The following is a 72,089-nucleotide window of genomic DNA, read 5'->3' as shown; positions in this document are numbered from 1 at the left end:
TGCAAGGTCATGTGGATACAAATACTATTTTCCAATTATTCTCATCAATGGGCCAGGAATCACACAAAGACCAGCCAGCTCCTCAAAGCCCACAACAGCAGCAGTGACCCTCCGCGTTTGTTTTTTCAGGTTCATACAACACCTGTGTTGCTCTGCCAGCACAGAATCACAGAATTATTCAGGCTGGAAAAGCCCTCCAGGATCACTGAGTCCAACCATTCCCCCAGCACTGCCCAGCCCAACACTGCCCCACGTCCCCAGGCGCCACATCCACACGGCTTTTAAATCCCTACAGGAATGGGGACTCCACCACTGCCCTGGGCAGCTGTGCCAGGCCTGGACAACCCTTTCCATGAAGAAATTTCTCCTAGTAGTTTCCAATAAATGTAACAGTTTTCAAACAGTTGTGCTGGGATTTGTTCCTTCTTGGGTTTTTTTTTTTTTTTCCTTTTGTCCCTTGAAACACATCAAAACAAGAGCCTAGGCATTAGGGATAGGCATGGGATTTACCTTTGGGATGACAACAAGCTTCCACTCCCTGGCTGGTTTTGGAAGCAAAACCAGCTTTGGAGTGAAGCAGCCCCACGTTTTTATGGCAGCAGATGATCCTCTCTCCTGGCTGGTGACCTGAGCTGATGGTAGTGGTGGGGACATCCTTTGGGGAGGGAAGATGCAGGAGAGGCTTTGCATCTTTTTTCAAAGGAAGCACTTAAAAGAATATTTTTTTTCCCAACAGAATCTAATTCAAAATGGAAAATATTTCAAATACGAGAGTTATTCTGCTTAAAAAGTGTTCCTTTGAGATATTCCCTAAAACTTTTCTTAAATCCCCATCCCATGACCCAAAAGTTTGTCAGAACAGAAGTTAAAAGCTGCAGGATTAAGATTATTCCTCAACAAGAGTTTCAGTTAAGAGATAAAAAAAGTTGTTTTCAGTGCAATTTGCCACAGATGGCTGCCATGACTCTGTGGCACATGGGCAGACCCACATCCTTGCCTTTTCCAGCAAATCCTGGCAAGGTGCTGATGGCATGGCCAGAAAAAGCCGTTTGTGCTCTGCAGTGAGGAGCCTGTCCCAAGGTGTGGTCGCTGACCTCACCCCTTTCCCCAATAAATGCTTCAGCACCAACCCTCATCCTGCTTCTCAGTTCTTCTGTCCCCTCCAAAACAACTCCCCAGTTTTGCTTTGAGAGCTCTTCTGCTTGAACACCTCATGAGAAGCTCCCAAATTCCCTGCTGCTCCATCCACGTCCCGTTCTCCCGCTCCCCCTGGCACCGACAGCCGCCACCAGGATCATGCCCAGGCTGAAGGGGCATTGTCCAGGGCCAGCACCCCTGGCAGGGGACACCGTGAGCACCCAAGCCTGCTGCTGTGCCACCAGAGCCCTCTGCACGGGGATTTTGGAGGTGCTGCTGCTGGGCAGAAACCATCCTCCGACCACGCCAGGCACTTCATGCTGCTCATCGTGCTCTGACACCCCCAAAAAGTGGTACCTGAACCCCACAGGGCCTTTTCCTCTCAAAATTATGTGAGTGAGCTCTCCCAGGGACAGGGGACATCGGCTGTCGCCATGGCAAAGCCAAATCACCACAGCAACTCCACATTTTGGGAATCCCCCGACGCAGTTCGGGAACTGCAGCTGGGCTGGGGACCGCGCACCCAGCCCGGGCTCCCTCATTCCCCGTTCTCTGCTGCCATCAGGTGGATATTTCAATTTATTCAGCTAAAAGCTGCGAAATCCGAGCGCGTTTTCCCTGGGTTTAACCACCTTGCCCGCGGGCAGCTGAGTGCCTGGTCTTTGGTCACACGGGCAAAGCCACGGGAGCCTGAAGACATGGAAAGATCCCTGATGTTTTCCCCTCCTCCCGGGAACAAGCTGGTTTTGGACACCGCAGAAGGCTGTCAAGACTCAACAATGAGTTATTAGGTCTTGTTTTGCTCTGTTAAATCTGTGGTCTGGATCTCACCCCACCTGGGAGTGCAGCAGCATTTATTGCTCCCCTCACCCAGCATCTCCCCACCCCAGGGGAGGGGAGGCTTTAGGCAGTGCCAGGATCCAGCACCCGCCTTGGCATCACACCAGCACCAGAAGGTTTCCTGCACGTGTGTTTTTTCGCAGGTCCTGGCAGTCTCCAGACAAGAAGCAAAAGAAAACACAGGGCAGGATTCATGTTCAGCAGGGAGCCAGAGTGTTTGGAAGATCTTCTGGTGCTAAATGCACTGGAAGTGGAGCTGCTGGCAGAGAAAGGAAAAAAAAATGCACATCTTCATTTGCCACTAAGCATCAAGAGGTTTCCCAGACAAGAACTGCTCCTATCTGATAGCACAAATGCATCTTCTTCTCACCATGCCACATGACTTAGAATCATGAAATAGAATCCAAGAGTGGTTTGGGTTTTGGAAGGGACCTTAAGGCTCATCCAGTGTCACCCTCTGCCATGGGCAGAGACACCTTCCACTATTCCAGGCTGCTCCAAGCCTCATCCAACCTCACCTTGGACAATTCCAGGGATCCAGGGACAGCCACAGCTGCTCTGGGCACCCTGTGCCAGGGCCTCAGCACTCTCAGCATGAAAATATTTTTCCTTACATGTACTCTAAACTGACACTCCTTCAGTTTGAAGCCATCGCCCCTGGTTCTGTCACATCAAGCCCTGCTAAAAATATCTGTGTCCAAGACTCTCCCAAAACTACATTAGGTACTGAAAGTCTCCAATAAGGTGTCCCCAGACCCTTCTCCAGGAGAACACCCCCACTTCTCCCAGCCTGTCTCCATAGCAGAGGTGTCAGCCCTGGCAGCATCTCCATGGTCTCCTCTGGACTTGGTCCAGCAGCCCCAGAGCTTTCTGAGGACCCCAGAGCTGGATGCAGAACTCTAGGTAGGGCCTCACCAGAGTGGAGTAGAATTGCAAAGATTGCTTGGAACTTCAGCATTTGCAAAGGAGTTTGGAATTGTTTTGCTCTCCTGTAGAAAGCAGTAGCTAATTTAAAAGGTGTAAACAGGTACTTTTCATGCCACAGCAGCAGCACCACCACCAAAAGCCCAGAGTATGATCCCAGCACTGAAATTCAGACAGAACATGCTTGTGCAGAAAAACTTCAGCAGTTTGATGGAGGAGCCAACCAGCCTGATCCTGCTGAGACCCAGGGCACTGCCAGGATGGTTGGTGTTAGCTGCAGGGGTATATGAAGTGTCACCCATAACCCCCCAGGCTAATGCATTATTATCCCCCTAGCATCCACCCCTGGTGATTTATTCCCAGATCTTCCACTGCATTTCAGCCCTTTCCACAGCTGGGGAAGCCACCAGGGAGAGTTTTCCCACTGATCTCATTCTCATGCCAGGCTGAACCCCTGATTCCTGGCTGGCCAGATGTTACTGGCTCACCAGAGGCAGACCAAACAGAAGAGAAACATCAAGCTCACCTTGGGGCAGGGTGGGAGGCATGGATCTTCCTTGAGGTGGCCCTAGAAGACTGGACAAGATAAATCCTGTGTTAATTATGACCTTAATCAGTGAGTGGGTTCAAGATGCCACAGGAGGGGAGAGCCTGGACTGACAACAGCACAGGCACAATTATGCCTAATCAAAGCCCCACAGGGGACACTCTCAAGTTACTCAGAAAACCCACACAGAAGGAAAACAGGACATTGAAGGAAGTATCTTAAATTTTCCCCGTAGATTTTGATCATCTGTAAGTTGTGAAGAACTCCTCTTCCCACCTTGGTGAAAGGAGGAGCTGGCACAGGTTGCCCAGAGCAGCTGTGGCTGCTCCATCCCTGGAAGTGTCCAAGGCCAGGTTGGACAGGGCTTGGAGCAGCCTGGGATAGTGGGAGGTGTCCCTGCCCACGGCAGGGAGTGGTACTGGATGAAATTTTAAGTCCCCCCACAACCCAAATATCTCTGTGATTCTATGAAAACAAATCAACACTGGTGCAGGAACCAGATCCAGTTGCTGGAGCACCAGCAGAGCCAGAAGCAGAGTGTGGCAAAGGCAGCAGGAGAGAGAGAGAGAGAGAAAGAAACAGCCACAAAAAGTGTCTCCTGCTTTGCAGGTGCTCAGAGCGCTCGTGGCCCCAAGGCTCTCTGCCAGCTCCTGCTTTTCCCTCTGCCCCTGAAGTAAATAGGATGCCCAGGTGTTGACAAAAGACTATCAGCAGAAAGCAAGGTTAAAAAAGCAATAATTCAGCCAACTAACTGCCACTGCCGTTCCGCCCTATCTCTGCGTTCTTGATAAACAAATTCATAACAAGATTTTACTGCTCTGTTCCCCGGAGCAGTCTATTAGTCTGTCGTTCAACATGCACTACCAGTCGGAGCCGAGCTCCCACAGCACAATATCCCTTAAGATGATCTCCTTTGCATTCGCTGTGATGTAATTATGCTAATTATCCAGCCGGCTTTAATATCCTCGTATTTTCCAGGAGGTTTATGATCAAACCTGTTCCTTTAATTGACTTTCCCCGCCGTCGGAGCGGGGCTGTTTGGATGCTCTCTGCCACACGCTCGTCTCTCTCTGCAGCTTCTCAAGGCCACGGGGAGCTCAGGCACATCACTTGGTCCCAGCTGACAGGGATTCTAAAAATTATTTCTCCCAACCAGCCCTTCTCCAATGTTTGATGGCTTTCTCCCATCCATAACCTTACGTTGGCTATGCCCATCTGCATTTTGGGCATGTTTCGCTCTTTTTGTTTGTTTGTTTTGTTTGTTTTTAAGCTGGCAGTGTATTAAATTTCCTGGGAAGTCTTCACATATTTACCCTTCTACTTGAAATGAAGGCCCTGCCTGTTAGATTAACATTAATCTGTGAAAAAAGAAAAAAAAAACAAAAAAACAAAAAATCTGACCCAAAACCCTAAAACTTTTGGAATCTGGATTCTTACAGCTAGTATAAAAATGATGCCTATTATAAAACAGATGTGGCGACACAGAAATCAACCTGGAACTAATTGCTTTAAGTAAAATATATGAAAAATATTATTTGACATAAAAATCTCATTGTTTTCCCTACAGCATAGTCCAAACCCTACCAGAGTGGATCACATAAAGTCCTCCTTATTCAAGGAGCATTAGCTTACTTAAGAATATTTTCTTTCATGTTTATAAAGTTTCAGTGCAAGTGCTCAGTAGGATATGGGTTTCATTAGCTTTTTCATTTCAACTTTTGCTGTGTGCTTTCTTTTCTTAAAAAAATAAAATGAAATCTGAATTTTCATGGCTTGGGGCTACCACAAATTTTTCTCCCCATAAAATGTGATTTAAATTCCAAGAACGGTTGGCTATAATCAGACTAGAAAAACCAAACATGACCCAGATCCCTTTCCTAGAGGTTTTTTTCGTGTGCATCATTTCCATAAGTTCCTGGTGCATGCAGTGATCATCGGCTGCATAATTCAGAAGAATTTTCTCTATTTCCTTTTTTTTTTTCCCCCTCCATTACCATTTAGCTGAGTGACCTTACAAAAATCACAGAAGGGTTTGGTTTGGAAGGGACCTTAAAGCTCTTCCAGCCCCACCCCCTGCCATGTACAGGGACACCTTCCTCTGTCCCAGGCTGCTCCAATCCCTGTCCAACCTGGCCTTGGGCACTGCCAGGGATCCAGGGGCAGCCACAGCTGTGCCAGGGCCTGCCCACCCTCAGTGTAAAAAAGCCCCATCTTCCCTCTATGTCATTAAGTGGTAAAAATTATGATATTTTTAAAATTTTTACAGATATATCCGTGGGCTGAGCGGGGGGGGGTTTGCTCTGTATCCTCCTGGAGCCACCCCAGCACAGCTCTGGAGACACAGAAAGGGTGAGGTGTCTCCTGCAGAGCCTGGATCAGCACTCACAGCTCAGTGCACAGGTGGATGAAGGTGCATCACACCTCTTTAATTTTCCTTTCAGATACAGAAACCCAGCTCCAGCAGACTCCACACATGCAGCTGGCACCACCAACCAGGGTTTTTTTCACAGCTGCTTTTCACCAATGGGTGATCCCATCCCCACCTGATCCCATTATTCCCACGTGTCATTAATTCCAAGGGCAGAGGGTCATCTCTCCACGCCAAAACTCAGCCATGGAGCTGCTCAGCCCAGCACTGCTGGTGCCCTCAGTGCTTCAGTGAGGGGACTCTGCTCGAGAAGAAGGTGTGGAAGATGACAGGATCAATCTCTTGGGTGAATCAGACACAGGCTCAGGGAGAAGACTCTGAAGGAACACCCCTTCCCTCAGAGCTGAGCTGTGTCAGCCATGAGGAGTCTGGTTTCCTCCACCCCCCCATGACAGCTCAAGAAAACAAATGAAGGACACAGATTCCCAAGCCACAACCAGCACAGGAGGTCCTAAAAGAGCCAGAGGGGAAACACAAACTGCTGGCTCTGCCAGGTGTCCCAAAATCTTCAGAAGCTGTTAGAGGAAGAGGGAAAATTTCTCCTGGGAGTCCCCCTGTCATTAACTCAGGCCTCTGGTACTACAGGGGAAGAGGAGTGAGCAAACAAGGAGACCTGTAGGACATCCCAGCTGTGAATTTTAGGCTCAGGATGAAGCAAATGGGCAAATCTCTGGCTCAGGAGGTCAGGGATTATCCCACAGAGATTTCAGGGACATCAGTCTTTTGCAGACATGAAGAGGGCAATATAAATCACAGAACCCCAGAATGGGTCAGACTGGAAGGGACCACAGTGGGTGCTGGTCCCACCTCCTTTCTCCAGCAGGCCCATCCCAGAGCACAGGGCATGGGATTGCATCCTGATGGTTCTGGAATATGCCCAGCGAGGGAAATGCCACATCCTTTCTGGGCAGCCTGTCCAGAGCTTGGTCACTGCCCAGGGCAGGAGTTCCTCCTCATGTCCAGTGGAACTCCCTGGGCATCAGTTCCTGCTCATTCCTCTGGTGCCATTGCTGTCCCCAGAGCCGAGCCTGGGCCCTGATCTGACCCTCCCTGCACACGGGACACACATTGAGATCTGGCTCCAAACTGCTCCACTGGCCAGAATCACTGGGCCATCCTTGTGACTTCTTCAGAGCTGCACAAATCAATAGCAAAGCTGAGAATTCACAGAATCACAGAATATCCTGGGCTGGAAGGAACCCACCAGGATCACCCAGTCCAGCTGCTGGCCCTGCACACATATCCCAACACTCCCACCCTGGGAGCATCCCTGGAATGGTGTCCAAACACCCCTGGAGCTCGGGCAGCTCCGGGGCCGTGCCCGTTCCCAGGGAAGAACCTTTTCCCTGATGTCCAACCTAATCCACCCCTGACAAAACCCCAGCCATTCTCTCAGGTCCTATCACTGTCTGTCCCTGAGAGATTCCAGGGAAGTTCAGCCATGCAATCCAAAGCACCTCAGAAAGACCCTGGGCATGAATCTTCTCAAAAGCAGAGGCATCCACCTTTGCTGATCACATGGGAAATGAGCAGACTGGGTTTATTTACATTGGGTTAACCCCACATCAGATGCCTTTGAAATAATTTCAAAATAATCCCCTACCTCGTGGGAAAAAAACCAAAACTCCACTCAGCTCATCTGCTAGAGCACTCAAGGACAAGCAGGAGGGCAGCTGCTGAGACAAGGAAATCCTGTTGTCTTTGCCCCAAACCCACAGGGAAATCAGGACTGCTTGACAGAGGAAAAGGTAACAGTTTTTGATACAGCAAACTGTGGTTGACAGACCAGATAGCTTTGCATGAATGACTTTTAAAACAGCCCAGAGCTTTAGGGCATGAATGTGAACTTTCTGTGCCTACCAGGACCATGCCAAGGCTACTGAAGTTTCCTGCCTGAGCTACTCAACCAGAGAAGATGGTGTTTGCTGACACCAGCCCAGGGAGAACCTGGCTTTCATCAAAACCACCCAACTGCTCCTGCCACAGCAAGAACAGTGGCCAGGGTGTTGTGGGAAAGTCTGGCAGGAGAGGAGAGAGAGCACAGCTGGGAACACCTGCAGCAAAGCTCACAGAGGGAACCTCGAGTGAGGAATAAAGGATTTGTGCCCAGGAGTGACAGACACCATCAGACCATGGGGCTGGCTGAGGCGTCAGCTGCAGCACCAGGGTGAGCAGAGGGGAAACCATGTCCAAGAGGAAGTCAAGCTGTCAGGACCCAGGACATCCCTCTGGCTGTCCTGGATTGCCAGGACCCCTGCCAGGGGGCTCAGAGACCCTGGCACAGAGCCCAGCATGCCCCTGTGGGTTTGATCATGACCCATGGAGCAAGTCACCAACCTTAGATGGAAGATCTGCAAGCCATGACGAATTAAATAGAATGATAGTGAATTTATCACAAGGTGGAAAAGCAGATTTTGGGGTTTTTAGAATGGGGATTCAGGGGGCAAGATGGAGGGATCTGGGCATGTCCTGCCTTTCTCCTTCTTCTTCTTGGCCTCCATCTTCTGCTGTGATGTTGGCACTTTTGGATTGGTTTAGAGTAGAAGGTCACTGTCTAACACAGGTGAAGGGTATTTGAAAGTAATTGTAAACATTATACACACAGTTTTTAGTGTAAAGACATAACAATTCCCCCGGGGGCAGGCAGAGTGCCTCGGACTTGCTGAGCAGACCTCGGCAGGACTGGAGAAAGAATTTTATAGATAAGAAACAATAAACAACTTTGAGACAGAGAAATGAAGAGCTCTGACTCCTTCTTGAAGCGCCAGGCTGGGAAAAGAGACTTTTTTAACATTTCTCAAAGTCACTCTGAGCAGCAGAGATCCTGACATCAAGTGCCCTGCTAGAGAGTCACAAGCTGCTCTAACGAGCTCCATCCTCACAGAAATACACGATTCCAACCAAGTGTTGGCACCTTCCTGAAGTTGCACCAACTTAAATGCAATCACTGTAGGATGTCTTAAAATCGTCTGTTTGTGGCTTTTTTTTTCCCCCCAAAATCTAGCTGTCCTAGGCTTGGTGAGACCTGGGGTTTTGGACAGACCATCTTGAGAGGGGAAGATGAGACCTGTCAATGACACAGATCAAAAGATTTCTTCCCCAAGTCGTAAAATAATGAGGCTGGAGAGCTAAAGGACAACATAGCACAGACAATTTTTGGATGACAAGACAGTCCTGTTATTAGGAGGTAGGGACAGGGGGTTTAGAAGCAGCCTGAATTCATACAGCAGTTTTGGGAATGCATTTCTGTGATGCAAACAACCACAGCTGCAGGAATTTCAGAACTGAATGCCCACCCTAGGTGGAAAGAGATAATTTCCATGTGATATGGGAAAGGAAGATTCAAAGAGAGAAATACTCAGCAGAAGGCTTGTCAGAAAAATTTAATTTTGAAATAGCTGGAGACACATGGGGTGACATCAGCTCAGGGAGGCTGCCTGTCTGCAATGATGGCCAAGGGACCAAATTGTCTGCTTTGCTTTTATTTAGCACTCCCACATAATCAACACTTCCCCATGTAATATTTCAACTCTTGTCAAAAGTGCTTGGTGCTTCCCCCTCCCTATTTTTAATCCAAATATAACAAAATTTGTTTGTTTCTCTTGTGTAAACTGAAAACTATCACCTAGCACTCTTCAATAAAGGCTTTTTTGATATATTTTAAATTTCTTAAAACATTTTAATCAACAAAGGTACCCTCATTATTTTTTTTGAAGAGCAACAGTTTTGAAGAAGTGAGTTATTCTCAGCGCAACACGAAAGCCAACGTGAGAATTTGTTGCCTCAAACTTCTGCACTGCTACAACCACCAGGTCATATTTAAAACCCTGCTGTGTCACTGTCCATCCTCACCCACCTTCTCAGAGAGGTGAGGAGAGCACAGATTGGTTATTGGCTCTCTTTGGAAGCACCTGTTGGGTTCATGCCCAGGGTCAAATGAGCTTCTCTTACACCAGGAGCCAAGGCCACTGGAGGTCCTCAGGCTTTGCCCTCCCAGTGAGGGTGGCTTGTAGTGGTGTCACCTCTGCAAATTCCAAGACTACCTGGGAACAAAAACAGTCGGTCAACTGCTGTACAACCAGTTTCACAAACACCAACACCTGTTCATCATTATTTTGCCTCTTTGAAGAAGACACTTTCCCATTTTCAGCTGGTCAGAAAGCCAACCCCCCTCCTGAGTCACATTCACAACATCTCCCCCAGTGCCTCAGTAACCAAGGAAAAGAGAGACCCTGCTGGGTCTCACTGGGCTCAAACCAGACCAGCTCCACAAGCCAAAGGAAGGGGGACACGAGGCAAAACAACCCCCTAGCCCTACAAAAGTCGCTTCAGAGTTTCCATGACTCAGAGCCATGGGCTGCCAACGCTGGTGCCCTGTCAGAAAAATGCTGTGGCTTGGTGAAACCAGCCTGAGGCTGGGAGGCAGGAAGACGTGGGTTTAAATGCTGCTGCTGCAGATGCATCCTGGGGTAGTGGCAACAGAGAAACTCCCCAGGAGTTTAACCTTATTTGAAAGCAGCCAGGGCTGACACAGAAGGACCCGAGGACTCCAGCAAAACAAGGGCACAAAGCACTACCCACTGACTGCTCTTATCTGCTTTCCATCTGTGCACAGACAGTGCTCCTCTCAGACTGCCTCCCTTGGCATTCCTCCACACAAACTTTCAGCAGATCACTTTCCCTCCCATGGCTGTGGAGGTTTGACGTCCCTGTGGAGAGAATCTGATGCCTCTTCTGGGTGAAACAACTCCTACAAACACCTTTTAAGGGAGGGAGGCTGAGAAAAGAGATCTCTTCCTGAACTTCTGAAGTTATGGTATTACCTTGATCGTGTTCAGTATGAGTATTTCATTTTTAATCAGCACACTCAATCAGTTCTTTTCTGTAAGGAGGAGGCTCTAAGGGACCTGGTTTGTCACAGAGTTGACATTTTCTTGACCACATGGATAACAGGAACACAAAATTTTAAAAATCCCAGAGTACTCAATGAAAGGGAAGGTTGCACTAAAGCCAGAGCACAGGGCAGTAGAGAATCTAAAATGGGGGGAACACCTGCTGTAAACCTCAAAAGGCACATCTTTGAAATCATCAGTTTCAGAATTGGCTCAATCACACCTGAGGAGAAATCTTGCAAACAGAGCTCCATGGATGCAGGTACACCAGTGTTAGCAGCCTAAACCCGAATTTTGGGTTGAACTGGATCTGCCACTAAAACACTCCATGCCATGGGAAGAAGTCCACAAATTACCCCCTTGGTCCTCCATAGTTTTTAATCACTTCCTTAGCTAGATGACTTTTTCCTCAATTGGATGACTTTCAATGATTTGGCCTAATATCAAAGAAATATAAATGCTTTTCAAAAGCTGGCTCGCCCATCGAGCTGGATTTTGACAGGGCCATGGCAAATTTAGGCTAGCAGCACCCTCTGCAAGGGCCCTGGAGCTCCTTAGGCCACAGCCAGAAATTAATCTGCCTTTATTTTTTGTTAGACATGCAGTCAGACACAAGAGGCCCTTCGTTAGCAATTGGTATGACCAGTGCCACCTGCTGCAGTGCTAATTAACAGGACATTAATTATTCTAAACCTGCCCAGATCTTTTGCCAGCACGAGACCTGGGGACTGGGGGCAGACTCGGGGAATCTCTCCTTATCCCATGCCAGAGATACAACTTCCCAAAGCTCTTCTCATCATCCCAAAGTCAGGATGAATCCTTCCTTCTGCTCACACAAGTGTCTCAGCCCTTGGAGCACGCCGGGGGGAAGCACTGGGTACAAACAGATCCCAAAATTCTACAGCCCCAAAATTCTGCAGTCATCTTTTCAGTGAGCTCAAGGGTTTTGACTCCCAAGGGTCCACTTGTGTAAACTCATGGGGAGTGGGTGCAGCTCAGAGAGAACACCCAAATTATGGTCATTATCATCTAATTATGACATTACTGCAGCAAACATCTGTTGGACCCCCTTGATTTCAACAAGATGATCAGAAGTAAAGTCCAAGAGGGTATGTGTGAACAGGCACATCAGAAATGGGAATACCAACCTTGAGTTTGTGTCCTTGGGATGGTACACAGATCAGAACTGCCTTCCCAGAGGCACCAAGTTAGTTTCTGACATCATACAAATCAATAGTTCAAGCAATGGCTGATCTGTTTCCAAGTGTCTCCAGTGGAGAGAGAACACCTTTGTCACACTGCTTTTGTTAGCCAAGTGAAACTGCCCAGAGCAAGGGTGTCTGTTGACACAGCAAGCTAAAAACATAATGCACATTTATGACAAAATGTCCTATGCTTGAAATTAAGCCTCTTCAAGCTTCACTTCATCAAGGCTTTGGTCCATCAGCCAGGCAAGTTTCAACCCAGTGCAATCCAAACACAATTAAAATATTTAGACTTTTACTCGCACGCTAATTCCATTCCCACTTCCCCCACCTTGTTTTAAAGCAGAAAACTTCGAAGCTTGTTTTCTCCTCCCCCTTTTTAATAGGACTTCCTGCTATCGGCAAATAAGTCTTCTGAAAAATTTCCTCTTTAATATTCTTCCTCAAGGCCTCAGAAGAACATAGTGTTTTCCCTACATTTTACAAGCGTAGCTGCTGTCACGCAAAACTCCACTAACTTTGGATTTAAGTGTTTTAAGAATAGAATCAGGAGACAAAAAAGTTTTGCAGACTTTCAGTAAGTCAGACTCTCTCCTGAATTCCTCAAAAACAAAGCCTTCCCTCCCAAAGCCCCATCACAAAACATGTTCATGCTACAGATGTACTATTTGCCAAGGAGCACTTGAGCACTCCTAAGAACTGTCCCAGCACTAAAGAAAAAGCAAAAAATGTCTTCTTCAGAATAAAAATTCACGCAGATATTACAGCAAACCTCTTCCCACAGAAGCTGTGGGCTATTTATTACTATTATTTATAAGACTGCTTATCCTCATGGTCAGGCAACAGGACAAGTCCTGTTGGTTTTTCAGTCTTGAACTCAAGTTACTACCAAAGAGACTATGCTGAGCCTCAGCTTTGGCAACCAGAGATGCAAAACTGGATTTGTGCTCCTCAGCCCCATTTCCATTAAACCTGCTTCTGTGCTGCAACAACTCCTTCAGTGCTGTAACAAAAGGAAAATGAGTTTTATGATCTTTAAGCAGATGCATATCACGAGCGTTCAGATAACTGCTTAGGGCGCCTTTGTGACCACGTATCACTGCTGAAGCTGAGCACCAGCCACCCTCTCATTCTTTTTCCTCAGCTCCACCACTTTTCCTGCTTTAGTAAACCTTTGTATTTCCCAGCCCTGGCTCCTTGCCCATTTTAATTTCATACGCTGCACAAACCTCAAAGTCTGCGTACATTATGAAGACATTTTCCCTCCCATCAGTACTAACAGCACCGTTGCTAATTGCTGTGGTTTTTCTTCCCATTGGACTCTCAGACTTCTGAAGCTGTAGAAAAAAAGATAAGTGTACTTGTCTAGAAGGAGACTACTATTTCTAAATTAATGTTATCATTTTCCAGGCCTAAGTATGCCAAAAGAGATGCTGGGTTATGAACGTACACTTCCCTGATGGAGATGCATCTCCTGTGCAAACCAGGATCCTGTTAGGAATGTCCAGTCTGGAGGCAGACACTCTCCAGAGTGACCACAGTGCATCCCAACCCACAGCCTGCCTCAGTGCCTGACAGTCCTGCCAGCCTGCTGAGCTCCTCAGGTGCCTGGCAGCTCTTTATCCAAATGATATTTTTATTCGTTCATCACTACAATTATTTTTTTTCTCCCAGGACTTCTTTTATCAAATTTAATGCCCTTTGCTCTTCATCAGTCCACTTACAAAAACATAAGGCAAAGGCTCTTTTTCCACTATTAGGCAGCAGCCTGGGTAGTGATTATTCATTCAGCCCTCAAGTGGACCTTGCTGATCTTCATCCATTTATGCCTTCAGGGGAGACCAGCCCAGGCTCCCTCTGCCTTTGCCAACTTTGGCACCAAGCACGAGGAAGCACAGCACAGGCACAAGTAATTCTACTTGTGAACACCTTGGCTGAGGGCCCATTAGAAATTTCACTTGGGCCTGTACCTGAATCAACACCCCCTGTCCTTTACATGGTGTTACCCAGCAGGGTAATTCTTCCTGCAGCTCACAAATCTCCTCTCAGCAAGACCAGTGTGATTCTTCCCAGAGCTTCACTGAGATCAAGTCCTGCCCCTCTGCTGCCTGAGGTGTTTTGTTTCTAACCACAGACTCCACCAGTGATCCCACAGGGGAAAAAGAAATACACCAACACACAGGTGTGAAAGCCCTGAGGAATCCATGCTGAGTAACCCCCACACGAATCTCACCAGCTCTCACACACGCGCATTTTTCTCAGCTTCATTTTGTGAATTCTGCAGATCCACCCACCATGGACATGCAACACAAACAGAAGAGACAGGTCTTCTGAAGTGTTTCTAAATTCATTATGCATTGGTGTAATTTCAAAGCAATTCATGCACTAGACAGTTCCAGTGTATCTGTCCAACCCTTTGGTATCTCCGAAGAGTTCTGAGTGTGTGGCAGGTAACTGGGGGGTCTGCAATTCCCTGGTCCAGGACTTGGCTCTACAGCTTGACCTGCCTCCACTCCAGTTTCCTCAGAAATGGGTGTATGTTTGAGGCTCTGGTCTCCCTGTGAAGTTGCTTCTTGATCAAAGATGACCACGTTCTAAACAACTCCTCGCCGATATTAAATACAAACTCATAGTGAGCATCCAACTCTACCCAAAGATCACCTGCAACTATGTTTAATAATCCACCACACTAAGTACACAACAGCTGTTCTTGGAATTTTACTTCAAAATGAAACGGCAAACAAACTAGACTTTAAAGTAGAGAAAGTGTTAAAATCAAGCTGAATTTGCAGCCTCAGGTACACATTGCTCATAAGCTCGATTAATTCATGAGGCATAAATTCTTTATGATACCTTGCTATAGTTTTAGGCAAGCAAATAGGGCAAAAATGCGGCTGCTAACAGAAAAAATCAAGAGTGTCAGAAGCTTGCTCTGTTTCACCTTCGCCTGCTGGGAAAACAGTAGGGCCAGAATGTCTATGCCCAAAGACACTTTGGATCCTAGTCCAAAAGAAACAGGACAAGCAACTGGGTTTTATCAAATCCATTCTGACTAGATCTTCTACACGGGGAAGGATCAAGAGCACTGAGGTCTGACATCTCTACATATCCATTGTCATTCATTTTTTCTTCTGCCAGCCAACTAGATTTCATCCTGATTACAGTTAATGAAACAACAGCTAAGGCAACATCAAAGACTGCTCTCACCTTTGAAGCTTCGGTTCAAGTTCTTGTAGCTGGGACAATGCAGGACCAGAACCTTGCTCCACACACTGCTTTCCCAAGAGAAGAGATGTCAATCTTACTCAGAGAACTTTCAACCCAAGAGAGATGGAAAAGAGGACCAACATGACTGAAGACGTTTTTAAAAGGTTTTCTTTAATATGGTTTATGATGGTTATTCACTCACAAAGCCTAAGTGGTCAGGGAAAACACATTTCATTCATATTTTCTCAGTAGTGATAAAGCTTCAGACCAGCTGCAAATTAAGTCCCTGAGCAGGTGTCCTGGGGTTACTTAATGAGGATGTGTATCCCCTGATCTGCTGTGTGCCCAGAAATGGTCCTGTAGCTTTAAGCTGGAGAGATAAGGGGCAGGGGGAGTGGTGGAATATTTTATGCTTGTATTCAAAACACAGATATAAGAGTTCAGTTCTCTCCGAGCTCGCAGCAGTGCAGAGCAAGGGACAGACCAGGAGTTCTTTGCTTTTTTCACTGGTTTTCCTCATTAGCCAAGGCAAGAAAAGTTTTCCCAGGACTGTGGGGATTTTTCCCCCTCTGGAACTGTTCAGGTTTTCCTCTGGTCCAACACACCAGGACAATCACCCAGGCCCTCCCCCCAAAGCTGGACACCAAGCCTGGATGCCAGGCTGAGCCCTGGAGAGACTTAGCCACACTCACAGAAGGACTCTCTGAATTTGCTATCTCTTCAGAGCAACAAGAGGTTTCACTGGTTTTTTGGTTTGGTTTGGTTTTGGGGTTTTTTGGGGGGTTTTTTGCTTTTTTTTTTTTTTTTTCATGTTCGTGAGTATTTTACTTGTGAAATTAACAGGTTTTTTCCACTTTTCTCCAAGGAGACTTTTCTACCAAATCAGTTGGTGGAGGGGTGGAGGAGCTGCTGGAATTAGTTTTTTTAGAGGAGATCCCTTTGTGAAGTTTTCTCCCAAATCTGTCCCAAACCAGGACAAATATCTTGGTGCCCAATATGAAGCTCAAGAAAGTGGAAAAAACCTGAACTGACTGCATTTTGGTGTCACTTACTTTGTCTTGGAATTAAGCACTCGGTACCCACCATGTTGCTTGAGTTTATGGAAGCCTTGATGTTTCTGTGGCCCCTGGGTCTGTTTGAGCTGTTAATACCTTTCTGGTCCCTAGGTTTATTTTCCTGTCCACAGATAGCTCCAGTATTATCCCTGGCGCATAGAGGGGCATGGATTAGGATTGCTATTTCACTGGATGTGGTGATAATGATTTAAAAGGACTTAACAAAGGTGCTGGGGTTTGTTAGAAATATGAGTGGTTTATGGTTTCTCTGTACCCTGTTAGAAATATGAGTGGTTTATGGTTTCTCTGTACCCTGTGTCCTAGTTCCAGTAGCATGTTTTGGGGTTTATTAGTAATTGCACCCAGCTTCCTTTCCTTCTTTTCCCTGAAATCTGTTAACCTCCCTTTTTGAGAATGCTCAGTTTCCCCTGGATGCCAAGGATACTACCCTTCTGGTATTTCATCTGGTAGGCTTCCTCTATATAGTTTGCAGCTTGTCTAGAATGAGCTGAGATGTTCAGAGGGGCTGATGAGACCCCTGACCCCATCATGGAAAATTCTGAGTGGAGTGGAGCATGGGAGAGAATGGGTTGAACCCTGAAGGAATTTTCTGATCCAATAGCCTGTGAACAAATTCAGATACCCAGATAAGAACCCAGATAAGATGGGGAAATATCTGGAAGAGAACTGCCATGATGACTCTGAGGAGAAAAAGCTCATTGCAATAAGCTGGGCCCTGGCCTATGCTTATTGCATGCTGCTAGATACTGCAGGGCAGCAGAGAGAGGCAGCAGGGCAGGGAGATAAATCAGCAGCTACCCCAGCCACTCAGGCTGCAGCCAACACCCCAGCTACTCCGGCTGTAGCTAAACCAGACAGTGAGCCTAAGCCAGCAGCTAAACTAGACAGTGAGCCTAAACCAGTGGCTGTTGCTCCTACCATGAGAGGTATGAAACACAAAACCAAAACCAATCACCCAGTGGATTATCATGATGATGATGATGATGATGACGATGATGATGATGATGATGATGCGGGGGAAGGAACCTCAAGGCCAGCAAGAGGCGCAAGATCAGAAGCCACTACTGAGTCCTTTTCCCTGAAGGACCTTCGTGGCCTAAGGAAGGATTGCACCTGATGAATCCATAATTAGTTGGTTAGTCCGTCTCTGGGATGCTGCAGGCGAGGCTACAATTCTGGATGGCACGGAAGCGAGGCATTTGGGATCCTTGTCACATTATCCTGTCATCAACCAAGGAATGATGAGGGGGGCAAACCCTCAGAGCCTCTGGGCACGGCTCTTGGAAAGTGTAGCACAAAGATACCTGTGTGCAGATGATCTCTATATGCAGCAAACACAGTGGAAGACCACAGAGCAAGAGATTCAATGCTTGAGGGAAATGGCAGTGTCAGAGATTATCTTCTCAGATGATGTAACAACTAGGAATACAGACTTGGTACCATGTACATCTGGGATGTGGTGAAAACTTGTACAACTTGGGCCACAAGGATACACTTCTGCCTTAGCCATAATGAAGAGGGATGAGAGGGATGAGACTGTGCTGGATATGGCAAAGAAGCTCTGAGCATATGCAGATGCTGTGCATGGCCCAACACATGCCAGAATTGCAGCGGTGGAAACACATCTGCAGAAATTAGAGGACAAGAGAGAGGAGAATCATAAGAAACTCAGGGAGGAGATGAAAGAGGACCTTTTCTAAATCTCAGCAGTACAGATCTGAGGTTCTGGTATCCGACACGGAAGTTCCCCAGATGGCGAGAGAAGGTACAGCCCATGAGCTGAGCTGTGGTTCTTCCTGTGTGACTGGGGGAAATGAGGAGATGGGATGGAAAATCTACTGCTGCTCTGGCACAACAGGTATTGTGTGAATTGAAGGCAAGGCTCAGAGAGGGAGTTCCACCAAGAGGAAAGCAGCTCCAGTTGCCCGTAGCTGAAGTACCAGGTATGATGATGATGATGATGATGATGACATGTCCGATCCCCTTGAAGGAACATCCAAGACATATGTCCAAGGAAAGGAGGATAACCAGGCTCAGAGGGGCCCTGCCTCTGGCCAGGGAGAGGCTAGGGATAACCATGTTTTCTGGACTGTGTGGATTCATTGGCCTGGCACATCAGAACCACAAAAATACGAAGCTTTAGTCGACACTGGTGCACAGTGTACATTAATCCCATCGAGACATGTGGGGGCAGAACCTGTTTCTCTTGCTGGCGCGACAGGGGGATCACAGGATTTCACTTTGGTGGAACTTCCTCTCTTCCTTCCAGAAGCGGTTGCTAATGCAGCTGGTGTGTTTTATAACTATTTTTAGTTATAAAACTACTTTTATAATTTTTTTAACAAAGACAGTATTTTTATTTTTTTTTTAACAAAGACAGTACCAGTGCTTCAGAGCTAGCACTGGAACTTCAGCATCCCCAAAATTAGGTTAGCCAAACTTGTTTTGGTAAAAAGAACAATGCTTCATAGTCAAGTAAAACACTGTGTGGGCAGTGTAGTGAATCCTGTATTTCACAATATTTTAACTCAAAACCCAGCTGCAGTAAAATTTCAGCTTGCAATGCTAAAAAAAAACCCCAAAACTGTAACCACAATGAAGTGTGACAAGTTTCAAGGCTAAAACAAAACACAGTTCATTGTGCCAGCTATTCAGAGCTGCAGATGATTATCAAACCCCCAAATTTCACACCCTCCCACTTCAACGTGAAAAATGTTGGACACATGGAAACAAAGAGCTTGATGAAGTATAGGAGTTGTGATTTCTAGCAGTGTGTTAATTAGTTTAAACCTTTTATTCTTAAATATCTTAGCTTACTACTTTGATAGCACCAGAGAACCTCTTAAGGCAGACATTTATATTTACATTATGCACTTAAAACAGGCTCCTTTGCCAACAGCCTATGCTACCTGACAGCCAAATTCAGATTTTACCTCTCCCTGTCAATTTTATATGGAGTCTGAAGTTAAATTATTTACTCTCCTTGCCTGCAATTGGTCTCAAGGAGGTTAAGATCTGGTTAAACACAATGTCCTGAATAAAAACAAGAGAACACCACAGCTCTCATGGTGTTCCAGATTTGTGTAACACCACCTGAAATCAAAGGACTCCACACAAAATGCTGAAATATTAGTAGGGAATGCCTATTGCAGGGACCTTGCCACCTAAAAAGGAGCCAAGTGCAAAAAGAAGGGGGAAACATGCAGAGATGATGACACTCTACTATCAATTCTCACAGTTTAAAGCTGCCAAAGTCCAGGCATTTGACATGGTTCTCAAAGCCTCAGCCCTGAGACAACTTATAAATAATCAGGTTTTTCTTTGGAGGAAGGGTTCTGAAAAGTCAACTCTGTACCTTCAAGCTGCCAAAAGGCAACTCAAAAACCATTTTTAGGTTTGGATGTTTACATTAACCGCCTGGTGTTGGATTACTTGGCTTTGGCAATATGAAAATCAAGGCTCAGGCAGGGTTAGTGACAAGAGAGATCAGAACCCCAGCTCATGGAATTAAAGTCAATGCTACACAAGATTTGTACAGATTTTCCACAGCTCTGTGATACATGTAAGCAGCTGGCTCCCCATACTTTACTGAAAGCATCTCCACTTGAGTACTCCCTATTTGCTAGGTGTTTTATTTTGCAAAATAGCCTCATTGAAAAAAAGAAAAAACCACTTTGTATTTTGGACATCAGTACTTTGACTGGCAGAAGAGGAGAGGGAGGAAAGTCACATTCCTTATGTACCACAGGCATTCTGCACTAAGATGCTGCAGTCATCTGCATGAATTTGAAGAAGAGCAGAACAGCAGTGTCAGAAAGGCACAGGATTAAGAAACAGGGGTAGGTTAAAGTTAGTCAAGAACTGCCAAAGGCACTGAAATGGAACACAGACAAGTGAACACTACAAACACAGCAGTGCCTCTAAGCTTAGAGGCCTTGTGCCTCTAAGCTGTGGCTGGAACAGCAATGGCAGGAGAACATTTGAGTGGTACCAGTAGTAGTCAAAAACAGTGACTTCAGCACAGACCAGAACTGTCCTGCACCAGGCAGCACCACAGGCAGTGTTTGCAGGGTCCTGGCACTCTCCTTGGAAGTGCCCACCCTGAGAACAGGCAGAGTCAAGGTTACTACAGTGTTCAAGCAAAGCAACTAACACTGCCACAGGTGAAAGGCACATTCAGAAACACACAGCAAGGAGACCACACCATTAGGCCACCCAACTGATTCAAGCTGCAAACTGCTCAAAAATGTGAGCCTGACCGGGACAAGTTGATCTTATCTGTCTCACAGGTGAAAGTAAACACCTGAGATAGCAGGATGCAATTTGATTGTGGCAGGGAAAAAACAAATGCTTTAATAAACTGCATCAGGAGCAGGAGTCTGTACCACCAAACACACACAGATCCAGAACCTCCACAACAGCTGCATGGGAAGTGGTATTAGGATCCAAACTCTACCTTTCCACCCACCACATGCAGGACACTTGTAGCATTTTCCTGGGTGGATAAGGGTAACTCCTAACCTTCAATGAAAAAAATATAGAGAGCAATTTATTAAAAAAAAAAAAAAAACAACAGCCATTTTGAGAATTAAAACTTTTATTAGTGTATTCACATATTAGGCAAATGCAACACGCATGAAGCTTATTTCTTAGGTCCACAAGTTCTACCAATACATTAGTCTACTGGTAAAACTAGCACAAACTGGTAACTGCTTTGCCAATTTTTGAAAGGTGTCTGGCCCATTTTCTCAAGGCTTGATTTTTGGTATTGCTTCTATGCCCTAGTCATTATGGCATAAAAATATCCATCACTATCATCAATTCAGTCAAGTGATTAAAAGCTGTAACACTGGCCACATTTTTGTTCTCAAAGCTAAGTTATCACTAGCTGTACTTACAAAGTACAGAACTAGTGTAATTGATGAAACAATGGAAAAAAACAGACAAAGGCAATCCTGCTACTGCCACAATAACAAAAGAATGACAGACAGCTAGATCACAAGATTGTTAGTAAGATGTGTATTTTTCAAGTCAGAATAACCCTTCTATACAGTTTCCCAACCCATCCCCAACCCAGACTTATTTGTAGAATATATTTCAGAATATTTTTAATATGGTGCAGCTGTAGTGTCCAAGGGTTCACAATAACATGCACTGTCATGAAGAACCTGGAAGTCCTCCTTCGCTGGTCATACCTCAGCAACCACTATCCTAGAGGTTTTGCAGAAGCAACTACTTTTAATAACAAGGCCCATTATGACATAATGAATGCGTATGATCTGGTGTGTAAGTAAACTATAAAAGCGACTCAGATAAGAAATTTAAATTCTGTTACTGAAATATGTTAAGAAGCTGCATCTATTTAAAACCTAAACAAAGAGACTAGCTTACCCCAGGAAATAATTTTTCAAGGTATACGGCTCCAAAAACTAAACCCCATTATTTTTAGTGACATATGAAAAAATGAAAAAAATACAGATAATAAGGGGTAAGACTTATTCAATGAAAAAAAATATAGATGTAAGGGGTAAGCCAATAACCTTGTGCACTTAATCCAATATCCAAAGCCATGGTAAATTCTCAGTCCATGAGAAAAAAATCACTCATTTCAATGATCCAAGGTACAAAAAAGTCCCAAATTACACCACTGCCAGCAATACTGCTGGCAACAGATGCATCAACTCAAATGGGTATCAAAAAGTAGACTGCTAGTGTGATGGACACTCAGAATTTATAATATGAATTCATTTTAGGCCCCATTAAGTATATAAAGTGTCTTAAGATTTCACAGATGAATCTCAAGACATTTCTTTCCCTTCCAATGGAGGGACTTTCTCTTTAAGAACGCAGCAAAAAATTCAGCTTTTCTATAAGGAAAGTCTTTTTATGTTTAGGACAAGTTGAAAACCTGCTTATATTAAAAAATATAAAAGAATAAGGGAGCAAAGTCTTGGAATTTCATGAGATACTTGCCCCAGTCAAAAAACCAAAATTACTATTTATGGGAACTAAAATGTAGAACAGCACAATACTGTGATATTTGAGATCATGATACATTATCTGTATATATACTTAGCTATTCATGTTATTGATAACCATTAGGACACTCAATTATATACCCAATAAAAAACACCATTAAAGAGTCTTTAGAACTGTCCCTTCTTTCTGAAGAAGGCTTTTCTATACACTAAATTTTCATCTAGTATCAGAGTATAGGAAACAGAATCCACAAGGTGCTTTAACTGATGAGACCTCAAGTGCTGTTTTTTCTTTTCTTTTTCTTTTTTTTTTTTCTTTTTTTTTTTTTTTCCTTTTTAAAAAACCTTTTTAGATAGTAAACAGTTCATGGGGACCACACACAAATACTACGACAGACGAGCTGTTATATTAAGTCTGTTGACTGGACTCGGTTTTTAGCCCACTGGTGACAGAGGAGAGTTTTAGGACATGCTGGAGCAGCGAACTGAAGGGGAGCCCATCTGAGTCAATACTTTGTCCAGCCACTGTAGAGGCCCGTTCAGGTGAAGCTCAATCCAGCAAGGAGTGCTTGTTACCGTCTGCCGCCTAGAAAACAAAGAATAGGGAAAAGTCACTCCACTGGGTTGGTGTCACCAGGTTTTGGTAGCAGGGGAGGGGCTTCTGCCAGAAGCTGCCACAAGCTTCCCTTCTGTCTGGCAGAGATATCCTTTGGCAGCTCTGAAGATGGACATGCTGCTGGTCAAGGCTGGGCCAGTTAGGAATGGTGATGCCTCTGGGATAACAGATTTAAGAAAAAAATGAGGTTGTTACCCAGTTTTAATCGCCACAGAAGAGCAGGGTGAGAACAAGTGAGAGGAACAACTCTGCAGACACAAAGGGCAGTGGAGAAGGAGGGGCAGGAGCTGCTTCAGGCACCAGAGCTGAGATTCCCCTGCAGCCCAGAGAGGGCACCAGGGTTGCAGAGATGCACCTGCAGCCCCTGGATGAGCCCATGCTGGAGCAGCCTGTCCCTGAAGGACCACACCCCTTGGAAGTGTGATCCACATTGCAGCAGTTCACGGAGAATTGTTGCCCATGGGATGGACTCACACTGGAGAAGTTCATGTAGAACTGTCTCCTGTGGGAGGGACCCCACACTGGAGCAGGGGAAGGATTCCAACTCCTCTTTCTGAGCAGCGGCAGGAACAACACCTGAAGAACTGACAATGACACACATTCCTACCTCCCTTTGGGGGAGAAGGTAAAGCTGGCAAGGGGTGAAGGTGTTTTAGGTCCTATTTTATTTCTCATTATCTTGCTCTGGCTGTGTAAGCAATAATTCATTCAATAATTCTGATTCAAGCCTGTTTTTCCCAAATGGTATTTGGTGAGGGTCTCTCTTGGTCTTTATCTCATGACCATTTTGCTCTATTTTCTCCCCCCAGTACAGCTGTGGACAGGAGTGAGAGAGCTACTTTGGTGGCTGCCTGGAATCCAGCCAGAGGGCAGGTTCAGCTGCCACAAAATTCTGCATCATATGATTAGATATGTTTCCATCCATATCTAGTACACAGAGATAAAAATCTGTAACTGTTACCATAACTGTTACTAAACCTTTTCCAGAAAAAAAAGTCCCAGAACTCCAAAGCATTTCACATATGTAAGACAAATCAATAATTACATGCTTGTCCATAATACATGAAGAATATTTCACCCTGGAGAATAATAACACAAGTATTTTCTTCAAGTGCCACACCAAGAGCCTTACTTCTAAAAAGAAATTCAGAAATGAAGGTTGCCCAGCTGATGCAGTGTTCACACTGCAAACAACTGGGTGCAGCTGTATCTCAACCTTTCAAGGGTCTGCATGCATAACTGGATAACTGGATTTGAATTTTGTAGACAACTACTGAGAAATATGGAATAGAAACCCTTCGCTCTGCACTGCCAGCGTGGCCAATAGCACAATGCTATGGTGCTATAAGCTCTGGCTTTTTGAGGTAAACTACATGATGAATGTACCAAGGAAATTGGTAGATGTAGTCAGAAACGCTGTATCAAAACACAGTGTGTGGTTGCATTGTGCTAACTGATGGTATCTCAAAGGAACACCAAACTTTATTTCTGATTTCCCGTAATCTTACACACTTCTACATGTGTTTTGTAGTATAACATCCTCACAGAAACAACTGAAGTAGAAATTGGGTTTCCCTTGTCTTTTATACTAACTTGCCTATAATTTTCCAAAATAGAAGACCTTATTTAAATACCATATAGCAAATTTCAGTAAAGCTGAAGGACTGACAACCATAAAAGCTTCATTCTCTCTCCCATATACCTTTGTTTCACAGATCTGTTATTCAAACATCTTCCTTCTCATCTCCAAAGTAAAGAAATCAGTATTGGACAGAACAAACTCTGCCTGAGAAATCCTATTTCACTGTACCCACTCTAGGCATGGGAGTTTTCCCTAACCAGATTGGCAAGACAATGGTTGCTAAGCCAGTTTTTCGTAGTAATTCCAGCTATCCCAAGATTCAAAGGCAGCAGATTAGTCAGACACAAACAGAGCTCCTTCATTTTTACTGTCAGCACTGCAGCCCTTTGCTTTAAGGAAATCAGTTTATATAAACAGAGGAACTGAAAAGGCAAAAAAATTAGGACAGTGAAGATTGATTTCAAAAGTTTCACATTTTCTAGGAGATGACAGCAGCTGGGTCTGTGCTCTTTCAGCCCTCTATAAAACAGTTATCTTAGCCCCAAATGCCTATGCCAGAATGAAGTGATACAACAGAAAAACAAATCTAAACCACAGGAAATATAGTTCCATTTACTATTGAATCCTCTCCCAAAGAAGGAAGTTCATTATTCCACCACTGTCAACTCTCCTACAATGTGTTTCACAACACAATTCCTCAAAATTTTACAACTGGTTCAGTTCAACAATCGTCCCTTTGCACCACGCTGGTAAAAACTGTTAAAATAGTGAAAGTCACTGAGCAACCATCTTAAAACTCAGCCTCTTCAACCCAAAGATTTCCAGTTCAAAGATCACTAATTACCTCTGCTGAACTTTCTTTAGAAGATGATCCTGGACCTGGACAGTTCCTGTGCTAACACAAACATTTGACTGGTGATCTGAACTTCTACCATCCCAAATTTGGGGCAACATGTAACAAAGCAAAAAGCTTTGTTAGGTATTGTGTCTACCAAGCCTATAAAACATATCACCTTGCTGTACCAGCACATTTATGCACATATGCTCAAAGTGAAAGTAATGCTTTGCCTTTGCCTAAGCCCGTTCTATGAGAAAGGTTTTTTCACATAATAATGAAGCACAGATGTTTTAACAAGAGTGATGAGGTTTACAGTGTTTCCTGATCCATTTCAACAAGTCAAGCTACATTAATTCAAATTCAAGGTTGTGTCATTGGAGCCACCTCTTCTTGCTCTAATCCCATATTTACAAGCTTTGTGTATCTGTAATTTAATAACATCATCTTAAAGAGATGTGCGAAGAAATTAGTTCATCATGAGTCAGTAACCAGTTTTTGTGCCGTTTTGGCAGCGCTACCACTGCAGCTTTTTCAATCCTACGGTCTACAAAACAGTTTATAGACCAACCACCAACATTCTCCCCACTCAGAAGTAACTTTAACAAAAGCCTCCCCACAGTTTTAAACCAGCACTTACACTCACTTCAAGATGCCTCTATATAATCTGACTGATTAAGCCTTTCTTCTGCTCAGATTTGAATGTTGTATTTAATTATGCCTAAGTGTATACATACTCCTTCAGAGCCAAATCCAATAGCTCTTTAAACCTGAGCCAGATTTTTTTCTTACTTCTTCCTAACAAAGAGGTACCAATTTATTCCATTACTCAAATTTCTCATTTCATCTCATTAGACTACTACAAAATTGGCTTCATTTAGCTGAGAAACCTCCCCCACATACTGACACTGCTATTTACATATATGTATTTCAAGAGCAGATAAAGGAATCAACCCAAGTGGAGCGTACACACCATTATTCAACTTCAGAAATTATATGGCTTTTAAAAAAATCGTTATGTATTGCATTAGGATATTGAGTTGTCAAACTTCATTCTTTCAGTGGACAATTTCTAGAGAGGTTTAAGAGATTTGTTTAAAACCACAGGTCTAGCTCTCCAAAATAATGAAATCTTTAGAACTGCTCAGTTAGAAGTCAATTCCTTTTCTTCTTGAATTTCCATACTGCATTAAAAACAGGCACTGTCCTCAACTACCACTTTTCTTTTGTGCTAATAGAGAACACAATTGGAATCTATTCCAAAGCAGATAGAATGCTATTTCTTTCCACTCAAAGAACTGTTTTTAGAAGTTTTACTACATAAACACAATCATTTCACTCCTGCAATGCTTTTTCCACTGCAAGTTCCAAAATACTTGCCATCCCTTAGATGCATGCTCTCCAGCTGTTCCATTCTGCAAGAGGCACTGCCCGTCTCTCCTTTGGGTACCACCAACCCCATCCTGCACAACAGCCTAAGGAGCTCATGCTACAGGCAGAGCAGGACAGAGACCAGAATGACTGCAAGTCTAACACAAAGCAAATAATCTCACAGCACAAACTGTGGAACTTTGAGATGATGGCGTGGATTTCACCACAACATGCAAGCCAGCAGGGCTGAGCAAGGAACGGAACTTTGACGACATTCCTTGCTCAACAGTTGGCTTCAATGCAACACTAAAATCAGTTTATGGACTTTGTAACTTAGCAGTTCCATAGCTGAGGGGGGGAAAAAAGGAAAATATGGGTTCAATTTGCAGACAGCATATCCACAATAGCAGCAAGAAGTCTGTATGAATGGCTTTCAAGCCAGAGAGAAATGCTATACTAGTGAAAGAACAAAAACCATTAACTCTAAATTTAAGTACAAAGGAGGTTCTTTTCTTACCTGTATTCAGCCCCCCATCCTTTAACAAAGCTCATTCTTATGGTACACATTCTAGTAAGCTGATAAACTGCTTCAAAGCCCTGATTCACAGATTGAGCCAGAAGAGCAGCAAATTCTTGGTTATTAAAGATTTTTAGATTGCATCCTATAAAGAGTCAAAAAGGCACAGTCAGTGAATACACTTGCATTTACTACACAGAAGCCTGAATCTATGAAGAAATCACAAAAAAGGAAAGCAAACGTCACTCAGTGAACACCTCCACTGGGTATTTTCACCCGAGACCTCTGGTAGGCCACTAACCTGGAGGAATTTTGCACACAGTTGCAGGATGCCAGCCGTATCTTTGATTGCAGTTGGGGCTCTGAACGAAGATCGCACTATCACTCAGGCACTCGGCAAAAACCTCTCCGCCAATGTAATACAGACGCACTCCCCTGCCTGTAGCAAAATTCAAAAGAACTCCAGTTGTGGTATGACTAGATTAGGGAACAAGGAAGTTTATTTTTAAGAGAAGGCCAAGGTTTTTCTTTACAACACAAACAGAAATCAATTATCTACACGACCTCACTGCTGTGCTGACAGCTGTAGCAGGAGCAGAAAACAATTACATTGCATTTTTCTCCCATGAATGCAAAATTTATGAAGGAAAAGCAGAATAATTTTTGGTCAAAAGTTAAAGAGCCTTTTTTAGCCATATAATGGCTTGTAACCAAATCCAAGTTCAGAAGTAGTGTTCATAAAACAGAATTAAAACTTGTGCTAATATTAAAGCATTGTATGTGAAGCAGCACAGGCCACTATGGTCAAAAGAGAAAACATAAGATCACCACTGCAACACTCTCTGCTTACATACACCCACATTATTTCACAACCCACTGCATGGTCCTGTGCTGCTTTAATAAAAACAATATGACTTCATTTAGCCCTATTACAAAAAAACCCCAACAAACTGTGAAAAAAAAAAATCTCGATTTTCCACCTTTCAATTGTTACTTTGTTCTGTCTCTGAGTGGAAAACAAATCTGCATGGTTTATTTCTAGCAGAAAGTAAATAATGTGCAAATGATCTCCCAGAGAGAACTATTTATAATTAACAGATACTTTAGAGGCCACAGTTTCCATTTGCCTTTTTCATTAAAACAATTTTTCAAACAAAATGTGAGCTCCCTCTATCAAAGAGTAAGGGCTCATGAGATTTTTGCTTTTCCTCTTCATTGATCATTTTGACCAGTCAGCACAAGCACAGCCTGGGTTTCTGCACATCTAAAATTTTATTAGACAAGCATCTGGATTTGGCATTTGGACTTGGCATAAAAGGAATCAGTTCTGCTGAAGAGGTTGAAATTTTACTGCAAGTAAAAATAACAACAACAACAACAACAAAAATCTCGTAAATGTTGCTAATGAAAGTATCCAGAAAAAAAAAAGAATGAAGGTAGTTTATTGAAGAACCTGAAATCAAGACACTGCATTGTGGAAAACAACATTCTTGACTAACCATTACAAAGAAAACCTTAATCATGTCAAAACAATGGGTTCTCAATAGCAGCTTTCCCCATTTCAGAAAAGAATCCAGAATTTCATTCTATCAGTGTCCATTCTGCATTTTATAAACTACAGTAAACTAAGCAACATGGGAATATTTTGTAATTAAAGCTTAAATTTCAATTACAAGCAATTCTGAACATAAATGCTGCCCAGGGCAGAGTGGTCCATTGAGGATGCTGGAAGCCACAAATCTGCCCCCTGGGATGCTTTGGTGCATCATCATTTCCCAGAAGGCAAGAACAGCAATGTGAGCTACTGGAGTGCCACACAGTAGAGTGGCTTCCTCCTGTGCTGCCCTGAGGGTGACAGCTGTGTGACTGCAGCTGCCGCCAGCTATGGGGCTACCAAGTGAGGAAAGGCAGCTCCTTTCAGCTCCAGCCATCACTACATCTCTTCCCAGCTCAAACTGGCTTCAGCAGCAGAAGCTGCCATGCTTCTTCCTAACTTCAGAAGCAGTGACTGTGTCTTTCCACTTCTGTTCCCAGCCAGTGAGACCAAACTATCCTTGACAAGCCCTGAGAGATATGGCTGATGGCTGGCTGCACAAGGGTGAAAGGAACCCAACACATATCCTACCTGGGTCATTCCAGATAATTTAACCAACAAAATGAAATTAAACAGTTAAAAGATCAGAGATCTTTACCTATATGTCGCCTTGTCATTTCCACTGTAGCATTTCTGTTTACATTGGAAAGCAGACCTAGACAAAATCGTTCTGAATTTGATGGATCTGTAAAGCCATCTACAGTCAGGGAAGGCTGAGACGCATGGAAGGTTTCTCCCACTCTTTGATTCAACTCATAATATGCTATTGAACACCAAAACGCAGGCTCCGAGTAAGTAACTGGTTGCAAGTCTAAAAAAAAATTTTAAAAACCAAACTTAACACAGAGTTTTGAGGCTGAAAGTAGATCGATCTACCCTGCTATTTGTCTCTCCCAGAAATGACAGCAGTAGTCTCCTCAAACTATTCAAACTATATTTTGCTTGCTGTCCTTTTTACCTACTTCAGTAAATAGAATGGAATTCAATCTTCCACACAAGGGAAGGAGGAGGGGAAGAAGGGATGATCTAATCTGACCACAGCTCATTTAGTTCAGTACTTGCATTTTGCTCGGCAAAATGATTAAGCTAATGGTGCTCTGAGCGCCAGACGTTGAGACATTCCTGTTGCCTTTTCTGTAGCTTGCAAACATTTTGGCAGCATTAAAGAAAAGATTAAACTATCAAACACTGAACAACACAAAGGAAAAAAAATAATATGAAAATCATGTTCTTTTGTATTACACTCTCTCTTTAGATAAAGGTAGTTCTAAGCTACTTTATTGTCCCCTATTAAAGACTCTTCCCTCTATCTTCAGGTTTTTTTCTTCACTGCTTCCCCTTTTTACCTACCCTAATTACTTACTCAGCGTTCTGCATTTTCCTGTCACATCCTGTCACCATTCCTTAAACAAACCCATGGCAATCTGATCTTCCTGCGGCACTTGACACACAGCAATAGCACTGGATCAAAGCAGGTGGGCTACTAATGTGGGAGCAACTACTGTGCTGTGGCTACAGGTGAAACAGTACATGAGAAGAGCAGCAGAACACACACACAAGGGAGACAGCAAGTCTGAGCAGCATCACGGAGAGGCAAACATCCTTTCAAACTATTCATTTTATAAACGCTATTCCCGCACACACAAAGATACCACTCCTTCTCTTTGCTATGAATTCAACAGGTACAGAAATAGAGTAATTGTTAACAAGTGATTAACCCAGCCCCATTATGCTTAACACCAGGAAGCCAACACAACAGTAACCTCTTAATATAGCTCTTAATTTCTTACAGCACATTTTCACTTTTAAAGTAATTACATACATAATGAAGAATCACTACACATGGAGAAATAATTGTAAGTATTTCCAGCTTACCCAGGCTATGATTAACTGGAGAGAGAGTACTAGGAGACAGCTCTGCCGGAGATCCTGTTGAAGCAAGACAGACAGGTTTCAGAGCAAATGTTTTTTGTTATTTCAGATCAGTAGGCATAACCATTATCTACATCAGGTTTTCACTGAAGTTTTTCAGAGTAAGAAAGGTCAGTTTTCTGGAATATCACACAGTTACTCTGAATTAGGATTTCATTCAATCTTCCAGACCTCTGGGTAACCCCCCCTCCCCTCCCCCCACTTTGTAAAGATTAAATTAACTTAGCATTGTATTTGGCAGAACTCTGCCACTTTGTGCACACTCTCAACGTTATTTATGCACTTCTCCGGTGAGAAGGTAGTGATTTCCCAAATTCAGTAAAAAAACAGGTAGGAAAGAGTTGATGAGACAAGCAAGACATTGCCTCTCTGTTCTCAAAGGAAAAGGGTTATCTTGGAAAAGACCTTCCAGTATCTGAAGGGAGCCTTCAAGAAAGTTGGAAAGGGATTGTTTACAAGAGCAGGTAGTGACAGGAAAAGAGGGAAAGTCTTCAAACTGAAAGAGGAGAGATTTAGATTAGATATTGGGAAAAAAAATCTTTATGCTGAGGATGGTGAGGCCCTGGCACAGGTTTCCCAGAGAAGCTGTGACTGCCCCATACCTGGAAGTGTCCAAGGCCAAACTGGACAGGGCTGGGAGCAACCTGGGGTAGTGGAAGGTGTCCCTGGTGGAAAGAGACGGTCTCTAAGGTCCCTTTTATCCCAAACCATTCTATAATTTATGATTCTATGATCACCAGAAAAGAGCAAGCTAGATTTCCTCATTTGAGGAAATAATTCTTTCCCAGAAGGAGGAATTTAAACACTCATAAAAACACGAACTCTCCAACATAATTTGCACACAAGGTGGCAAAATACAGAAAGGCTTTCCCAGAAACATTCCTACAGTTACCACTGATGTCAGGCTGTTTTAATTAAGGTATTTATTGTCACATAGTGGGAAAATATTGCAGTTCTTACAGAAACTGGTGCAGCGGATTTCAACTTACTGAAAATGGTTGCTAACATTAGCTAACCAAGCACACTCAAGTCTGCCAACACACAGCAGGAGGTTCTTACCCAGCACATTAACTGTGCTTTGTCCAAGTCTAAGGTTAACCACATTATCTAGAAACCCCTACATACAAAGGCACAAATGCCGTTACTTTTGCCACAGAACCTTCCACACAAGAACTAATTTGAAACATGGCAGAAGTGGTAAGTTTGTCAGAGTTAGAGACAGGTTCTCAGAACACAGACTGTCTGTACCTTGTTTAGGCCAACAGACACTGTGCTTCAATGAACCTGTTTGCTGGGGAACGGTTGAAACCAATTAGCTATTAAAATCTATTTTAAGGGTTTCTGGTCAAGTCTTAATTAGACTTGTATGCTTCTGTTACAGAACAAATGTAATATACTTAATAAGTCACAGAATGTATTAGAAGCATTTCCCTGGCAAAAAACTGCTTTGTTCATTAAAGACTGAAAGTGGTATTTTAGGCATAAACCACCAGTTTTTACAGAGGAAAACTGCAATCATCTTTTGGGCTGAATTCATGCTCCTATGCAGAGGGATCCCAGCTAGTAATACAAAGCCTTAAAAGTGATGAAAAATAAATTTTACCTGTATCCATGCTTTGGTTCAGCTGCTGGTCACTTGTTTCTCCATCTTCACTGATATATCCTGGAGGAGGTGTTTCTTATAAAAAAAAAAAGAAAAATCCACCAATTTGTAAAATGACTAGGCAAACTTCTGTAAGACCTAAGTCTTGTGCATTTTGTCATGACATCTTCATGAGCTCTGTTACACCTACCTGAACACTGAATCTGAATGTCATTTTGCTGTCCCTTTTTCCTTACAGTAGGACTTCAAACATGTTACCTGCCTTATTGGTATGTAAAATGTTTCTTCTTTTGTATGTCAGTCAGTTGCTGAAATTTGTTATATAAATATCAGAATCCTTGTTTGTTCCATTTAAGACAAGATGCTGTCACTACAACGAGTAACAATTTTGCAATTGTGATCAACAGCTTTCATATTTAGTAGAATCACAAATGAAAAAAACCATCTGGTGATTTCCACAAAAAAATAATGTGAGCTGTCTTCATGTAGGATAACCATCAGATCAGATACCCTCCCACACCTTACTGAAGTTGTTAGATTTAAAGGTTGTTTTTCAGTTCAGTCCCCAAATACATATTTCTTCCATACACAACAGCTGATTTGACTAATTTATAACTATATTAACTTAAAACACTGCACAAGTTCTGTTACTGTTACCACTAATACTTCTAAGCTCTATTAAAACTATAATCTACTGTTTTAACTAGCTTTCTTTAAAGACAGAATTTTACAGACCAAAGCAAATTCAGTACCAACTTTGAAGCATTCTGATACCAGAAACTGTGTCTAATTCCTCTGAAATATCTTCAAAACCCAGGAGAGTATGCATGTTCCTTTTCTCCACTCAAGATGTTCTTTGTAATCCAGATAACGAGTTAACCAACTGCCTTTCAGGAAATAAATTTCTTTGAACTGGGCAAATGTCTTTTCCTACATCTTATAGGCAAAACCTGTGTTTCTTTAGTGAAAGTGTTTGAAGCTAACTATCTCTACAATCACCTTAGCATTGTCTCTGAAACTTCCAGAGGTTAAACACCTTTACTTACACTATTACCAAACAGTAGAAATTTAAAGATAAAGCCTTTTTGTTTAAGAAATAAAATAAAGTTATAACAAGCATCATGTCTGAGATGTACTGCAATATTGTGAGATCAGAAGGAAACCAGTGAGAGGAAACTAGATTAAGTCAGTTGATTAAATTAAAATTAACTGAGAAAATTTTATCTTTGATTCATTCTATGTGCTAAGTATAGGCATGACAGAATTCAATTTAAAAGGACAATTAAAGGAAATCATCACTAGTAAGAAATATGATAACAAAAATCATATCCATTTTGAAGATTTTTACAGCATTCATTGTGATAAAGGGGACTCCACCCTTCTCCTAATCATAAGCCCACAGCTAAACCCACAGCTGTGGCAAAAGGTCAATACACATTTCTAATCCAACCCATGACTCCTGTTTCCAGTTGCTAATCTAGGCTCTTTGGCACAGATTGCTTTCCATGTCTAGTCTCTGCCCAAACACAGAAGATTTACTCTACCTAGTACTATTAGCAGTTTAGGGTCAGAGGTTGAGCACCACACAGCTGGAAATGAACACTTAGGTGAGGCACCGAAAATTTAGAGCTTGAGTGCTGCCGGAAGTGCGGATGATGCAGCTCAGCCCATCCAGAATCTGAACTGGAACATGCAGCTCCCAAAGGCCACCCTGCTCCTTCTCTCTTGCAGATCAAGTACTGAGACAGGTCTGGGGTACAAAGCTACCAGATGTGAGCCTGCCCTCCCACTGAAGAAAACCGTTCTCTGAAAAAGGCTATCAAGGCACACAAGGCTTATCAGAACACAGCCAAGCACTCCAGATAAGGTCAGCAAGGTCAAATAAAGTAAGATACCACAATACGAGCACAGGAGGAGGGTGTCAGTGACAAAGAGAAGGAGGTGTGGTTACCTGCATAAACATTTGAAGATCATGTGAATGCCTACAATCACCTTGAGCAAACTTCCTGCAAATAACTACTTTAGCTCATTTCCATAGTACTGATTTGCAGAAAGTGGCTTTCCAGTAAGATGTTTGCAAACCTTACCAAAAGCCTTCAGTTTGAGTTAAAGTATAAGCAAGTTAAGAAAGCAACACCAACTCCTAGTGCCTTAAATTGCTCTATAAAGGTGGAAACAGATGTGGCCAAAATAAAACAGAAAGGTCAAATTAATTGATTGTTTAATGCCATTTCAATTCTTGGATATATTTAAAGAAAACACAAGAAACATTCTGCTTAAGACCTGTAAATACAACTTGTACATTGCACATATTTGAGTTTTGGGGCAGTCATCTCATTCTTTCAGAGACTCCAGATGTGAATTTTCAGCTTGTAACATGAATGCATTAAACATTTATGAGCAAACTTCAGCTTCACTTGGTTTTACACTCCATGCGACTTCCTGAAGAGATAGGAAACAGGAAGTTGGGGCAGGAAAAAAAGGTCACTGATTTTGTTTCAATGAGGGTAACAGGGTTTCAGGTGCAGCAGATTAGCATTGTTTGTTTTGGGGTGGAAAAGGGGGAAAAGAGAGGGAGGAAAAACTCTTTAACAGTTCAGTATTTTTAGGTTGCTCTTTCATACAGAAAGATAAAACAATATGCACACAATAGTAACAAAAAGCTAAAGCAGACCACTACTGATGTGAACTACAGATCAAGACACTTAAGTCACTGCTTTGCAACTTAAAAGTCTTCTCCACATATTACATAGGATGGGATTGAGCATCAGTTTATTACTCAATCTCAAATGCACAGCATTTGGCAACCCCTTGCATGTTTATGAAAGAGGCTTAAAGCAGAAAGTGAAGATCTACTGTGGACTTATTAGCATTCTGAATCTCAAACAAGCTACTGAAACCAAGTCAGCTATTGTGAAATTACAGCAATATAGTTTCATGCAGGATCATGTTCTGCAAACAACACTGTTTAGGTATTTCCACTGGAATTAGTACATGAGATCAACTAAATATGATTTAGTGGTGCATATTTCAAATAATTTGATCATTTACAAGGATGAAATGACCATCTTTGTTCCAGTGGCACAGTGTCAGAACACGCTGTCTAGAGTGGGAGTTAAGAAAATACCTGGTATGTAATTGCTCTGTGGCTCAATCCCAGCTGGAAAGTTAGTGTTCTCAGGAATGGAATGGGTATAGTCATCCAGAGGTGGCAGCTCCGTTAGGATCTCAGTGTGCCGTGGCACGAGCACAGGAGGCAAGACTGGAAAGGCAAAATTCAAAAAATCACTGGTAATCAAAACACACAATTTTGTGAGCTAAAACTAAAAAAATAAATCTAAAACATCTAAGAGCTTCTTCAGATGTTTTGAAATCTCCTGAAACTCAGCACTGCTAATACTACACTTGCACAGCTAGTTACTGGAAGAGATATGATTCCTGAGGTGCCTTAAATAAGACCATTTCACATTAGCAAAGGTAAATCAACTTTTTTGTCCCATCCAGTCTGAATTGCACCTGGCCAGCTGGAAATTGCTAGCAGTCCTGGAAGTGTTTATAAACACATTTGTAAAGATTTTTCAGTACCTTTACTATTAAAAACTTTCAGGGATATGATCTCAAAAAGAATCTTTTACTTCTATCAAGAGAGGACATCACCTTTCTCTCATTTTTTATTTAAAACATTACGCTGAATAAACACAAACAGATGCTGACACAGAAAGCCAGAAGCAGTCCTCCTACCTGGTGTCTCCACTCTCTGGTAGTGGTAAGGGTTTACACATACTTCATCCTTTTTAAGATTAAAAGCATATTCACAGTTTTCAATTGCCTTAAGTTCATGGTGGCTGTGCAGGTCTGGCCAGCGCCACAGGCGGCAGTAAATGACATGTGGCAGTCCCTTGCGGTGAGACACCTGCAGACGGCCATCGAGGGATCTGCAGGGGAAAGATGTGGAGAAGCATTTACAGACTGCGCGCTGCCTCGGTCCCTCCAGCAACAGAGTACACACATGGGTAGCTCATTCTCAGAATTCAGTGCGTTGACTCTGCTACTGACATCTATACCCTAATTGAAAGGCTTCAAATGCAAAGAAAGTGATCGTATCAAGCAATGTCAACTCATGTTTGAGCTGCTCAAATTAGTGCCAGTGAATTTAGACTTCATTAAAAGCCACTTACATACAACCAAGTATTTAGAATGATTGCTTCATATACTTTTTTTTTTAATGCAGAAAACAGTTGTTAAAAATAAAATCACACACTTAATGGTCCCTTCCACTGCTAAAGGCACCTCAAGGCTTTGCTGTGGCATGGATGCTTTATGGTTTTAAGTATAAGAACTCCCACAGGACTGCAAATAAGCCTATAAGCAGTCAGCTGCCCAAGTGATCCACATGGCAGTATAACTGCAATACAAAACACATGAATGCACATCTTGTAAGGGCTGTACAGTTTATCTTCTTCACTTCGTCTGCCTTGCTACCAGCTGAAAATGTTTTGCTAGTTTTAAGACAGACTGCATATGCTTACACAAATGCAGATGTTTATGATTGTTATGGGATGGGAGACAAACCTCAATACACAAATCAAGTAATGTGACATGAAAAAATAAAGACCCTGTTTAGAATTTGCCCACCATTAAGTACTGAAGAATTTATAAACAATTCTTTAGTAGCTCATATCTGAGCCAATTAGCAAGATTTAACTGAAAGCTTGTGGCATACAAAGCAGTTTAAACACTTTGTAAGATTAGGTCTAAAGAATTAAGTTTTCCAATTTTGTTAATATAAATACCAAATCACATTAGAGCTTGCATTTTACAAGTCTTCCCATTCTTTCAATAGCACTGGCGTGAAAAAGGAGTAATAATAGAATTAAGAGTTTCATTGGTCAAAACATCAGCTGTGAACATACTGATTTCTACACTGGCAAGGAAATACTTCAAAATGCTGTACCATGAGAGGCCTAGGAATCATTTTAGTCTATTTTACAGCTAAAGCATCCCATTACAGACCCTCCAAAGCCAATCCCTCCCACAAGATTTTTATGATGCGAGAGAGGGCAGAATATTCACCTGGTTTGTTCAGAGAAGCTGTAAAGGCCTGCTGTATCCCACTGATCTATCGTGTTTGGTGTACTCAGTCCCCAAATTTCAGAGCAAGTGCTGTGCATAAATTGAAAACAAAAACAAAAAATTGATATGAATATGGAACATGGTTATTCAAAACACCATGAGGTCAAACATGGAAAAATGTACAGAATACTTCCTTTCACATAGAAGATAGAGCACTGTTAGACTGGCATTTAAACTGACATCTCATGCTATATTTTCTATATGAAGGAGGCTATCAAAATGGAACAAGTGATTCAAGGCAAATGACAAATGTTTTTAAAGGTGAACAAGTTCTCAGGTTTCAAGTAATTGATACAGTTGCAATGTTCCTTAAAACAGGCAAAACTTCCTCAGCCTAGTTCTTTACAAAATTCAAATTTAAAAGGTAGTTTCTGGGTTGGGTTGGTTTTGGGTTTTTTTTTGTTTTTGTTTGTTTCTAAACATAAACTGCCCTAAGACTTCAAACAAAGGCCATGTGTATCCAAAACTGAATATCACAATCTAAAGTTCAAGTATCACCACTTGATTCATCAGCATTAATCTCATTTTCCATGCACAGACTAATTTGTTGCTATTCTGAAAAACAAATTCAAACTCTGAAGAAAAACACATTATAGCTGATATTAGCTGTTTTCTGTACTCTCCTTGATTAAACAGCTAAATATTCTTTCACACAGTATACAAAACAGAATGTTTTACAGTGTAGTACCTTAAGATTCAACTATCACATATCATTAATTGCTAAATCAATCAGGAGAAAAGGAAAGGCAGCTAAGCCTTTACCAAACTGGCTCAAGGAGCAGATCACAATGGAAAAGACAAAGGAACATTCAGTCACAGACACAAACTAAAGCAGAGGCAAATTTAAACAAAGCAAGAAAACAGCATAGGATTGCAAACAGGCAGCAGACTTTCAGAAGCATAAATGAAGCTCAGTTCTATAACATACTTGCTCAGTGACCACTGAAAATAGACACTTTATTTTATATAAGTAACATACTTATATACTCTCACTTCAGAAATGGAGAGAATTTGTTTCACAAGCAAATCTCTCCTTCCTAATTATGCAGCCTGAAGTTGGCTGGTTGCTGTATTACCTTTAAAATTAAGAGCCTCTGAAAAGTTGCAACAGGAAGAATCCAAGGTCACCAAACTTCTGATTTTAAATACAAGTGTTGTGACTGAAATTTAAATTACCAAGTTTAGCTGATACACTCAAGTTTGGATTGAGTGCTTAAGAAAACAAAAGTGAGGCTGATGTTTTTATTTCTTCTCATTACACAGGGAAAATTCATTAGTGTTACAAAACAAAAGAGCAGACAGCACTTCATTGGACTTGAAACTACTGTCAGGGCTGACAACCACCTCAATTCCACAGTGACTTTTAATAAAACCTAAGTGTTGGCAGCTGGTGAAGGCAATGAATGGGTCTTGTTTCCTTCTTGCCTCTACCACACACCTCATTTCTAATGCCATCCCAGTGAGGCTGAAACGTGCATGCCAGTGAGAAGGCACCCAAATCAATAAACTGGCTATCTGACCAGAGAACAAACGTGGCTGAAAATGTATGTTTTGAGTTACTTTTCAGTCAGATCACTTCTCTTTACTGTAGTTATATGAGCACTACAAAGGAGAGTGTAACTGTCAGTGGCAACAGCCTGCTTTTATCACAAATAAATATGTTAAATAAAATAAGGCCTTTTGATACATTACTGACTATAGGTACAAGTAAAACCCTGTACTAGATGAGTTTGCCTTGTAGAGAGCAGCAGAGAGCCAGAGATGAAGGCCCATTCTTTGGCAGAGATCCAGCTCTTCAGAAAAGCCAAGCATCCCAAACAAGCTGCATCCAGATCTCAAGCAGCATCACAGCTCTCCCAAAGGAGTGGGCAAAGAGGGATCCTGCCCATGGCTGCATCAGCAGGGCCTGCAGCCTCTCTTTTCCACATTCCTAAGATGGAGTCAGAACCCTGGGTTGCCAGAAGCTTTGCAAGGATTGAAGTAGTTGCCCTGAAGACACATGGACACCAGGGAGCACCTCTGCACTGTACTGTGTCCTTAAATATGCACCACTACTGCTGCTAAGACAGATCATCTTTACATGCAATTAGGAGAACAATCAGCAGACACAAAGCCTGCTGCATATTAATTGACACAGTGAGCTCTGACAGCTCACTACCTTTGAGCAATGGATCCTTCATACAAAGCAGTGCTCCAAAACTGTGGAGCTGTCACACAGATTACACATTCCCAAAACTGTGGGGTGCACCACTGGTGTAAGCATGACATTGCCATGCATTTGGTTCGCAAGGCTTTTAATACAGCACATGCAAAAGTACAATTTCATAGCCCTTGACAAAACAAGATGAACAGGAACAGTATTTTATATTGCTAACCTCTTCTCCCTATTAATATTTAAAGCTGACAGCATATTCCACAACCTACAGAAAGACAAACAGTATCCTGAAGTGGAATGTGTGACAGAGCCACAGCTTGGAATGAAGCTCAAAACACCATGGAGGGAGGACAAGCCAAGAAGCACAGAAAAGTGATCAGTCAGAGCAGCAAAACTGCTCCAAAGTCATTGGTTTACATGATGTGCTATCCTCTGGGATGCACATCTGCTTAGAGTTGGGATTATTAGTAGTGTTTTAGTTTCATCTACACCAGAACTCTACTTAAACTCCAGCAATGCACAATCAAACACAGAAGAAAGAGCCTGCAGGAAATCATTCCATATGATCAATGAAGTCAGCTCAACAAAGATTTTACTGTTTGCTGGAAGAAACATCTAAAGAAATAAAGAGGTTTCTCTACTTCCTGCTGACATAAAAGATCCATTGCCTACAAGGTGCAAGACCGTCCCCTCACCACATCACCCAGGCAATAAATCAAGACTCTTAAAATTCACACACACGCACACCAGATCAAAACTAAATTCCTCACAACCCTAAAAACCATACTTCAATACACAGTACTTCCATGAAAGGCCACAGTATGTTCATTCATACACAAGCCATTGCCTGACAGAGGGCAGGCATGTCTACTCATCCCTGAAAGGTGGTGCTGGAAAGGTGACTGAATTCTGAAAGATGTTTTAACCACCCGTAAAACCATCTGAAAGTAAGACAGGAGGTACAGATTTTTAGTAGTGCAGAATTACTGCCTCAAAACAAACAGGAATCACTCACTACTAAATCTACCTTTCTGAAGCGTCCAAAATCTTGTGTGATGCAGAGTCCTTTCCATGCATTAGTCCTTAAAGGTTTCAGGAGAATCAAGTACTAACATCTGTACTCATAAGTCAAGCCTTGTCTGGAAATATTCCCAGGCCCTGGAACATGATCATGTATGCTAGAAAGCAGCTAGGACATTCCCCAGCACCAGGCTGTGCCAATTATTGTTCTCCCACACAATTCCCAGGTTTGTGAGTCGCACACCATCGGGACCCATTCACAGTGGACAATTCAGATGCAGCTCCCCTGCTTTGCTAGCTGAGGGCTGAAGAGAATGGACAAGGCAGTCCTGAGCCAGTTGGACGCTGCCTGGGAATGTTCCCAGGCACGTTTAATTTATTAGGAAGGAGGCAGCCAAAACATATCACCATTTCACCTTCAGTAAGCACTCAAGCTGAAGCCTGGAAGGACACTTCAGGCTTTGTATTTTACCAAACAAGGGGCTTGGTTTTGAACTCGCTGTACACTGTATCACTGGTAAGCCATCATTGTTTTCAAAATATAATTTGGCTTCTGTGTCACTGTACCCAAATGTTTCCTGTGCAGACAGTGTTTAAATATACTCCAAAACACAAGTTCAAAGCTAATGTACTTCCTCTCTCCTGGACACTTTCATTCCAAAGAGCATTTTCACTGCTGTTCTTAAAACAATTTGTTGACAGAAACAAGCGAACATTTGGTCAACAATACAAAAGCTAGTTTTTTATCTTTTCAACACTTTTCAACAGTAGCTCCCAGCAGCAAATCATCATGTTCTGTGGCCTTTAGTACTCCATGCTTCAACAGAAGATTGTTACTTTTGCAGTTCCCACAAGTAAGTGAATTTATTATAAGGGACTTCAGGGATATAAACACCAATCTAGCTCAGATTCCCAGGTGATGTGAAGGTCTAACAAGAGAAAACTATTTCCCAGAGAAAGAAGAAATGCTGAAAAAATATTTACAAGGAATAAGAAGCACTCTTTCAGATCAAGTACTTTCAGGGAAACCAAATCTAGCAGGTATGTGGTTAAGCTGCTACACACTAAACCTGGGACAACTGGGGTTTGGGACTCTTTAAGGCTGATATGGTAAAGAAAGGATCAGATAAGTTTATACATGGTGGAACAAAAGCTACTTCTGTCAGAAGCTTTCCCTGAATGGAAAGGGTTGTAAGAGCTGGTGTTTTAACCTGATTTTTTATCTGCTTATAAGGACTATCATCTCATATGATACTGTGCAATTCTAGCAAGAAGAATCTTTAATGTGGCTATCAGTGTGCAACAGTTCACAGTATGCCTTCACTTCTTCCATTTCATCATTTCCTTTAACAGGAAAATCTGAGTTCCAAAAAACCTGTACTCTGGGCAAGAAATTACCTACACAGCAATGAGCTGTAGCAAGGCTTTATTATTTTCACACAAAATGTCAAATCTGACTGTCTTTATTCAGTAAGACAGAAAACTCTGACATACACAAGAAACATGTGGATACAGGACAACCCCAACTATGGAAGATAATCTGCAAGTATTTGTATTGCCTTATCTACAGATGATGTTCCCAGTCATTATTCCACTACCTTAGTGGAATAACAGTTAACTGTAAGTCTGCTATAAAAACTGGACTACCAAGTCCTGGTACAAATACAAATAAATTATTGATCTGCCCACAACAAATAAACATAGAAAACAGTTTGTGCTACACTCATGAGTAAGCAATAAAATTATTTTAAGGCAGTGTATCTCAACCAGAGGAATACTGTCCCTATCAAAATCCATACCAATAAAAAAAACCTACATTAATGAAATAGTTTAAAGAAATGCACTGTACTGATCTACATGAGTCCAAAAATACACATGGACCTCTTATCACTTGGAACACACAGCCCAAAAACAAGTTCTTCTATTTGATATGTTTAGGTGGTAAAGGACACCGCAGGAGAACACTGAACAGGATAAGATGACCTGTGACAGCACAACCTCATCTCGGTGAATATAAAAAGACTTTTGCATCTCGGCTTGTGGCAGCAGTAATTGTAACTAGAAACATCAGCAGTTGGAGATGTATATACACAGATCAATCCACAATCCCTTCACTCATGTCCAGATGCCAACTATTAAAGCCTACTGGTACTCAACATTGGCTGCTTAATTAGGATCAGTTTCTCAATGCAGTTAAAAGCCAGATGTACTGATTTGCAGATCCAAGCAAGTATGTGCAAGCATTGACCAGATATTCATGGCCACAGCATCAACAAGCTCATGTCTACACACAGCACTGCACATCCTCCAAGACATCCCTGCACCTTCCCCAAGAGCACCTGCAAAGCAGGAGATACAAACAGGTATAAAGGTGATAGATCTTGTCAACAATACTCATTGTAACAGAGAAGTTTATATGAGGCTATAGCTGAAAAACCTGAAGCCAGCAGAATTTTAATCAGTATCCAGTGTGTGATAGTTTTGGTGTGCACCAAAACTAAAACACACAGTGCTTGGGCTGATCTAGGTATATTACAGGTTGTTGCTATCATGAATTTATTACCAGTTTTTACTGAGAAACAGAATGAACAAACAACTATCCTACCACTATTTACAGTGTTGGTAACTCCGTGTGCTCAAGGTACTTTTTGTACTAAATTAAGTGCTTGCAACAAGTACAACATCAGATGGAAGCAGGCAGAACCACTTCAAAGATACTTACATATGAAGTACCACAAACAATATAAAGAAGTTGTTAAATATTGTCACATTTCATATGTAACTGTAGTTACACATTTTTTCTTCGAAGTCTTGCAAGGTGGAACAGCTCTAAAGGAGCTAAAAGGCACTGAGTTCAGTTGGCAGCCTCCTCTTTACCTGAAGCGGTAACACTAGAATTATGACAAATAAAACCTGAAATGCAAATAGCACTGTGCTAGTCAAAGCCCACATTATACAGAAAACATGATAGAAATGGTCTTGGACATTTAATTTGCTTATTTGTGAAGTATTACACGGAGCCCCTAATATCCTTCCTGAATCTTTCACATCTTTCAGAATCTGCAGCCACTAACAAGTCTGCCAAGTTCATGTTCAAGGCAATCTTCTCCATTTGCCTTTCTCCTGCATCTTATAATCATGAGCCTTTCTCCCATTGAATCTAATTTGTCTGCCCCTACATTTTCTGAGGCACTTGTAGTGCTGGAGCTGTGGCTGAAATGAAAAATAATTTCAGCAATCTCTGACAGTACTCCATTTATCTCTTTTAAAATGGGAGATGAGAATCAAAGTTATTTTCCAATTCTAGAATTCTCACACAAAGTCTTCCCTACAGACGTCAGCCTGATGTTGGTTTTCACTGTTTTTACTCAAAGACTAAACAAGAAAAAAATACTACAGCAACAAAAATGATCAGATTTTTCACTTGAATTGGAGAAGTTACTTATACAAGCATGCAGGCACCTTTATACTAGCCTAACATTTACTAGGCTTACGACTTTGTTATTTTGCCAAGTAGGCAGAAAAGAGGCAGAAAATTTGCTTCAAGAGCTATACCAAGCTATCCAAATTGGAGCTAGAGCAGTAAGAAATGGCCATTAGACTTATGGAATCCCATTTTCTCATAACAAATGGGCAATGCCAGTGCTTTAGCTTTGCTCATGGCTGCCTCTGTAAAATTTACCAGAGAAAACAGGTTGAAGTCTGCAAACTCCAGATCTGTACCTTGTATACAAGACCTGTACCTTTGTATTTAAAGAAATAAATCAATCTTGCTATATGTAATGTCTTAGATCCAAGAATTCAGAGCAACGTATTGAGCAGGAAGCCAAGGCAGTAACCACCACACCGACTTGGCCTCCAGTTTATCACTGGTGTGGCTACACTGAAGCTGCACTCCTGTGAACACACTGCCCATTACACTCCACAGTTTCTACCTTTGAGAAAAGGACCAGTGAATTGATGTATGGAAGAAGAGAATCCTTCCTCTCATATTAGTTACCTTCTTCCTGATGCAACTGAGATTCAAGAACAGCTGAGGAGATATACCAAGCCTTTGGAGCTAGTTCAGAAATGGCCTCAAAGTCTCCAGTAATAGGAAAAACTGAATTAAAACACTTAAGTGTAACAGAGATTAAACTAAGTCAGCATTTTAAAAAGTTCACTGGCTTACAAAGATACATGTATTATACTCAGCACAGACAACTCTGACCAAACTTGCCCGATCATGGTTTCCTTAATTCTGGGTTTCAAATGAAAATATGTTTTTATGAAAATATGCTTTTATATTCTGATTTGATAGTCCTTTCTGTATACTGACAATTAGCACTTTTTCCTATTACAGCCTGAAATGCCTACAAACCAGAGAGGAGTAATGCTAACTATATTAACAGTCTTTCCAAGCAGCACCTCAGCTAGCTGCATCACTAAGTGCCTGAACAAACCCACTGAAATGCAGTCTGGTTGACCTAAATGCCCCAGCTACTGCATGTTGCTTATGCTTCTTTTCCCCATGCTGGGGGTGACAGGGGAAAGGTTACTCGCACTATGCTGACTTAGGAAAGACTAAAACAACCTGCAGTAAGGACATGAATGCTAAGCTCCTTTCATGACATATCTACCATACTCCTCCTTTGAATTATTTTGCATCCCTGCAGAACTGATCAATGTCTTGCATCTCCAGCATCTCATGTTACAGTGACATAATGTCATCTGCTCACTTAAGTGTACAGAACCAGGCACACACATTCATCAAATGGAATGACTCAGAGCTACAGCGGTTCGTTCCTGCTTGTCAATGACATCAAGTTACAGAGGTCCTGATCTCATTATCCTGCAACAGAAAATATAAAGTTTCAGTAATTCAGCATAAAATAATGATTTCTCTTCCAATCACCTGCTAGAGGGATGACCTAATAAGTTAACAAACACACAATAAAATCCATAGGTATAAATTCTTTTCGAAAATTATCTACGCCACTCTGTGGTGGCACTTGCCCTTTAGAGGAGCTGGACAAAGGTTCTTCTATGGAGACAATTCTGTGATAGAACCTGGTAGAAAAGCAGACCCCTAGAAAAGTTATGTTAAAGGGCTGTACTAGCAACCAGAGTAAATGAAAATCTACATGTATTTACACACAACCATAGGTGGATAGTTTAAGTAGTTCCAGGTGGTTTACCACCAGAATCTTCCATTCTTCACAGAAGAAATAGAGCCTGGCAAGTCTAGGAAAAGGATACAAAGTAATGCCTTACAAAGCCCTGGACTTGATCTTCTTGCACAACTGAAATCACAGATTTCTCTCTCAGCACAAACTCAGCAAAACAAGAGTAAAAGTGTGGGCTGGGCACTGATCATCTACAGCTAGGAGTGCTTCCTCAAGTGTCTCTAACCCCTTAGATTTACTTATTTAAGCAACTGGCTTAGCATAGTTACTAAAAAAAATTAAAAGAAAAAAAACACTTTTCCTCCTTCCCTAGAATCCAAAAGCAGACCTTTACGCTTCAAGCAGAAGCCACAGATACTTGCTGAAAACTGTAACACTACCTTCTCTCCCTCCCTTCCCCCACCCCACAGGCACGTCCAAGACACACTACATGCAGCCAAGAAAGATACATTTATGTATGTGCATATTTAGTGGAATATAAATCAGGAACCATTACACAACCTCTCATCTTTCAGAATGCTTTTACAAATAAAGTTTACATAGAACTTTATAAAGTATATTCAAAACCATCACATCAAATACAAAATGCAGCATCTGAACTGAGGAAAATGACTTAATAACCTTCCTTATAAATAGATGTATGCTAAAAAAATTAACACATCAAAATAGCCAGAAAAGCAGGAGGCACAGGATGCAATTAACCTCTCTAACACTGTGGGAAAAGAAAAAAAAGTCATTGAATAACTCCCATTTACTTCAGATTAAAACTTCAAGGATGTCCACAGGGGACACGAAAGTGGAACGTGATGTACAGAAGATACTGTTAGAGCCCAGCATTTGAGCTGCCCAGGGCCAGTAGCTGGTTTTCTCTAGTTCTGCTGAGTGCCAGGCCAACAAGTGATCTTGATGAACAGCCTATGCTTCTGTTGCCTTTTCTAAAGGAACACTTCTTCCTGGTCACATGTGCAACAAACCGCCTACATAGGCAAAAATACAGATACAAGGTTCTTCAAAGCACTTTATTATCCTCCCTTCTCCCAGATCCTGACATGCTAGCCCAGTGCTGTCAGACAGAATAAAGCAGTCAACATCAGGGCTACCTTTATTTTTCTCTCAATGCTAGGAGATCCTGGAAGGATAGAACCTCAAAGTTCAAGAGCAATTTTCCCAGGATGCCATGGAAACCAAGCTGAAGTAAAATATTCCTTTCTTTTCTCATTGTCCATATGGTCTGCTCAGACAGAGATCTGATCAAGGAGTTTCTACACTATGCTCAAAGGCAGGTGGGGAGTAGAGCCTGAAAATTTCTAAATGACAAGGTCAAGCAACATAGAGGTGAGAAATAAAAGGCATGCAGTGCAGCTCAGCCTCCTTCAAGACTCAGCAGGGAGCTGGCCACAAGTCTTATGCTCAAAGACCAAAGATGTGGAGCATCCAAAAGCAGCCCACGGAAATCATGAGCTAACAGCTTTGCTGGGAAACTTGCCCTGCAGTTCCCCACTCCCAACCAAACACCACACAGCTTTCAGCAGCTCTGCATCTCACAAACACTGAAGCAGTCTAACTGGAGATAACAGGCACCTAAGCATGGAAAAACTGCCCTCAGTCACATGTCCCAAAACAGCCATCAAAACCAGTCACTCATAGATGCCCTGTATCTACTGAAGATGACAAGTGTACAAGAGCATTCACAATGGTAGCTCTCTAAAGACTAACCAAGGGGTGGAGAGAACCCAACAACAACAACAACAACAACAACAAATTAAAAAATTTTTAAAAAAAGGAAAAAGGAAAAAAGCCCACACAACAAAACCAACAATAAACCTAAAAACACTGAGGACGTAGATGTTTATGCTTTAAGATGCATTATTGAAATGGTAGCTTGGAATTCCTACACTGCTTTATTTGTTACACTATTATATCCAATAAAGGTTTTCTAACTGCTGCAGTTTCACATCTTTAGAAACATAAACTACTCTGTGATAACATCAAGCAGTGGGTTATGATGACACCCAGTGCATTTCCACAGGTTAATGTTGTATCATTCTTTACAGACCTGAAAATCAGAAATATCCAAGGACAAAGTACCTGTATATGAAGACCTATCCATCCCAATACTGGCTGATATATCCACAACAAATTGTTTCGTTAATAGCAGACAAATCTCACAGAAGATCACGCTCCCAACAGACATTAAAAAATGACCTTTATCTCAAGTTCTCTAACCACTGTTAGTCACAGTAGGTGTGGTGAAAGATTTCCCCACAAGCTAACAGGTACAGCTACCAAGCAAGGGCCAAGTCAAGTAATTTTTCTTGAGGAGTCCATCATCCTCCAAGTGGGTGAGTGGCTGATGCTACCACCTGCGTGGGCTAGTTTGCAGCTGATAGACAGCTGAGAAAACATGAGATGTTTTGATTAACCTTCTCAAACTACTGTGTATTTGGGACAGTGAAGGGGAGAGATTAGCCCTTCAAGTTAATTGTCCACAGTCCTCAAAAAGGATATTACCTTGGCAAAAAGATTACTCTTGGAACAACAGTTACAGGATCTTCAAGTACCTCATTTCAAACTGAACTTTCCTCTGGACAGCCGCTATGAATTACACACCCATGTCAGAAACGCAAGAAGAAAAACAGAGGTTATATGCTATGAAATGCTCAATCCAGGGAAGCCACCACAATCCCTGCTGCAGCCCAAGCCATGCACACCTGGCAGAAAACGGGTGAAACAGAGAATACACTGACCTTGATCCATATCCCAAACAACAGACTGTCTTTATGAAAACATAAAGAAATACCAACTATTATATAGCTAAATTATAATTGTTTCCTGTAAGGAATTTCAAATGAAGTTAAAGTTTGAGCCTTAGAGAAAGCTTCCCCAAGCAACACACTGAGGCTGAGAATTGAATGGTACTTGTGACATCGCTTTTTGCCAAAAAGATACAGTTATGTCTGACAATGCCCTCACCAACACTGACAATGCCCATATTTCATGACAAAAATAAAGAAAACTCACAACTAGCAAGGAAGCCATAAAAAGCCTTGAATAGTTGCATTGTTCAGATAGAATAAATAGATAAAACATTTCTAAAATGCGCTTTGCATGTTTGCTGTGATATTATATTACTTCATATGCTTTTCATAAGACAAAATCAAGACGGTAATAGCCAAGGTGCCTGACTAAAAGCCTCTACTCTCCTCAGGCCCAGAAGAGAACATGGGACCCTACAGCAGATACTGTCATCAGAAAATTGGAATATGCAGGAGAGACCTCTAGAATAAGAATGAAAGGTACTTCCTGAGCTTTGCTGACTAGAGCATAGGCAGAAAGGATGTGTTAAGACCTTGGCCACGTCCTGAAGTCTTCGACATCTTGCTCATGATTCACACCCACAATATGCATCTGAAGACTGTGCCCACAAGTGCTCTTGCCTCACATCCAATTGCTTAACAGGTAAAACACTTTCCCAGGACATCCAACAGTTTCTTTTCCTCACTCCACCTACCAGAAGTCAGCCCTGATCTACCATCACCTGCCCTCTGCTGAGGTGGCAGTTGCCCTGCTCTCTCCCTCTGTCCTATGACAGCCAAAAAGATGAGTGTTTCAAAGGCTCAAGGAAAACTAACATTTAAGTTAACAAATACATGGATTTTGCTGGAAGGAAGGCTGCTTAAATCCTTCTTGGAATGTCTGTGGTTGTTTGCCAAAACATTGAGGAGCTCCCAGAGGATCGACAAACACATCAGTACTCAACTCCAGTAAAAATGTCTTCCCATCAGCAAACAGAATTACAGAATTTTTTAAATGACTGCCATTAATGCAGCTTGCACTAGGTAGAGCCCTTCTGTTTTCCTCCTATATTCATCTAATTGAGACATACAGTGGACAGCAAATTTTTGGGTACTAACTGTGTTTAGACAAGATATCAATCTGCAAGACAGGTACATGGGACAAACAGAACATTCAAAATTAAAATGCAAAATAACTGAAAAAGCATTTTTGTTATTGGTTTTGCGGAATTTATGGTTATGGACGCATGTGAATTCCTTTCCCTGGTATGGCTGTTCAGTTCATATTCAAGTTCCTCCCACTGCAGCAGAAGTGGGAGAAGACATAAAGAGAGTAAAGAATTATCAATGAGCTTGGGTGACTGGAGGCTGTGCTGCTGCAGGTTATGCAAACACTGTAAGGTACAGAAGCCACTCCTGAAAAATGTAGTTGGAGTCCATGAGATGAACATTTGAGTAGTCTACTAGAGACAAGGCTTTTTCAGCCAAACACCTGAGTCAAAAACCATTTCAAATACAACTTCTGTGCCACAAAGCTGCAAGATTCAAACATCAGTTGGTATAAGCCTTTCTTCATGTTCAAACCTTCAAAACTACAGCATGAGTTGAAATTATTTCAGGCATCAGAGGAACTCAACTTGAAGCGTTCCACAAAACTAAGGGGAAGTAAAGACCAGTTCTGGGAGGTAACTCACTAACTGAACTAAACAGTAACTTTGAAATTCTGCATTTAAGCTAAACTGAGTATGCTTCACTTGCACCAGGCTTTTCTCTTCCGCTACTCAAGAAAAGAACAAACCAAACACTGAAAAAGGGGCCTGTCTACCTACAATTATGAGTGAAGATTCTATGTGAAAATTCTCAACTCTAGTTCTAAGACTTCCTTGTATATTTTGTAATGAAAAGCCACAGGAGGATCTTTCCTGCACAAATGCTGAAGTCAGATTACTGTGCAGCACTTGTTCAAGGGGATTTCCCCAACCTCATTGTTCTTCTGCCAATTCTAAAGCATATGCAGCGAGATGTGAACTCACTCCAGCTCCCGATTGTTCTCTTCTATCCTGCCAGTCGGCTTCAAACAATGCAACATGACAGAAGCCAAAGAAAGCTGTTCATGATGAGACCATGGCATTGTACACAGTAAATTTCAGAAGCTTTCTACCAATCAGCAGTGCAACTGAGTCAGAGTAAGTGAAAAAAAAACAAAACAACCCCAAGTAGTAAACAAGACATGGGAAATTACTTTTATTAAATTAGCAGGTGTACATTACAAGTGGGATTAAATCAGTAGGGAGCCTATTAAACAGCTATTTGTGTTCAAAGCTGCAGCAGTAAAGGAACTGCAGTATCTTGTTTAGCCTATAAATTCCTCCTAGCCTAACAGCGTGAGCAACATATTTGGGAAGTCTCTCATGTAAAATTGGCTGGGTTGTCATAAAACATTCACAGTAGTAAAAACAGCACTCAGGTGTTTTGTTACAGTACCAAGAAAACTAAAATGGCTGACTTCTACAGAAGAATATAATGAGAAGAGGAATCTTCACCACACTAAATAGCTGGCCAGCTATAAAGGCATGAGTTACCACAGCAAGATAGGGAATAGTTTAGCATAGACTGTGGCTGGGTAAAGACTGAGTCCTTTATTGGAGAAAAAATAACTATTTATGAGATAATTTGGGGCTCAGTATTGACAATAAAGCACAGTCAACAAAATTTTTTGAGTGACTAACACATCTTCTTAATGGCAGCATGAACTGTCAAGATGCAGGTGTTACTCTTCCTAGTCAAAACTTTCTACCAGAACCTACTGTGCAGGTAAATTGCTAAAGTAAACACAAGCAGCCTCAGCATCAGTTGTTAACCCGATAATTAACTGCAAATTAAAAATTAAAAAAAAAAATTTAAAAAAATCAAGCAAGCCTAAGCACTTCCTTTAACACTTATTTTTGATTCAGACTTTTCCTGCTTCTTACCATTAAGGGAATCCTCATGAAGAGCAGCATCAACTTAAACAAAGAACTTTCACAAATCCTAACCACTCACATTCTCACCCCCAAATTTGCTTTCCCATCACTGATATTTCAACAGCAAAATACTTTAAGCTCACTCTCTAAACAATTAATACACCTTATAGCAGTGAAGGTGGCATTATTACAATCCTTAAAAAAATGTATCTCCATTTATAGAAAAATAACAGCAAATTAGAAACTTAGGTTACCTGGGAAAAGGCAGGAAATCCAAGGCCAGAATCCACATTCCCCCAGCCTTTATCCAGAATTCCAGTTAGTATACAATGTAATCCTCAAAATTCAACATTTCTTCCTTCTGACTCGAGAGACAAGCTCCTTTGAACTATACAGCATTTTCCTACGTGCTAAGTATTTTTCACATTTGTATTTTTACACATTGACCTAGCTCAAATGACATGCCAACACTCTCTGCTTGGCACACCAACTCTAACAAATTATGTGGGTAAGTCACGTGGCTTCCTGAATTGCACGAGCTTAAAACTGGCAGCCCTAAGTATCTTTGTTTAATACTCTAAGACTTCCTTTTTCAGGATGACATCATTGTAAGATGCTGTAACCTGAGCTATGCCTACACTAAAGCTTAACCTCAGCTACAGCAATTCAGTCCTCACCACCAGCCACAGCTGGGCCACAAAACAAGTTAACAGTTATGTTTTACTATTTGTAATTAAACCTCACTCAATTACACTTGAACACAACTGCTATCCTTAATTTCAGTAAAAAAGTTCATCCCATTCAATCCTGTGCCATGGGCAGGGACACCTTCCACTATTCCAGGTTGCTTCAAGCCCATCCAACCTGGCCTTGGACACTTCCAGGGATCCAAGGGTAGCCACAGCTGCTCTGGGCACCCTGTGCCAGGGCCTCACCACTCTCACAGGGAACAATTCCTTCTCCATATTGCATCAAACTCTGCCCTCTGGCAGTGGGGAGCCATTCCCTGTGTCCTGTCACTCCAGGCCCCTGTCAAAAGCCCCTTTCATGAAGTCCATTTAAGCCATCTGAAGAAGCTCTCAGGTATCCCTGAGAGAGACTATTCCAGTGGCAGTAGAGGAAAAGAAAGCTATTAGAAAAAAAAAAAGCATTATCTTGTGCTCATATCCATTCTGCATCCTACTCCACACATGAAATATAGCAACATCATTAACCAAATAGGAGAAAAATTTGCTTTTAGACTATAATGTGGAAATTACATTGAAAGGGTTAATAAAAGAAGGAATAACAGTATTTAACAGGATAACACTGCCATATTAATTGCTAAACTCTAGTTTAGACATTAAGTTTCAGGGAGCCTTGAAGTCAAACCTCATGTGAATATTTATTTCCCACTGTATATACATGCAGCATCTAAAGGCGTTTTGCAGCCTAGAGTTTGAACATGTCATTTTACATAATTAGGGCAGCATCCTTTTGTCTATAACCACATCCTTTAGTCTTTTACAGAGAACAATATTTAAGTTCCACCATAATTATGAGACTGCAGAATAGGGGCAGTTTGATTCTCCTGCTACACCTTTCCTATGAACACATCCAAAGTACTCACAGTATCAGATATCATAAGGAGGAGCACAAGATTATGAAGCTAATCTTGGCCAATATCCCCCACAATCTCAGCTGTTTCTTGCCATACTTCCAGAAAAGATTTCTTTGGCTTTGTTGAAAGAATGTTTTTATTGAAATTCCAACAAGAGAAAAACAGAGGGGGGTCTGCTTAATCCTCAATAAGCCTGTCATGAGAAAAGGGAATCAGTTTGTCAACAAACGATTTACAAGCATATTATTCCTGTAATCTCAGCAAGAAAAACAGTACTTAGTGAACTTTGAAGCATCGTCTTAAATACCTATACATATTTTTGAAAGCTTAAGATATTCAATTATAGTTTCCATGCATTTCCATTTACATCCAACCCAATGCATCCAGACTGAGAAACACTACATGGTTTGAGGACATTTTTTATATATTAAACTATGATTAAGAATAAGTGTCCATCCCCAGCTTGAATAGTGAATTATCCCATCTCTGCTACAAACTATCAGAAAGTGCCAAGTTTTCTTTCTGAGAAAACAGGCTTCACCTCTGTCTGGATTGCAATGTTATTTTAGGCTCTACCATGCCAACCCAAATGCCTACCACTGTCCTCTTCACTAACTTGCTCATACCTTAGCAGATGCTGGGAACTCTCCTAGAACAGTTCCCAGAGAAACTTTCCCTGCTTCCCAGTTTAATTGCTGAAATCACCTGTGTCCTATGGCTTTAACCTGAGAAGGAACAAACGAGTACCTGTAGTGCTCTCCTCTGAAGTAACCTATTTTGGGGAAAGATATTAAAGCCTGAAAACAATCTATTCTAGAAGCTGCAACTTGACAACTCAGCTCTATTAGTGATCAAAAGCATTCTTAAAACTAGGTTACTGCACTTAGCTATGTGATCACTTTCCTGACAAATATCCCCAAGAAATTCAAGACAACATGCTAACTGGTAGAGGGTTTGTTTTTTTCGCCTCTTTACACCTAAATTTACTTTTTACTCAGTTACGTGAAGAAAAAGGCATCCAAAAGGCATTATTTTAAAATATTTGTTTTCAAACAGCAGTTCCAAGCCAGCTTCCCCATCTTTGAACAGGGTATTTCTTTGCCCAGTGCACTCCTGCTGTTAACTCTTGTGTAGACACTGTGATCTGCACCCATAAGCTCCATTCTCGGAGGCTCAGAGTAACTAATAAAGAGAGCCAACCTGCAGAAAACAATTTTAACATGGGCCATGAGCCATGCCTAGGCCCCTTGTCCTATTCACGGTAGGGAATGAGGAAAGGGCTGCAGGGCAACCAAAGGAATAACAGAGAAACATAGTTTCTTCAAAGGATTTTAATCCAGTCAAATGGCCTTTTTTTCATGTGTTTGACAAATTTTCATCAGATTCTGCAGCTTTAAGTATTGAAGCATTTCAGAGTACTCAGAAATAGAGCAAAATTAAGATATACTGGATTTATTTCCTGGATACTTTAAGCAAGCCTAAGAGAAGTTGTGTCAATAGCATTATTCACTTCAGCATCAAGAGCAGTCTTTCAGGCTCAGAAGTCACATGGACATTTATTTCACTAAAAAAGCTGTAACTAAACAACAACTAAACCCAAAAACACTACAGCCTTCAGATGCAATCAATGCATGCTACTGTGTTTTTACATTTATTTAGGAAAGAATATCATAAAGGTATTCTGAATGCAATGCTTAAATAACAACACCTTATTTCCCCAGAACTTATTTCACCCCAGAATCAGGGTGTAACCAATGCCATGGGAGCAGTTAAAAAAATTGCCAGCCTTTAGTATTGGATGAAGTGAAACCCATACAGGTATGGCTTTAAAATATTTGAAATATTACGACTTCCTCCTAAAAACCTCAAAGCACCATCAGCATTAATGAAGTTGATCAGTAATTCTAACCAATCACTTAATTTGTAACTGTGTGCTTCACATTCCCAACACTCCCTCAGTATCTTCCACATTCCCAAAACCATGGAACCCATTGTAGGGCTTTCTCTTTGATTCCAAATGGTACAAAAAGTCAGTATTCAGCTCATATTGGAAGCAGAAGCTAGGTGCTTTAGAAATTTAACTATGGACTGCAAATTCCACAGATCATCTTCAATTCTTACTCTCACTCTTTAAGTCAAAATTGGGAAGCTGCAAAAAAACAAGCAAGAATAAGCTTCTAAAAACCATGGCACAGAGAAGCTATCCTCATGTTAAACAAGAGGGACAGAAAGCACACGTAAGACCAGATAATAGTAAAACTCCAATGGCAAAGCAGGCTGGAAAGCAAGAGCATGACAAGAGTATTAGCCCTTGCTCTGCTCTGGAAGCAATTGCTGCGTTTCACCTGGGACTCTGAGGCACCTGCATGGTACCAGCACCCCAGAAGAGACTCTCTGAACTGGGTTTTTTAAACCCAGAAAGCTGGGTTTTTAAACCTTTCTTCAGCCAAAAATCTGCCAGAGTGCTCTCCATCAACTTTCAACATTGCTCTACTTTTGTGATGCAATTTAATATAAATCAGCAGTAAAATTTACCTCCTCTGCAGGAACTAAGCCCCCCAATTAAAGCTGAGATTCAAGTGTTAACTACAGTTCCACATACAGTATCAAAAGCAACTATATATAATAACTGTAATATGACTATTGCTATTAATGTCAACAAAAAATTGTCCAAATTCAATGCTTCCCTTCCCTTAGGTTTTGGTTTGTTTTTGTTTTTTAAATTTATTTCCAATTTTGAAAATAAAGGAACTACAACAGTCCAGGTCACTATTATCCCAAACCTGACCCAACCAAACTCTTTTCACTAGTTGTACATTATAAGGCACTTTAAAAAAGCAACTGTTTTCTGGTCCCATTTAAAAGAAGCAGAAATAAGGCATGAAGCATATCTGTACTCTTTTTAAGACAGAAAAATGACTCAGCTGATCACACCAAAATACTGAGATGCTGAAACTAGTTGTGTTTTCATACTTTGGATTCCAATTCTCTGTGCTGTTACCACTGAAACAACTTTTTAAATAACAAAGATAAGACTATATGCCAGACTACATGCAAAAGATAGGACAATATGCCAGCTGATTATTCACTACATGGCATGGTTTGGTTTGTTAGATGCTTGGATTTCAGCCTCCACTAGTTACAAAGCATTTATGGACTGGATTTTGAGGAACCAGGTCTAGAGGAAGATGCCTCTGCACATGGCCATGGCAGGGGAGTTGGAGCTAGGTGATCTTTAAGGTTCCCTTCAACCCAAACTAATCTAGGATTCTGAGATTCAAAAGAATAATCCAGGCTAGGAAGGAAGAAACTGCTCCTTTAGAAGAAGGATGCTCACAGTGTTTCTACACTGACAGCATCTCCTGACCATGTCAAAAGTGCATGAGAGAGCATAAAGACAAGTTCTTAAATGCCACCAAATTCATTTTGCATTTTAGAAAAGTGAACTCACGTGCCAACATTTAGTTTCAGAATACACAAGGATTATGTGATTAGAATCCCACTGGCTTGCTGGGAGGATTCAGCAAGATAACTACAAATTACTTAGAGGGCTAGTGTCAAAAGGACTTCTGTACTTATTTAGCCTCTGCTCTAGATTACTGACCCACTTATGAAGAGCTAAGCAGTCCTGCTGTGCAATGCCAACACCCACTCCATCTGTTTGCTTCTGCTTTCTCAGAACCTCCATTAGTCTCGTAAGAAGTTGTTTTAATTACCACATGAGCAGCTTTTGTGTAGTACACACAGGATCAGCCTCCCTTAGTGTGCAGTCACCTTGACAAACAGCACAGGAGCAGAATAAACCTGATTCAGCACAATTATCAATGACACACAGTAAAAAATGCAGATTTCTGAGTAGGTGATTTATTACAACTTTTGTTCAAGCTGCTTCTCAGTTTCGTGAAAAGTCTGTGGGAGTTTGGAAGCTTTAGGTTTCAATGATGAAAAAGTATACTAGAGTTAAACACTGTATCAAACCTCTGGAAATCTCCCAGGGGACCAGAAACTTCTGAAACTGCAAATGAAACTTTTTTTAAAGAATAATGCAACAGTGACAAACAGAAGCATCCCACGACAGTTGTCGATATCTGCACCAAATTAAAAACAGTAGTAAGTAAAACTAAAGCTAGCTAAAAACCAACATACACAAAAACATTTGGAAAGCTAGCCCAGCTGTCACATCAGAACTGCATCTCAGCAGCTTGGCACCACAAACTTCCTGCTGACTAGTAAGGAAAAAAGTTTCAAATTCAGCATTTTATTATTTATCCCTGCTGATCTGCAGATCTTTAAGACATTCATTAAAGTGGGTCTCAAGCAGTGGTTTCATTAACTTACTAAATCCAAGAACAGAATCTCCAAGAAGTCATTACAATACTGAGTTGACATTCATTATTTCTTGGGAACCCAAACTACTGCTGTCAAAGTGAAGTAATATCAACAATATAAAACCCAGCTATGAAATGAAAAAATTCTGTATGGCACTGCTGGCAGCCCTGATATCACCCTGCCCCTTAGTGCCAAAACAATTTTTTAATTTAAAATTAAGCCCTGTATAATAGCCAACACCAACAGAAAAACTCTTCCTGACTAACTCCTAAGGTACTCAAGAGGAGTAAAATCCAGGTCCAGTTCTTTTTACAGCTGAGTAGAGGACAGAGAACAGCAAGAACTGCTAGTCACAGAATATCTGTATTCCATTTTAAAGAATTATTTATTATGTCTACTTTAGCACAAAAGGTCACGCAAGCATACTCTACTATGAGTAGACTACTATGAGTCTACTCAAAAACAATGATGTATTAGAATACTGTTTGTATCTTCTAACAAAATTCATTGCAGACATCTCTTTTTCTGAAATAGCAATATCTACTGTTCCAGTTTCCCTGAAGGAGGGCTCTATAAAATCCAAGAGCTCTGGAACCTAGGTACACATTTTTATACCAAGTGTGTTTAACTTGCTTCATATGAAACAACTTCCAATTAAGCACCTCATCTCAGTTTCAGTAAAGACTCGCTAAATACACAGAGTCATCTCAAGAAACCTAAAACCTTACAGGTTCCAATCTTAGTCTGGTGATAATACACTGAGACAAGAAAGCACTAATAATCTATTGTTTCCATCTGGCAAAAGGAAGAAAGCAGAAGGCAAAACCAGAAATTTTTGGGTATATTCTAGGGAAGAAAATAGAAGCAGAGTGCAGCATTAGAAACAAAACGTGAAAAGAGAAAAATAAGAATTAAAATAGTCATTTATTCAGGGTAGTGTCATGACTTTCCCAGACAGCTGTGTCAAATCGAAAACAGAATGCTGAAACCATTATCAGATAACAGCTACAACACATTTGATATATGGAATCATTAGTGACACCAGTCAAATCTAGCTTGCACTATGATTAATACAAAGTTTGAAAGTAGCTAGGATGAATGCACTAATACAGAAATGAAGTTCATAAACCAGATGTAGCTCCTCTCCCCTATAAAAACTTCAGCATCAAGTGACCTAAGTGCCCAGAAAAGTGAAATTCTCTAACTTTCAGGGAAAAACACACCTGTGAAGTGATTTGATACTTCTGTCACACACCATGAGCTTGCCCAGGCACCCCAGTGGGATTTCAGTGCAACATGAATCAAGAGCAGACTGCATTGTAGTTACAAACATAACCCTTGCTCTCGCACAGCAGTTGCTATGAATTAAAGCTGGGAAAGCCAAAGGGGTAGAATGCAAGTTGTTCATCTAAATCTTTATACATATCAGAGGAGCAATTCTAGAAATACCCCAAGTTATTATGCAAAAAGTGTTTTCATTAAACAATAACAATAATTACAGTAAATAAACTGGTCTTCAGACAACTTGCCTCCAAGGATAAAATTTCCCTTCAAAAGGGAGAATGGAGGCAGCTTGTACCATTTAAACTAGCAGATAAAACTGAAAATAATTAGATTACTGAAGTGTTGACCAAGGAAAAACTAGTCTTTTGGTATTTTTTCAAGTACAAGTGTTGGCTCAAGCATGCTCCCCCCTCCCCAAGTATAGACAGGGTTATTAAATAAAAGCATGAAGCAGTGCTACAAACTAAGACCGGTGTTAAATATCATCAGAATACACAAAAACAGGATCCTGCGTATCAGTGAAAATTGAAATGTAACGAAATTGTGACTTCACAAAGCATGTGATTCCATTATAAGCAAGCACCATATTAATCCAATACAGGTTTTAATTAATTTTAAAGAATCAAAAGCATGCAACTATTTTTTAGTCATTTGTTCACAGAAGATCTGAGCATCCATTTAATCATTTCCTAAGTGGCTGTAACTTCAAATACAATAGCACCTACCTTGGTATTGTCACACATTTTGTATTGCAATTCTGAGTGGTAATTGCCTTCTCAAGCTCATCCAGCTGTCCCGTTTTCTTTAGCTTCTTGACCAAGCTTTTCACTGCTTTCTCACACCACTTCTCCTCCTGACCATTCTGCTCACCACCACCAGCCCCCGCCGTGCCACCAGCGGATTTTTTCCACCCCAGAAGTCTCTTCACAACTGGTGGAGTGAATGGCAATATGGACATGACTTCCACCAGACAGGACACTCAGCAAGCAATGAATTGGGGATTCCCGCCTGATCCCTGAAAACACAAACCAAAACAAGAGACATGTTAGCACTGAGGTTTCACATGAAACAAATACCTGTCTGCCTCAGGACCTTTCACTGCCAAATGCCACAGGACACCGCATCCCAAAAAAAAAAAAAAAAAAAATAATTAGCTCAGAAGTAGTCTGTATCACAGTTTGGTACTTCATCAATAAAGATCAAGTTTGCTGTAGACTCTGCAATAGCAAACACAAACCAAGATTACTGCTGGAATAGAAAATTAATTTTTTCTCAAATCTTTCCCAACTAAAGCAAACTTCACCAAATATAGAAGGTTAACTTGAGTCTAGCTTTGTACCTAGGCTAGCTGGTTTAAGTAATTTATTAATATTTTCCCCAAGTGATTGACAAATTGCATACATATATATGCATGTTCTGCCCATCTCCAAATTAATTTAGCAGATGAAATTGTGTTTGGAAGGTGATTTAGTCATTATGGCTCGACAAAAACCTTCCAACAGCCAGCCATTTCACAAACCTTTTCTCATTTGTCATGTTTGAAATAACTACCAGTTATTTTTACATGGGGGGACACCAATTTCAAATTTCCCCCAAGTCTAGTAATAAGCCTAGTCCCTTCTAAAATTCAGTGGTCTACAGATAATAAATCCTCTCAAATGGCAGTCCTTAAAATCAAGTCTTTCAAAATTCACTAAATGAACAGTTAAAATCTTACTTTGTAGGCATCAGGGTAGTAGAACTATCTGTTTTCAATTTTAAAAGCCCTTCATTCAGTATAACTACCTGATCAGGATATTAATATAAAATGAAATATTAAAAAGGATGCTGAAACTGGAGCTATGTTTAGCATTCACTGCATTATGCACTTCAAATCATTTAAAAGAGAAATGATAGCCACTTAGGAAAAAGCATCTTGCTTTTGCATCTTCCATTAGGCTAGTTTTAGGCATTAAAATAAAATACCTGAAATCAACAGGCAGACAGCTGTTAGAAACTGCACAAGGACATTAATGGTCCTATGGATGGAAGCATAGCTTTGAAGTAAAAAATGATCCTATTTCCAGGCAACAAATGGGTATTTGAACTCCAGAAAGTTCCCATATTCCCAAGCTGAGTAAGTTAGTTCAGTCAGCTGAAAATACCTTGTTTTAGCTAAAAGCTAACACTACCTTCAGGCTATTTGATTTGAGCTTTGAAGGCAGCTTACGTGCCTCTCCAACCTGTACAGGCACACTCCTCACATCTACCCAAAATATACCAACTTCATCTTACTGAAGTCTCCCACCTGCACAACAGCATGATCCGAGGTACTTCAGGCTACAGTATTCATGGCTAATTTATGCCTTGTCACATTTTTGCAGTTTCAGTGAGGGCCAAGTCAACAAACACTAGATTATATTCTACAGGTAATTTAAGTCATAACTTTGCAACTTCTACAAAACAGAACATTCAGTAGGCATGACATTTCAGTTTCAAATAAATTACACCTCCATAAACCAGCTTCTCAGAGCACCCAAAAAATATGACAGAAGCAAGCAAAGTAGTTTTCTGGGGTAAGGGAGACAGAGGTTCTAATTAACAGGGACCAAGATCAACACTGATAATTTTATGCAAGCCATTGAAAATACTCCATCCTAAATCACAGAATCACTGAGTGGTTTGGGAAGAGACTGTTAAAAATCATCTTGTTGCACCTTCTGCTATGGGCAGGGACGCCTTCCCCTATGCCAGGCTGCTCCAAGCCCCATCCAACCTGGCCTGCAACACTTCCAGGGATGGGGCAGCCATAACTTCTCCAGGCAACCTGTGCCAGAACCTAACCACCTCCAGAGGCAAGAATTTCTTCCTTACACCCAATCCAGAACAACCCTCTCTGAGTTTTAAACTATTGCACATTTTTTGTCTGTAGAGGCCCTGGTAAATGATAAAACATTCATTTTCACACAAGACTATAAAGAAATTTTCTTCTTCTAGCAACATTAAATTTTTACTGAATTGTCCCCAATAACTCCAACTGATGGTTTTGCTGAGCATTGCATTGGAGGCCTGGCTACAGCAAAGAAGAAAAATAAAACTAAATAGACAACATTTTTTAATGAAACACTGACTCAGACACTCAAGGTCCAGTATGAAAAGGAGTCAAGCCAACAGAACAGCTTTTTGCCACAGGAAGTCCAGTTCTCTTTCCTTTCCTTTCTGTGGCACCATCACCTCAGCACCAGTGCTAATGCTCTTCCATAAAAATTCAGCTAGGTAAGGGTAAAAACCCATCAATTTTCTGGGGGTTTTGCCAAGATAGTTCTCTTTCAAGCTAAAAAGCTGCTCACACATGGTACTGATGTATTACAAGTGATGTCAGATGAATTACAGGAGTGTGGAAAGAGAACTCCAGCCCCAGACTACCACTGCAGCACTAGTGTTGACTGCATAGCTGGAAATGTGCTTTAATTTAAATCATTTATTTTGGTGACAAAGCCAAATTAAGTAGCCTGATATCTTTTGAACCATTTGAGGGCCTGGCAGTGAGACACATTAAACCCCTAATGAGTACACCAAGCAGCTCCAAAGATTAAACAGGGAGGCTTGCAGAGCCTCCACTGGTTGAAGAATCACACTGGGTTTCTAAAGCAGGGAGCAGCAGTCCCTGGGAGCTTTATAAAAATACTTCAGCCTTTGAGCAAGGCCAGCGCTGGGTGCTTCAGAGGCACACACAAGAAATTCAGAAAGACTGAACTAAAGGAGACAACCTCTTTGGCTTTTAAGACTTGTTTCAAAGAGCAGCAATTGATGTATGATATCTAAATATTCAGTGCTGACAGATGTAGGCAATCAAGTACCAATATCACTGCTGCTCCACACACCAATTCTTATCCTTATCTGAATATTTACTGTTCTTTAGCTTCAAATTTGACACCTTTCAGTGCCACAGAATACTCCTTTGACTGTCAGCCTTATAAAACACAGACTTCAGAGAGGTCTCATTTACCACCAAGGCGGTAAATAGCCTCTTTTGGAGCCTATTCTCCCAGGCCCTCCAAACAGTCTCAATGCTTTTATCCAATTTTTCAGCATTTAATACTCCCTGTGATGAGGTGCTCAATTTTGCAGTATTTTCTCCCCTAATAATGAAATAAAATTTTCTGTGTTATCTGGTGGTTTGGTGTTTCTTTATTAAAGATTTGCTTTCCTGCTTCAAATGTACATTGAGTAACTTAAATCCTGGAGCACAAAAGAATTTAGAAATTCCATACACTTCATTTTAACTCTCACATTATTTTGACATACTCAGAGGAAAATAAATTTTTAAAAAATCTCTTTTTACATTTCCAAATGACTGTAAGCTCAGATCTAACTAATCAGAAATTTCCAGATACTACACTTAATTTTATACAGTTGCCTTACAGATGTGGGCTCATCCAGCTTCTGCAGAAGATATCAGAAAGCACAAGTTGATATGTTACCTCCATGAAAATAAACTGTAAGAAATCCCAAAACACCAAGAGATAAATTTAAAGAGCCCTTTCTAACAATGATTTTTTGCAGCTTAGCAGCTATTTAACAAAAACACAACATACAGCTGCAGACTAGGAGTCTGGGAGGCTTAAACTAACTTCTTCCTTCTAGCTATTGTTTTGCCATGTCAGTGATTTGCCAGGAGTTATCAATAAGAATTTCAGTAAGTTATTCCAGTAGTGACCCTGTATCTTTCAAAGGGTGAGCAGAGAGAATGTGACACAAGTAGGACAGGGACTTCATTCAGCTTAATACTTCAGCCTATTGTGATCAGTACTCGCATGAGAGTAAACTTCAACCTTCATTTACGAAAAAAAGGCACTCTGCTCCAAGCCTAGAGAGACAGTGCAAACTGCAAGGCACGGGTAGGCTGAATTATGAGCAATTTGGATAAATGGAGATTTTGCAATGAAAATGCAGCTATGGTGCATCCAGCCCAGTTCTCCAACAGCTCCTAAGGTGGCAAGAGGACATGCTACTCAAGGAAAGCATGCGAACCTGGCTGTATTCTGAGCATGTGAACCTGGCTGTATTCTGAGCATGTGAACCTGGCTGTATTCTGCAGTCCACTCTCCTCATAATCCTTCAGCAATTTTAACTATTACAAAATTAAAGGCTACATTACTACTTACTTCCATCAGAAGCAATTTATGGACTTGCTGTCCACAAACCCATCTAACCACCTTTTGAACATGCCTTCACAACCTCTTGTGGCAGACTGCACTAGTATTTAAGTGCCCACTGTTAAAAGAACTACCTCTAGTAATTTAATTTATTCCCTTCTAGTTTCAGAAAGTCACTCTTGTTCTACCACTGAAAATTTTGCTGAAGAATGAAGAACTACTTGCATTCATCTGGCTTGCAAGCTTCACAACTGTGTACAATTGAATCACGCCCCTCCCTCAAATAAGAGGGCTCTCAGCCTCTCTCCACAAAGAAACTATCTGAACACAGCTCACACAGTTTGGGATGTTCCCCTGGACAGAGGCCAAGCCTGAAAGCTTTACTTCTTCCATTAAATTAATTCCAAGTACTTGAAGACACTGTATAAGGACTAATCCAAGGACCACAGAAAAAAATTGTATCAGCCTAACATTGTCTTTGCATTTATTCCTTTTGTCATATTATCCTAAAGCTCTCAACATTATAATTTAAATATAAAGCACAAAGACAGAAATTTACACCTCATGAGGAACTGGAGACCGAAGGCAGGGTGCACATGTCTGCTTGCTGCAGAACATCTGTCAGGAGCTCAAACAAACATAAGGATCCCTAGACCTGCATTGATCATTCTACCTGTACCCACCCAAATGGTATCAGAAACACCTTGTTTACACCAATGGGTTTAGGAGTCACTGTTAAAGCTCATTTTTGACCAGCAAATCCCATTTCTATTCATCAATTATAACTTTTAGCTTCAAATGGATACAGTAATAGAAGAAGATTTGATCTCTTAAACAACAATAATTACATACATTGCTGACACTTACCTCTTGCTAGAAACATTCCTCTAGATTTTTGCCTGGTATGCATTCTTCCTCCACTAAAAAAAAATAAAACACATTCTCCCCCCAAATGCACATAGAACACAATCTTTACCAATGCTGCAAGAAACATTTCCACATTGCTAAAATGGCCTCAGATTAACTACATGCTGAATATGTAACATCCCCTCTTACTTGAAGTGGTTTTTTGTGATTCCCTTGTAGTTTAGAGCCAACCTCCTCAAAAAACTGAGTGCTCACAGCCTTTGCTTTTAAAAGGAGCTCAGATGTGCTTCACCATCACTGACTCGTTGCACCATGACCCCTGTGCTCTCTTCTGCTGAGGCCCAATGGCATGGCCCAAATTTGATCCTTATTTCCTTCCTGTGCACTACCTCCAATATCCACTACAAGACACCAAGATTCAGGGACTCTCTGGGTAGCTGTAGGGAGATTTTCAGGATCCCTTCCCTACTAGTTCAACTAGTAGTACCAAGTCAACAGAAAACTTCCATTTCAGCCCTTTCCATCCCAAGTTCATCTCTGGACTGTGCTTTCAAACTGCAGCTATGGATACTCAAGGGAGTACTCATTGTTACCCAGAAAGGTACAAAAGTTTCTTTAGATTGCTGGAACACAGAGAGCCATGTGCTGTTACTCCCAACAGATTAAGACTGGAAGAGCTACAAATTGCCTAACTTTGGTGGTATTTGTTTCATCTCTGCCCCCGCAGCATATCTCTCCTCCCTGATGCACACATGTTTCTATAGTTGGTCAAACAGTGTCATAGTTGGCAACTTCTAAAGTCAAAGTTTGAGTCATGTCTACTATTATTCCATTCTACTGTGCTTCTCTGGAACAAGTATTAAATATTAAGCCCATGATCCCAGCAATAACTAAGCACAAAAGATGAAGAAAACCTTAAGGGCAGCATACTAGCAGACTAAAATCTTCAAGGGAAATTTTCCTTTCCTGAGCGTCTGGAACATACTATAAACACATTGGTGCTACCAAAAATATCAAGTGATTTCTGGCTAATTTATTCTAAAGCCTTATGCAACATATTTCATATCAGTCTCCTTATTCATCTTAAACTTGAAATAAAGAAATCTGATCTCTCCTGGTTTTACTAGAAGTATTCTGGCTTAGAAGAATTTCATTTGCAAGAGCTCTTCTGAAATAAAGAGGACAGAAGTTAAGCTCCTGAGGAAAGAAGATCGAGGAAAATAATTTGTGGTATTTGAGAGAAAGTCTACAAGCTCATTTCCTCCCTATTTTAGTCCCATTTTTGGGATTTTTTTAAAGATAATGTTTTTTTCATTAATCCTGGAATCTGGAAAAGATTCTTTATCAATTTCACCAAGCGCACAATGTGCACCTGAATTCAGTATGAACTTCAAACTGAAATCAAAGTCAATATTTTACATTTGAGATAGAATCTGCTCTAGCTTAAATCACTCAGTGTAAAGGACAAGGGGCATCTATTGCACCCACCACTCTTCCAAAAACTGCCTTTCAAGATTCCAGAAGGGCTAACTCTTTCATTTCCTACAAACAGACATCTGGTTTTGTGACACCTTTCTGAAGAACCACCACCAGAAAAAGTGATATGGTGCTCATTCTTACTGCTCATTCATTCATTCATAGTCAGGCCAGAGTAGAGCAGTATTCCGTACTGGGGTTTGGCTCTTTGGGATTGTTTTGGGTTTTTCCTTCAGAAAGGGAGTTCAGCCTCACTGAGTAATGCCTTCAGACTCCAGTTTAGATTTTCAACCCATCAGCCCAATAGGAAAGGTGGCTCTGGAGAGCTCCCATCCCAAGGAGCTCTGGTCAGCAAGACCAAGGTCCTGGTTCTGTTTTGACACAGGCTGATGAAATTCAAGGCATGATGCTTGTGACCTTGGAGGGAAGGAGGAGCAAAGTGATTTCCTCCTCTGGGCCAGCTTTACAGCGAGAAATTGAAACATGCCTATACAGAGACTCAATTTACACATCTTTTTAAGTTTACCATGCTCTAGTATTGCAATGCATCTTGAAACTCTACATAACTATACTCACTGAAAACACAGTTACTCACCTATCATGACTGTATATGTCACTCACTCCATGAAGTCTTTTTATGAATCAAATGAGAAAACTCAAATTTCTCATATACAGAACTAAACAAGCATGATCATGATCTTAAAAAAGCTTGGGAAGCTGGATTTTTCTTCAATTACTAAGGGCTACCTCAAATTGTAGCCAATCCAGTAATGAAAAGGTGTGTTGCTATTAAAAAATTAGCACTCCATCTAACACACGCACTCCTGGCATACTAAAACTGGCTGCAACAGGAGACATGAGAAGAAAGAGTTGCTAATTTTATTGACCTTTGATTAAACTCCTGGAGGGCCCAATGTATTTTAGCAACTCTCCTAAAACTGCAGAAGAGGAAAACTTCCACAACTGTAGCTGGCGAATCCACCTGTCTTTACAAAGACGCAAAATTCTTCCACTTATTCAGTATTATGAACAAGATCAGAGTACTGCTTCTTAAAACTCAAAGGACATTAACAGCCCCAGAAAAGCAGTGACTAAGCACTCCAAAACACAGCAGTTTAAGCCCTTCTCACCTCAATAATTTTAACTAAAATTTTCCATGTGCGACAGGCAAGTGTCAGCTTCATTATTTTAGAAAATAAATACTCCTGGGCTAAATTTGACAGGAATATTCACACAGAGCTGCTATCAGTTACCTAGGTACCTGTTTCAGTTTATAGCTTAGCAGCTCCTCCACTTTGTTAAAGCCCAAACAATTGCATTTAACAATTAGTTAATGTGAGTTCACTTTCAATAGAGGCCTAGTGTTCCTCAGACAAGCCAGCCCCCCACCCCCTTGATAAGCAAGGTTCCATTATGTTATATATCTATCTGATGTTAATCTCCTATTGCTCCAGGGTTTTAAACCAAGCTCAAGCCCCAGACTAAACTGATGGGAGACTCGGGAGCTCCCCTCTTGCAGTCTCTGCTTGGTCTTCGTTCACACTGTGGCTGTCAAACAAACAATCAGAGCAAAAAGTCATCTGGAATGAAGGCTTACTGTTTGCAATGGAGTTTCTGTTACTGCAAGTGGAGAGGAATGTTTAGAGAGGTTTTCTGCAGTAGCCAATTTCTTCTAGCCCAGAGAGTATTGAGCACAGGGCTGCCTGTACTCTCCATTCTATTACAAAAACCTAATCCCATCGCATGACCTGCAGCAATTCAGTTTAACAAATCAACAATTACAAATATTTTGGCAAAGTAAGCTTAGGTATTGTTTGCCTCTCGGCACAGTTCACAACCAGTTTATGGCTTTATGATAAAAGTCATTAAATCCAATCTGAAAAGCAGAATTTACAGCTCACTTAGCAAGTCAGGCCCATAAATGGATGCTTTCAATTACAGGGCATTTACATGCACAACCATTAAGGCAGCACTGAATACATTTGAAAACTCTGGAATACTTTTTATAATAATTAAAACTTTGCGTACTGTTCTTTATACAAACAAAACTTAGGAATTTGCTTCAGTCTCAAGCAGAGCTCCGATTCATTGTTACCCAGAACATACTACAAAGCCTGTTCTCCCAGTACTTTAGTGGGAAAGGGATTAGAGAGATGGAAACAAGGTTTGTTTTTTAAAGTTGCCCTCAGTAGCAGGGAGGGTTTTTTGAGCTCCAATAAACTCAATTATATCAACTGGTGCTCAAGACTTCTGAAAGATCAAGTGGAACAGGAAGATGGAGGAGGACCCAGGGAGAGCCTTTCATTTGGAGATTCACTGTGCAACTCCAGGGTATTTGATTTTGTTGGTCAATCTAGCTGCCGGGTGGAAGGAAACAAGAGAACAATTCAGAGACCAAATCTTAACCTCATTTTTTCAATTGCTTCAATTGTCCTGCTTCTTTTACTGTTAAACAAAACCTCAGGAAAGCTGATGAATTCTTCTCCAAGGTTCTATCACGCACATCCAGCCTCTTCAATGAAAAAAAAACTGGATCTTCAAATACTTACACTTATTTTCTTGACTGTCTGTGTATCTGACCCACGCAACTGCAGAACAACAATCAGCTGCCAGGTTACTCTTTTCAACACCCCAAGATGCTGTCCAACATATGCTCAGACTCATCTTCAAGTGGAAAACACCTTAAACAAGACCCTCCCCTTCCACTTCTTCAAGGCATTTGTAACTAACGTTATCTTTCATCATGATAGTGCTAAGCAAAGGGAGGAAGGGACTTCACAGACACCTCCTTTACTCACACTCTCTCATCCCCCCCGAATTCACCAGATCCTGTAAATGTTAGAAGTTTGAAAGCTGTGCCTCAGAAGGAGCACACAAACAACCCACTCACGCACCAACACCTCGACAAAGCATGAGAAAATCTAAACAAGCAACCTCGCTCTGCTGGCCTCTCACCTCAACCAGAGGGTGTTTCTTTTCCAGCCTGGAGAACAGAGCAACAGCTAATCAGTCCCTCACTGCAGAGGCCAGTCCCCACAGCAGTAATGTCATGAATCAGTCTGAAAGTACAGCTCTCCAGGCTAAGACAGAACGCTTGAGAAAAGACAAACCTGCTGTTACCTGCGGCCTCCTAACAAGCTGTTATTATGAACCTCTCACTACCAATGGAATCTAACCCCTTTACACCCCTGGACTGTGACAGCATGAGCTCCACACACAATACACACACAGGCTGCAGGTTTTTGGAGACACTTGTTTTGGTTAGCCCAGTAAACAAACTTTTTCCTAATGCTACCCCACTCACAAGCATTTGAAAAGAGCACAACACACGTGTTGGGTTTTTCTCAGTCAGAAACTGTGACGGACGACCAAAGAGACACAAGACCAGCCTGCAGCCTGAATGCCAGCTGTTCAACAGCTCTCCACAATCATCACAAGAGCTCTTCGCTCATTCACACGCTTTTTTCCGTTCTTTTATTTCCCCAGAGTGAACACTAAAAGACTACGCTGCATTGCACTTCTCTTCCCTTCCACTCTCCACAAAATAGAAAAAAAAACAAACCAAAAAACCCTACAAACAGGAACTCCACAACTCTGCAGCAACAACACCAACCACTTGCCCTTATCACGACAGAGCTTCCTCCATGCACTTATCGAGACAGATGAGACATTACCAGGTTGTGTTTGTTTACAAACAACACCCAGGGATGGAGCTGCCACAGCTCCTCTGGGCAGCCTGTGTCAGCACCTCACTACCCTCGCAGGGAGGAATTTCTCCCCAGTATCCCACCCACCCCTGCCCACTGACAACACACAGGATGCTGCAGCATTAAAGGCGTGAATAAAACCAGTAACCTCGAGTCCTTACTCACGTGGGCTGTGTGTATTTTACACCCGCGGCTCTGCAGACAAGGAGAGGGGACAGACAAAAGGGTGAGGCGAGGCCTCACCATCCCAAACACAAACTCTTAGCTCCAAACACAATCCCTCACCCCACACCGCTGCTAACTTTCTCCTCCAAAACTCCACGGAGTTTCGCACACACAGCCCTGACTGCACGTCCAGGAGGCACATAGGGGTGTCCTGTGCAGCGGTAAGAGCTGGACGCGATGATCCCCGCGGGTCCCTTCCAGCTCGGGATATTCTGCGGACCCCTGCAAGGAAAACACACCGGGCACGGAGGGAGGGAGCGGGGAAAAGAAGGAGCGGGGGAGAGGGAGAGCGGGGGAGAGAGGGAGCGGCACAACTTCTTTATTCCTCCCTCCCCTCACCCACACACACACGGGCAGCACAGCGCGGCCCTCCCACCACAGCCCGGGGGTAATGCCGGCGGTAGCGGGATAACCAAGCCCGGGTCCCACCACAACAAAAAGGGCGAGGGCGTAGGGAGGCGCCCCCGGCCCCGCCGGGACCAGGCCCGGACGGTTCCTCACGGCCCGCGCAGCGCCAGCGGAGCGACCCTGCCCATGGGGCAGGACCCCGGGCCCGGTACCCACCAGCACCTACCGGGAGCCACCAGGATCCGCCGAGAGCCACCGCTCCTTCGCCTCCTTCTTCCTCCTCTCCCCTTCCTTATCCTCCTCCGTCCCTCCGAGTGCTGTGCGGCCGCCGCCTCTTCCCTCAGCGTTACCTCCTCTGAGGGCCCGCCCCCCGAGCCGCCCCGCCCCCGCCGCTGGGCGGGGAGGCCGCCCATTGGCTACCTTTATCTTTTCTTTAAAGATCCGCACTGCGATTGGTCCATGGGTCTAATTGGCAGACAGAATCGCGAATAGGGTGCCCGCAGCGTGAAAAAAAAAAAAAGACAAGGGAAGGGGAGTGGAAGAAACAGGCGTGAGGCGAAGGGAGGCGGGTCGAGGTCGCAGCGCTCATTGGTTGGTTCGGCTGTCAGTCACATCGCGCGCGCCCGCCGCGGGAGGCTGATCGGCGCGCGTCGGAGGCTTGGATGAGCTGCTGCAGCGCAGCCGCAGTGCGGCGCCCCCGCTCCATATCCTTCCGCGGCGGGCTCGGTGGGAGCTGAGAATGAGTGCATCGATTCCCGGCGGGAATTGCCGCTGGACTCCAGCTGGGATCTGCACGGGTGGGCTGTGGCACCTGGCTTCTACCGGCAATAGTGTGACACTACGACCAGGGCAGCGACCGCCCCCCTGTGCCAGCACTGCTGAGGCACTTCCAGTGCCGGGGACAGCTCTGGGCCCTCAGGACAAGAGAGACCCTGAGGGGCTGGAGCGTGTCCAGGGCAGGGAACGGAGCTGGGAAGGGGCTGGAGCCCCAGGAGAGGCTGAGGGAGCTGGGCAGGGGCTGAGCCTGGAGCAAAGGAGGCTCAGGGGGGCCCTTGTGGCTCTGCACAGCTCCTGACAGGAGGGGACAGCCGGGGGGATCGGGCTGTGCTCCAGGGAACAGGGACAGGAGGAGGGGAAACGGCCCCAGGTGATGTTGAGGTTGGACATTGGGAAAATTCCTTCACGGAAAGGGCTGCCCACCCCTGGTACAAGTTGCCCAGGGCAGTGGTGGAGTCTCCATCCCTGGAGGGATTTAAAAGCCCTGTGGATGTGGCACTTGGGGACATGGGTCAGTGGTGGCCTTGGCAGTGCTGGTGTCACAGTTGGACTCACTGGTCTCGGAGAGCTTCTCCAGCCTGAACGATTTTGTTGTTCTAAATAGATTCAAACTGCCCACAGCTCCATGTCCAGCAATGGCACAACAGTTCCAGGGCAGGGGTCCCAAGGTGTGACATGGACACAAGGCAGCCCCAGAGCCTGCCCAGCCTCCCTCTGCTGCCTGCACCCCAAACTCAGTAACTCTTTGCACACTCTTAACTCTTAACATAGGGGTTCCCCCATATGCTGGGGTTTTTTTAGCTACTGTCCTCAATAGTATCTG

The 72,089-nt window shown here is 42.1% G+C and overlaps 1 protein-coding gene across 3 annotated transcripts; it reads right to left on the bottom strand.

Annotated features, from left to right (window-relative positions):
- Positions 1-20,835: 20,835 nt before the first annotated feature.
- On the bottom strand, positions 20,836-70,828 carry SMAD2 (SMAD family member 2). Of its 3 annotated transcripts, XM_054517904.1 has the most exons (12): positions 70,716-70,828; positions 59,454-59,743; positions 37,358-37,447; positions 36,026-36,219; positions 35,412-35,546; positions 32,285-32,359; positions 31,284-31,346; positions 30,625-30,678; positions 29,348-29,560; positions 27,457-27,594; positions 27,156-27,300; positions 20,836-22,820 (listed from the first exon to the last, which is right to left on the bottom strand). In XM_054517904.1, the coding sequence occupies exons 2-12, from the start codon at positions 59,684-59,686 to the stop codon at positions 22,697-22,699; spliced, it is 1,464 nt and encodes a 487-aa protein (XP_054373879.1). In that variant the 5' UTR covers positions 59,687-59,743; positions 70,716-70,828; the 3' UTR covers positions 20,836-22,696. The 3 variants fall into 3 exon arrangements, with proteins under 3 accessions (XP_054373879.1, XP_036259009.1, XP_036259010.1); XM_036403116.2 differs by lacking the exon at positions 31,284-31,346; XM_036403117.2 differs by lacking the exons at positions 31,284-31,346; positions 37,358-37,447.
- Positions 70,829-72,089: the final 1,261 nt, after the last annotated feature.

This window comes from Molothrus ater, chromosome Z (assembly GCF_012460135.2).
Source record: "Molothrus ater isolate BHLD 08-10-18 breed brown headed cowbird chromosome Z, BPBGC_Mater_1.1, whole genome shotgun sequence".
Classification (NCBI taxonomy): domain Eukaryota; kingdom Metazoa; phylum Chordata; class Aves; order Passeriformes; family Icteridae; genus Molothrus; species Molothrus ater.
Note: the sequence above shows the minus strand (reverse complement) of the source record. Positions and strands in the feature narration are given on the sequence as shown.

Excerpts from the sequence above, each read along its gene's own strand:
- SMAD2 (XM_054517904.1), bottom strand. The coding sequence starts at position 59,686 with ATGTCCATATTGCCATTCACTCCACCAGTTGTGAAGAGACTTCTGGGG. Across the intron at positions 31,347-32,284 it reads GAACCAAAGCATGGATACAG|GGACACCTTCCACTACCCCA; the intron begins GTAAAATTTATT and ends TCTTTCCACCAG. Across the intron at positions 27,301-27,456 it reads TGTGTGCAAAATTCCTCCAG|GATGCAATCTAAAAATCTTT; the intron begins GTTAGTGGCCTA and ends GACTCTTTATAG.